Source organism: Anastrepha ludens, chromosome 4 (genome assembly GCF_028408465.1).
Source record: "Anastrepha ludens isolate Willacy chromosome 4, idAnaLude1.1, whole genome shotgun sequence".
Classification (NCBI taxonomy): Eukaryota; Metazoa; Arthropoda; class Insecta; order Diptera; family Tephritidae; genus Anastrepha; species Anastrepha ludens.
In genome coordinates, this window is record NC_071500.1 from 21,205,224 (window position 1) to 21,277,312 (window position 72,089).

Sequence of the window (72,089 nt, forward strand, 5' to 3'; positions counted from 1 at the left end):
TTATTATTACAAATGTAAGGAGAAACGTCATTGTAAAAATAGATATTAATTCTGCATTCGCATGTGTCCATAGACGCTTGAGCCTGTTATTACTTATTATAAAATGTAATATAGAATTTCCCATGCGCTGCAAATATTTTTTGCAAACTCAGTAAACGTCGGTTACAGATTTCCTTCAACTGTCTATTAGTGGCAGCAACTTGCATAATTAAATTAACTGTTCCTTCTCTTTGCCTTTTCTTCATATCGTTAATAATATTGTAATTAAATAAAACAAAACCAGTGAAATATTCCACCAAACTAATTTCTGTAAAGAAAAACCTTTCAAAACAGTCTTTTTAGCTGATTGTCAATTTTGCAGCTAATCTGCCATATGTGAACGGTTATATAATTTTTTGTGTATTTATTGCTTACCACTGTATATGTGAACGTACTTTACTCTTTTATTTCGGTTAGGCAGCTAATTTCCGATTCAAATTGGGGAAACAGGAACAACCATTTGTTCGTAATTCGCAAGATAATTGAGACTAAATTAACTACAAAGGAGGTAATTCGCTTTCAATTCAAAGGGTAATTGGAAAGTGAATTTCGAATGAGAGAGCGAATTACATGCCTTGGGAATATAGCATTAGCAACGAGAAACTGAGAAACCACTGAAGTTTTCCACCATTCCGCACCATTTTGTTGCCATATCCTTGCTATCAACTTTTTTAAAGGTCATTAACAGCATGACTATGCCAAGTCTGTGCGGTTTAGAAACATTATTAGGTTTCTAACGTCTAAGCCAGACAGTTGTTCGAGACTCTCTGGTTTGCCCAGAGTTGACATTCTCTCCTTCCAGAAGGCAGGGCATTCACAGAGGAAATGTAAAATCGCGTTCTTTTTCTCAGGTTGCTTACAACTGTGACCCGTACTCCAATATTTGATCTCCAGCGAAGTTTGGAGTTCAGAATTACCTCCAAGTACTTTGTAGTGAGTTTGTTCATTAATATTTGGTAGGACGAAAATTGATGGGTTACTCCCAACAAAAACAGCACTAAAGCAGAAAAAAGACAGATCGCTCCAGTATATAAATATAATAAACTTTTATTTATATTTGTATTTGAAAATGTTTAAGAAATAAATACAGTATTAATTCAGAATTTGTGTTTGCATATTTTAAATTCTAATATATCACTATAAAAATTCATTCGGCATGCCAATAAAGTGGTTTGTCAACATTTTTACGCACAAATTAAATTTAAAATTATCTGTCGACACGTTTCTAAAAACACTTTCTGGAAGATGCAATATACAAACATATACAAATCCGTTTTTAGAATGAGTGTAGATTTGAAGCAAATTCTCCTTTTTGTTAGCCAGAAACATTTCGATTTGAACTATTTATTTTATTTTGAACAATACAGTTTTGGAAAACAAGGGACATGAGGTCAATGAAAAATAGAAGGTCTGTTCATGAAGCAAATAGTTGGTAACAATTGTTACAAATTATCACGTTTTAGTGTTCATGTACCCAAACAACTTGCAAAGTAGGGGAAAGTGAGAGAGCAAAATGTTATTTCATTTTGAGGGGAAGTTGCAAGTTTTTACTGGATAAATTTTTGACTTGTAAGAAACAGGAAACAGGAAAACGGGAAACGAGGAAAACAGTTGATAGCAAAGTAAAAATAAACACGAATTAAAATTTGCGAATTGTAATTACTAATGGACTGTTCTTCATCTGACAAAATGAAAGCATGTCATTCCGAAGCTCGTTGTTTTGCATTTTATTTGCTTTTTTTTATTTAATACGAGGTAGCTCATGTGAAAAAATGTTTAATTTTTGTGATTTTTGTTGCCAACAATTTAATCAGCTATTCGTAAAACTTGCAAATTGTTACTGGGTTTTCGTGTATGTACTTTTTTTTTGATATTTTTCTCTTTGAGAGAGAATTCTCGGAAATTAAGTTACTGGATAATTTTTACATGAACAAACCTAATATGAGCTCTTTCGAGTTGCAAACACAACCACGGTGTTACACGATTTTTTAAGTATCCTGTTTGATGTGAAATTCTGCCAACTTCGGTGAAAGTATAACATGCTAACTGTCCCAAATTAGGTCATTGTTGCGCACAAAGGCTCTTAAATCTGTAACATAAAAATTTTGTTTGCATGATTGCTTCGTTTTTTTTCTTTGTCATTTTATTGAAATTAATTGTAAATTATCGTAAATATGAACCAAATTTATCAAGGAAAGTATTTATAGGAAACTCCATACATTTTATTTACGTGTTTACCCTCGTGTGTTTACCCTATTTGTCGAAAATAAGTGCTGAACATCAGAAAAGTATTGGCCTAGCATTTGCAACAGGGTTGCAGAAGTTTACAGGTGCTGCAATATATATATATATGTCCGGCCTCACTCCTCCTCTTATTGGTGGCTTGCATCTTGATGTTGTTCTACAATTAGAGGGACTGACAGTTTTAAGCCGACTCCGAACGGCAAACGGTTTTGATTTTTATGACGAATTTTTTCATGGCTTAAATACACTCAGAGGTTTGCTATTACCTGCCGAGGGGCGACCGCTATTAGAAAAAAAATTTTTCTATCATTTTGCTGTTTCATGCACGGAGAATCGAACCTACGCACTCCCGAATGGTACGGCTTCAGCGACCACGATACTGCTACTTTAATTACGTGCTTGAACAAGCTCTATTTTTGGCTGCTACTAAATATCTAATTTTCGTTAACACAGTTGCACACAGATTAACAACAGTTATCCCTTTCTTTCTTCAAGCCCTTTTTCGAAATATTATAATATTAATTAGGAACGAGAGGAAAACATTTCCACCGAGATTTGAATTTTATTTTGCGTAGAAATGATTGAAAACCCATAGAAACAAAAAAAAAAAAAATATGTTGCTCTGTAGTTAATTAACTAGTATGTTAAAAAAGTATACCAAACATCCATAACTATAAATTATCTGTATGAAATATATTTCTATTTATTTATCAAATTCAAATTGATCTACTTTTCAGCTAGCCTCTTTACACTAACTTCCATTACCTCTTCCAAACAACTTAACTCAATAGTTAACTATTTTTATTGGAAGTTTTCTTATTACCATATTCAATAGGTGGTTTACAGTCGTAAAACACTTAAATTGTAGTAGGTGGTTGTATTGTGCTTCTAGGAATTTTCTGCTTCAATATACGAAGCGGTAAACGTTTAAGAAATTCTAAGACATTCCTTTCGGTGTTATAGTAAATCTTAATTCAACTTATATAGTCAACTGACTTTTTCCTATTTCATCATTGTCAGAAATATTCTAATGTAGTTACTATTTAAAAGGTCACATAAATATTAATGTAAGGTATTTAAGTAAATTCTAAAGGGTCCTCCACTTACGTTGCTATAGTTCACAGACATCTTGTATGTATATTCTTATATAATATATGCACATATATTTGCTAGCATTTTTCAAATACATCTGAACTTTGCTCGGTTTTATTCACTTAAATAGTAACAATTCAGTTCTTTCAATGAACATGATATTGTAAAAATACATACGCCTATATAAAGGTTACAATCTTAGAATCTTATCGGTTGTACGTTTCATTTTGTGTACGTTTGTGCATTTTGATAAAATTTGTAATAATGTTTGCTCGCATGAGTGTGCACGCGAGTGCTTGTTCGACATTTGAGTTAATTGGACTTTGGATGTGTTTGTGCTTCGGAACCATATGATGACGCTTTGCTGATTTTTGACATATTAATCGATTTCACCATAAGTATGTAGACTGAATAGAAATAAATCCCATAAAATATTTTACAATTACATCTATTGCATGCGGTACTTACTTGCCAAAAGTATGCCGACAGCAATCGAAAGCCCAATCCAGTTTTGTGACAAAAATGAAGATACTAAATAGTAGAGTATTAACGATATCGAGAATACTGCCCAAAGAATGAAATTCAACATATTATATGGGCGATATTTAAAGCGCATAACAGGAACTTCCTTAAAGCCAGACGTTTCAAAGAAGCTGCCTGTTGTGTGGAAGCTATCGATAATGCGATCTTTCTCGCGGAACAAGTTTTGAAGCCACTCAGCAGCCTCCACCTCATTTTCAGGTACATCCTCAAGTGGAATGCGACGTATGAATATGTAAGCTTCTACCGGCAGTCCGTTTAGTAGAGAGGAAATAGTCGGTGGATTCTACACAATTTACGACATTAAAAAACAAATTAGATTAATTATATCTCTTCTATTTCTAATAATCCACATACCTTTGCATCCTTTTTGAAGGCCAAATTAATGTCATAAATAGCTGGACAACGACCACGTAAGGTAGGCAAGCTTGCAGTGAAACCCTTTGTGCGCGGTATTAAGTGGTGTTTCAACAAAGGCATGCCACGCTCTTGCGCGAACTTAACAGAAGCTTCGTGCTTCTTCTGCGTAAATCTAGTGCCCTCAGCATTCAACAGCAACCACACAGGATCTGGATAGGCAAACACTTCTTTCAGCTGGCGTGCAATTATCTCTTTATCCTTGTCGAACGAACGCTCCAAAAAGACAAATTCCGCGAAATACCAAGCCCAACCAATTGCAGGCACATATGCAATGGCTTTCTTGGCATAAGCCTTGCAGTTGCCCAAAACACCATTCTTTTCTGTAAACATCCAACCGGCCAGCCAGTCAATTTCATATGTATGATTCATTATAAGCATGGTATGCTCCTTCCCACTATACTTCTTAAAGTCATATGGATCCATGTAAATATCTAATTTACTATTCGAATACCATTCAGCAACAAAGAGTAGCTCTAATGAAAAAGTAAGTTTAATGATGGAACTATTTTTTGTGACTCGTAAGGTAGTTAGATATTGCGTAAGCACTTACGGGAGTTCAGCGAATAGCAGAGGTAATACATGATGCGTCTGAATAGCACGACATTGAAAGGTTTCAAGCCCACATGCAATATTAACTGCACTAGATTTATCACCAGACCAGATATAAAGAAAGTTATGGCAATGCATAAGTGTATCAGTCTTAACCTTTTAAGCGCCGCAAGTGAAGACATGATTTATGTAATGCTGGTGAAGGCGCTTATTCAAACCTAGTTTCTGCAAAATATTTAAAGGAAATATAATATATTTATAATTATTAAGAAGATGTGCGCAAAAGTAAATGTAATTTTATCAAACATTTTCGAGAAAGAGACATAAAACACAGCTTCTCTCTCAGACCCACCGTAGTTTTTGTAAAATTTCAATAATACTAATTAGCGATTATTACACCACCGATCGCCACAATTTAAACAAAAGTACTGAAGTTTACGCCGTATAGCTATTCATTAAAGGTATCCAAGCAAAATTATAGCTAAAAGTTATTAATACTGAAGAAGCCAGCAAGAAATCTAAAAGATATCGCTTGCATAGAGAAAGTCCAGAAAGTCATTTTAAACGACAGAAACATTTAAGGCAATAAAAGTGGTTATAAAACATATGTAGGTACTAATACTATATAGATGCATATATATGTATGTGTGCATCGCGTATGTTGATAGGCGAATAATGTGAACTCTGTGATGCCGCCGCGCACCATCTCACATAATTAATAATCGTTAAATAAAAATTATGATTAGAGCTATTCATTATTAATTTAGATAAGCAAAGTCTAAACTGCTATCAAAATAAAACCCTATTTGACAAAAATATGTAATCGACAATTTACTATGTCCTGCCATAAGTTCTGTTACAAGTTAAGTCCTTTATAAATATGAAATTGTCATACTTTCTTTAATAAAGTTAGTTTTATTTAAACATGTAAATATTAAAAACAAAATTTTAATTTTCATGCGAAATGTTCACCATTTGCTTTTACAAAAGCCTTCAAACGATTAGGCCATTCAGCTTTTGTGACACGCACCCTGAATATTGACATCGCTGCTCGAACCAAAGATTGTTTATGTTGTTGTTGTTGTTGAAGTGGTTGAATATTTCCACTGAAATACTCCTAATTAGTGACCAGTACCGTTTTACTACCACTGTCTCTTGTGATGATGTATTTTTTTTGTTTTTTTTTTTCAAGTCAGATTCATTTAGCGAGGTCCAAGTATAATAGCAGATCCTTTATCTCGATGTCTGAGATTTTTTAAGACTCTCCAAATTTCTGTGTTGTTTTTACTCTTTGGGCTATAAAAGTCCGCATCTGGCTGGAAGATCCAACGCTCTCCATTGAAACGAGTACTGCTCAACTGCTGCACCACACCTTCTGAGATATATTCCATGCCCAGGTCTTAGCCTCTTTCTCGCAGAAATGAAGACATGAAGGCCTTTACAGGACACTTCTGACCAAACCATTACGGCGGTTTGATGGTGGCCACACTGAACACTTGGAACAACATTTTTTGCGTCTTTAGAAGTTTTAATATCGATTTGGTCGTTTTGCTTATTAAAAACTTATTCAATAGTGAACATTTTCTCATCTGTGAAAGGGAATATTTTGTTGGCCGTTGACCGCGTGCCACCGAAGAAGCTGTTTTCATCTGTCGAGTCTAATTTTCCTCAAGCGCTTTGTCAAAGGATAACCAGTTGAGCGACGGAAGACTTTCATATGGAGATTATCCCTAATTAGTCTTGAAATGGATCTGGTAGAAACATTAATTTCCCTGGACATGATTTTTTGCTTTCTAAGAGGATTTCCCCTTTTGCCTCTAGACTCAACTTATCGAAACAGCAAGTTTTCTGGGCCTACCGTCAGACGAGCTAGACGAAGACGGCCGATAGTATACATGGCACTGACAGGATTTAGTAAGCTGCTACTACAACCACAAGAACGATAAATTCTATTAAAACTCTCATTCGCTTCAATAAGCACTAATTTCAGGCTTTGATAAGGCTAACTAGCCTGCATGGCTGCACCTATGAAAATCGTGCGCGAGCAGTTAAAAAAATTGTGCTACATCAAAATTTACAATTGATTCAGGGTATTTTCGATTTGGATCTTATAACTGAAGGTTCAGGCTTCAGTTTAAGGCTAGGTAGAAGCTTCCATCACCTCAGGTTTATCCACTACATTTGGTCAAAAATGGTCAAAAACACGTTTTTTTGACTTTTTGAACTAATTTTTTTCAAAATCTTGACGTGATGGAAACTTTTTAAGGTCAGATTCGTATTCAGCGATGAAAAATCTATAAGATAGGCCGGGTCCGATGCTTGAATCAGAAAAATAATCATTTTTTGTCGACCAGTGTTATTATTCGTTGTGAATATCAGTAATAGAGAAAAAAGAAATGCAAAGCTAAAATTTAACTTAATTTATTCCTTACATTTTCCAGCAATAAGAAAAGATGCTGGCAAGTGGCAGCAACCTCGCGAAAGAGAAATAGAAATATGGGGCGAGAAGATCAATGAAATAGTTTACGTGGCTGCTGTAAAAAGAGCCACATACTATTAGAAATAGCAGAGTAGTTGAAGAATAACATAATAATTTTTTCACAATATCGTTTTTTCGGCTTCTATTATTATTATTCGCGTACCGTAGCCGAATGATTGGTGCGTGACTACCATTCGAAAAAACGGAGAACGTAGGTTTGAATCTCAGTGAAACACCAAAATGAAGAAAATTTTTTTTCTAATTGCGGTCGCTCCTCGGCAGACAATCGCAAACTTCCGAGTGTATTTTTGCCATGAAAAAGCTCCTCATAAAAAATATCTGGCGTTCGGAGTCGGCTTAAAACTGTAGGTTCATCCATTTGTGGAACAACATTACGATACACGTCACAAATAGGAGGAGGAGCTTGTCAAACACCCAATAAGGTTGTAAGCGCCAATTATAAAGGGTTTTCCAATAAGAGGTGTTGTTTTGATAAAAGATCAATGGTTTCGTTGCTTGTGCGGCATGTAGCGCCGACTTGTTGAAAATAAACGTTGTCCAGATCAATACCATCCAATTCCGGTCATAAAACAGCGTTAATCATCTCTCGATACCGCAATCCATTCACCGTAACTGTTGCTCCAGCTTCATTTTCGAAAAAGGAAGGTCCAATGACTCCACCGAACCATAGGTAAACCGCACCAAACAGTCGCGCTTTGAGGATAGAGAGGCTTTTCAACAATAACTCTTGAATTTTCTGAGCCTCAGATCCGACAATTTTGCTTGTTGACGAAGCCACCGAGGGGGAAATGGGCCTCATCACTCAAGATGATTTTTCGATAGAATTCCGGATCATTTTCATGCATTTCAACGTCCCAATCAGCAAAGACACGACGCTGTTGATAATCGGCCAGCTAGAGTTTTTGGACTTTATAAGCCTTAAGACCCAAATCTTTATGCAAAATACGGTGTAACGACGTTTGTGGAATGCCTAATTCCAAAGAACGACGAAGAATGGACAAACCTGGGTTTTCTTCAACACTTTCGGCTACAACAGCAATATTTTCGGCTGTTCTTGAGCGACGTGCACGGGTTTTATTCATCACATCACTAACTTGTTCCAACAGCTCGAATTTTTTCACCAATTTTTGTATTGCGGTCCGACAAGGTGCTTCACGTTGACTCAAATATGTTCGAGTTTTACGAACCGTCTCTGCTAAATTTTCACCATTTTTATAATTTCAATGCGTTGTTTAAGCATAGTTCCATTTTTATTAATGGCGTAGTTTCTACTTGTCAAATATCAAAAAATGACAGCTTCAAAAGTGACATCTATCGAAAAAGCGGGCTATTCAAAATAACACCTGTTATTGGATAACGCTTTATATACATATATATTTTTAAAATTTAGTTCTTTCTGGTTATTATACAACTTTCGCTAATTTTGTTTTGATTTACTCTTTCGTTTTAGTTTGGCACCTAATTTCTATAAATTTATGACAAACAAATAGGGAAGGCAAAACGGTTTTTTGATAATTCACAAGGTAATTGAGACCGAATTACATACGAATGAGGTGGTAAATGAACAACGAATGAGATAGCGAATTACGTGTCGTGGGAACATAGCAACTACAATAAAATCAACCGGTATAAGGCCCATTAGATTCAGGCTGAACGCTAAATGTGCATTTAGCTCTTAATGCAACCATAAACGTACATTTATCAGAATCGATAAAATCGAAAATTTAGCAATAAAAAACCGGAGTAATGCATATTTATGATAATTTTTTTGGGCAACACAAAGTTATAAACAAACTCTGCTGATATGTCTTTTTCTACCGGTTTTTCCAAGTGATGTCACATTTTTCGTTCGTTAACTTTTTTGTTATTTCTTGCTGGCGACAATATTTTGTTAATATTGAAAATTCAGCTTTTGTATATATATGTATTGTATATTATTATTATTATATATAGGAGGATGGTTCCATGTGTAGAAGTCCACGCAAGTGGGGAAAGTTACTGATCGCCATTCCCTTGGGAATGGCCAGGACGATTCTTCTGCATATGGTTCAAGCAGCTCACAACGGCCGGGATTAGCCCACGTATCCTCTGGGTAGCTTCCGAACACCCGTTCGGGAGTGAGCTAACGTGAGAAGGCGAAGCATTCCAGGATAGCTGGTTGTGCGCTGGGTTTGGGACCCGCCACTTAAAAATCCCCCCCAATGAAAAGTTTGAAAAAGCCTCGGATGAGACCTCCCTATACTGATGACGACCCCTGCAAACGAACTAAGGACTATGATTTGAGGGCATGCACCTGGAATGTGCGGTCCCTTAATGGGGAAGGTGCCTCTGCCCGGCTGGTTGATGTCCTTGCGAGAGTAAAGGCTGACATCACTGCCATCCAAGAGATGCGATGGACGGGGCAAGGAAAGAAAACCATAGGACCTTGCGACGTCTACTACAGCTGCCATGTAAAGGAGCGCAAATTCCGTGTCGGATTTGTTGTGGGAGAGAAACTTCGTCGCCAAGTACTTCACTCCGGTGGACGAGCGTCTCGCAACAATCCGCATCAAAGCCCGTTTTTTTAACATATCGCTAATTTGCGCCCACGCCCCGACGGAAGAGAAGGACGATGCGACCAAAGATTCTTTCTATGAGCGCCTGGAACGCTCCTATGAGCGCTGCCCCCGCCACGACATAAAAATCGTGCTTGGCGACTTTAACGCCAGGAGGGAATTTTTGGTCCCACAGTCGGAAAATTCAGCCTGCACAACGAAACATCCGGTAACGGACAGAGGCTGATCGACTTCGCCGGGGCCCGAAACATGGTAGTCTGCAGCACCAGATTCCAGCATAAGAAGATTCACCAAGCCACCTGGCTGTCTCCTGATCGAAAAACGCGAAACCAGATCGATTATGTTGTGATAGATGGAAGACACGCTTCTAGTGTATTAGATGTACGTACGATCCGAGGACCCAAAATCGACTCGGATCACTACCTTGTTGCAGCCAAACTGCGCACACGCCTCTGCATCTGCATCTACCTACGCAAAGAATGTTCGACATCGAAAAGCTGCAATCACAACAGACAGCCAGAAGATGCGTCACTCGACTCTCACTCCTGCTCTCAGAGAGTACTGCCCAACAAACCGGCATCCACGAACAATGGAGCAACATTTCTCGTGCTCTACGTACCGCCGCCGAAGAAGAAATCGGATTCCGGCGAGCCCGAAAAAACAATTGGTACGACGAGGAATGTCATGCTGCCGCAGAAAGAAAGGATGCCGCCTATAGAGCCACGCTGCGATCGGGCGCAACGCGAGCCATGTGGGATCGCTACAGAGAGCTGAAAAAGGAAGAGAGACGTATTATCCGAATGAAGAAACGAGAGGCCGAAATACGTGAGTGCGAAGAGCTTGAGATGCTGGCCAACAGGAACAACGCCCGAAAATTCTACCAGAAAGTTCGGCGGCTTACAGAAGGTTTTAAGACTTTTCCTGTAAGAACAAAGACGGCGATCTGGTGACTGACGTACAGAGCAATCTTAAATTATGGAGGGAACACTTCTCGAACCTATTAAACAGTGACAGCTGCGCATGTCACCGAGAAAGTGAAGATCCCGATACCCCAATCGTTGACGACGGAATTGTCGTTCCGCTACCCGATCATGACGAGGTGAGAATAGCGATTACGCGGCTAAAGAACAACAAAGCCGCGGGCGCCGACAGACTGCCGGGTGAGCTATTCAAACATGGCGGCGAGGAGCTGGTAAGGTGCATGCATCAGCTTCTATGCAAAATATGGTCGGATGAAAGCATGCCTGCCGATTGGATTTTAAGTGTGCTCTGCCCAATCCATAAGAAGGGTGATCCTGGAATTTGTGCCAATTACCGCGGGATTAGTCTTCTAAATATCGCCTACAAGGTTCTAGCGAGCGTATTGTGTGAAAGGCTGAAGCCCACCGTCAACCAACTGATTGGACCTTATCAGTGTGGCTTCAGACCTGGAAAGTCTACCATCGACCAAATATTCTCAATACGCCAAATCTTGGAAAAGACCCATGAAAGGAGAATCGACACACACCATCTTTTCGTCGACTTCAAAGCTGCATTCGACAGTACGGAAAGGATGTATGCCGCGATGTCTGAATTTGGTATCCCCGCAAAACTAATACGGCTATGTAAGATGACGTTGCTCAACACCAGCAGCGCCGTCAGAATTGGGAAGGACCTCTCCGAGCCCTTTGATACCAAACGAGGTTTCAGACAGGGTGACTCGCTGTCGTATGACTTCTTTAACCTGATGTTGGAGAGCATCGTACGAGCCGCAGAACCTAATCGCTCAGGCACAATTTTTTATAAGAGCGTACAATTGCTCGCGTATGCCGATGATATTGACATCATCGGCCTTAACAACCGCGCTGTTAGTTCTGCCTTCTCCAAACTGGATAAAGAGGCAAAGCGAATGGGTCTGGTGGTGAACGAGGACAAAACGAAGTACCTCCTGTCTTCAAACAAACAGTCGGCGTACTCGCGTATCAGCACCCACGTCACTGTAGACAGTTATAATTTCGAGGTTGTAAAAGACTTCGTCTATTTAGGAACCGGCATTAACACCGATAACAATGTCAGCCTTGAAATGCAACGTAGAATCTCTCTTGCCAACAAGTGCTACTTTGGACTAAGTAGGCAACTGAGCAGTAAAGTCCTCTCTCGACGAACAAAACTAACACTCTACAAGACTCTCATCATGCCCGTCCTAACGTATGGCGCAGAAGCTTGGACGATGACAACATCCGATGAAGCGACGCTTGGAGTGTTCGAGAGAAAGATTCTGCGTAAGATTTTTGGACCTTTGCACGTTGGCAATGGCGAATATCGCAGACGATGGAACGATGAGCTGTATGAGCTTTACGACGACATAGACATAGCGCAGCGAATAAAGATCCAGCGGCTACGTTGGCTGGGTCATGTCGTCCGAATGAATACAAACGCTCCGGCTTTGAAAGTATTCGATGCGGTACCAGCTGGTTGTAGCAGAGGAAGAGGAAGGCCTCCTGTGCGTTGGAAAGATCAGGTGGAGAAGGACTTGGCTTCACTTGGTGTGTCCAATTGGCGCCGGTTAGCACTAGAAAGAAACGACTGGCGCGCTTTGTTAATCTCGGCCAAAATCGCGTAAGCGGTTATAGCGCCAATGAAGAAGAAGATATATTGCAGTGATATACAAAAGGAGACTGGAAAACCCAATATTCAAAACATTCAAATTTATATAAATGAAGAAATTATTTACAGATTTTTAAGAAATAATTTGCGTTGAATATATTTCATTATTAACTTTCAATATGCGTACTTTTTCTTTTGTTATTAAAATTTCAGCAGTTAATCTTGCCAAATCACTAAAAAATTTGTCAATTGTGGACGTGCACCCACAAACAATCAGGCATTTTCTGCCCAGTAACCTGTACAAAGCGTACACTCTTAGAAAAATCCCCTTCTTTTGAGGATTAATGTGAGTAAAAGGTTGAACTATGCTAAAGAATACGTTAGAAATCCAAATAATTTTTTAACGATTCGAAATTAAACATATTTGGATCGAATGGCCACAGTTTTGACTGGAGAAGGGAAGGTACAGCGCTAAATCTGTCTAATGTGGTTGGTACTGTGAAACATGGTAGCGTGCATGTTATGATTTGGGGAGCAATGACGGCAAATTGAGCGGGCTCGATTTGTTTTATTGAAGGCACAATGACTAAAATAAATTATCTTGAAATATTGAAGTAGCACATTTCCAAAATTGTCGAAAAGTTACAGTTAGGGTGCGACCAGAGTGAGCGCTGAAAGCCGAGCCGAGATTGTCAGTGCGATAAAACTGATTACATACAAGTCAATACAAATAAGCTTGTGTATAACACAGTGAACGCCGACAAGAGCAGAGAGCAAAGCCGATGAGTGCGAGAAAACAGTTTCAAAGCGTTTTGCGCGCTTTTTTGCATTGTTGATGTTTACTTTTTAGAGTGCAGGTGTGTTTTTTAATGGTTTAAAAATAAACAAAAATGGATATCGATCAAATAATAAGTGAAATTTTTTCCGGCCTGCTTTGTGGGACCAAAAAAACATTACCTCAGAGTCACTATCAATCTTTCGCAAGAAGTTACTGGCACCTTAATAAAATTTGTCCAGTTTTTGTTTAGTTTCACACCTATCTTGTCCAGAATGTAATCAAATGTTTCAATTTTCATTCGGGTATTTTGTTGAAATTTAGCTGGATATTTTCTTAAATCATTATATAAATGATGAAATACACCAAATTCATTCCTTTTTAGTATAATTGGATGTTTTCCAAACTCTTTTGTGTTAATAATTGCATTAATCACACTAGGAGAAGCAAAATACTCGTCATCAGATGAATCCATTACCGTGTACAGCAATTTTATAAACACAAATGAACAACAAAATTAAATGACATAAGAGCAAAACACATGGAATAAACAGAATTTCAGCGCTGATTCTCGCATTCACTGTGTTATATACAAATTTTCTTCTCGCATGAAAATAAGCGTCAATAAGCTCGGCTCGGCTCCGCTCGGCATCAGCGCTCACTCTGCTCGCACCCTTACCAACAACGATCCAAGGCATATTGCCCTGATGGTAAAGGAATGGTTGCTTTACAATGTAAAAAAAGTATTGCCACATCCTCCTCAGAGCGTAGATCGCAATACCATTGGGCACTTGCGGGCCCACATTGAAAGATAATCACGCAAGCTGCAAATTAGTGATAAAAATTACCTAAAATCAGCCGTTGAATAGATATCGGCAAATATCGCAAGATATGTCAACGACGTCTACTAGCGTTATGGGATACTGCCCAAAATATTAGTAAATTTTCCTTTATTACTATTTTTTCATTACTGCTCTACTTTGTGTTTGAGTTATAAAATTGGTATTGTTTTGTTTACTGGAAAACTTTCAAATAATTTAAATATTATATTATTTTCTTTTTTATATAATAATAAAATACTGAATTGAATACTTTACCTTGGTTTTTGAGTTTTGAAAATTGGTTGAGCTGTTGAGCTCAAGTGATAAAGGATTGAATTTAGAACAAACACCTTTCCTAATTGTCACCTGATTAAACACCCTTTTTGGGGTGCTCTGTCCACCTCCTCCTACGGATGGACTGGCATACAGTTTTACACCGCCTCCGAACGGCAAATGGTTTTTTATGAGCAGAAATACGACCGCAACTGCTATTATAAAAAACTTTCTATCAATTGGTGCTTCGTTACCAGGATTTCGAACCTGTGCTCTTCCGAATGGCAGTCACGCACCAATTCATTTGGATACGCCGATCACAGTATTAAATGAGCAATAAAAAAATACAAAAACGCTCCATTTAACGCAAATCTTTAAATCAATATTAAATAGAAATTGTTGGTTTTTTCACAATCAATTGTCTCGGATTTAACTTCGAACTTCATTCAAATCACATAAACTTCATCACACCTCAAACTAATTCGTGTGATTTGCAATTTCCGAATTTTCCAGCACATGCCCATACATACATACATTTTAAGTTATTTATAACCAAAGAAATTTTAGGGCAATCTTTAGCTAACAGACATTAAGTAATTATTTTTTACAAACGAAAAAGTGCAAATTTAAACTTAAATAATTAACATATTAGCACAATACTAATGGATGAATTACAAAGCAAATTTCGTTTGGTATAATGAGAAAGGCTTCTCACATGGCTTTTGCACAACGATTAAATTGCGTGCCTATAAACAGGTAAAATTAGTACCAAAAATTTTAAATTTGACAAATAATGTAATGAACACCGAATTAGAAGATGCAAATTACTATTATGAATACTTACAATTCTGTGAGAATTTTATATTAATTATCTTCCAATTTCTATATTGTACACGCACAGGCCCGTCTGAGTTTATTTGAATTCGTATAAATTGAAATGTTACATTTCGCAAGTATGTACATAAAACGGGCACAAAAGATCAAGAGGTCGAAGTGCAAAGCTCATAAAGAATTTATCTATGTACATAACAACATACCTTTATATTTTTCACTACTATTTGTTTAATTTCATTTGTGAATGAATTTGAGCCAAAGCTAAAAATATATTTCGTTTACGAGTGCGCTTTCGGTTTATTCATTTCTATTTGATAACAATTTTTTAATCTACGCTTTCAATTGTTTATTTACTTTTCTGAATGCTTTATTAAGCAGTGAAAATGGGGTCTTTAAACGACATTTTAACCTACATATGTATTTAACGATTAACTTATGAAATTATAGTCCAAAAAGCACAAGAGAGAATCAGATTTACACCTGCGTTTAAAATATAAGGAGCGTGAGCAATAAACAAATTTTAATAATTATTTATTGTATATAATTTTTTGTTATGTTTTTATTAAAGAAGTGCAAGTGTCAAGAGGTTGAAAATTCTCGTTGCATTTTGGCAACTTTTTGAGGATTTTCTTCCATAGAAGACTTTCGAACATATACTTTATACGGAAGAAAATCTTCAGCATCGTATGCAAACAACTTTGCTAAAATCAACGCGGTTTTTAAGCAACTTCAAACATATAATTTATTCTACTAAAATTAAATGAACTACAAAACCCCATAACTTCAAGTTTTCTGAAGAATCTGATTAAAAGCTGAACATTTTTATGAACTTTTTTTAATTTGCGTAATTTTTGTGAATTTTGTGAAAAGTTCGGAGCTTAGTTTTTGTTGTAGAATATACATTTATAAAATAAAAATAAATTAAATTCAAAAAGAATAGCTAAAATTTGGTTATTCATCGCGCTCCCATTATTTTGAACACAGGTGTATGTAGGTAAGTGTATACGGCCAAGCAATTGCGTAGTAGTCACACACTACCTATTAGTAATATTTTTTAAATTTGTTGGTATTCATTATTGTCACTATTTATCCAATATGAACGAAAAACCGGCAAGGTTTTTGCAACTTCTCAGATATAAAAATAGAAATGTGTGTGCCATACGTACTTGGCATAAATTCTCAAACATGAGCAAATAGTTTAAAGAAGTTTGATATTCACTATTGATTCCTAAATGATATATGCACAAATGTAATATTTAAAAACAAAACAAATTAAAAAGGAATGCAATAACCTATGCCGTTTTTCTACTTACCTACTTAATGCATATCATATCTTAATATAATCTTCAAGCACCCATCACAAAAAAAACTATTGCCTCACTAAGCAACTATTGAAACCCGCTTGCCGTAGCTAAATCCCTTGTCATTTAAATTTACAACACTAAAACACTTGTTACCTTATGTTTGTTGCTTAGTATAAAAAAATAGCACCGAATTTCTCGACTTAAAAATTTAGCTCCAATCGTCATCAATCCAAATTACAACATAAAAACAAATTTGTAGATACATAAGTCATTTATGATATATCGCCAGTGTCATATGGTGGGAGTGGTGTTGCCAGCCTACCCGCTTACATATTTTAACCCTTGCTAAGCGAACACATGTGTAATATGTAAAGAAGTCAGCAGGAAGTGACTTGCTATGCCTTATAGGGCTGTCACAATGCTTTGCATCCGTTGCGACAACCCATTTGTCTAATGTGACTAGTCAAACATACCGTGGTGAAACAATGAAAGTGTTGCCGCATATAAACAAAAAAGCAGCGGATGTTCTTTTCGTGAACGCAAATATCATATTTCGTGGTGTATAAACAAGTTTTTGTTGGTTTTGAAATCTATACTAATATTATAAAGAGGAAAACTTTGTTTGTTTGTTTGTTTGTTTGTTTGTAACGAATAGGCTCAAAAACTACTGGACCGATTTTAAAAATTCTTTCACCATTCGAAAACTACATTATCCACGAGTAACATGGATTACATTTTATTTTGGAAAAAATAGGGTTCCGTAAGATATTTGGATTTTTCGGACACAAACTGAAAAAATCTTATATATAAAATAAAGTCAACTTTTTGTGTGTGTTCGCTAACCGGCCGTGTCTGCACCGAATTAAACCAAACTTACACACATTGTTAAGAAGGTATTGAAGATGGTTTCCGTATAGTTTGGATACCTATTGGTGGATAGGGCTCGAGATATAGGTCAAAACGTGGACCCGGGTAACCTTCGGATGTGTATGTACAATATGGGTATCAAATTGAAGCTGTTGGTGAATGCTTTAGTACAGAGTATTTTTCATGCCGCTCCGTGACTGGGGTCTCAAGATATAGGTCAAAACGTGGACCCGGGTAACCTTTGGTTGTGTATGTACAATATGGGTATCAAATGAAAGCTGTTGATAAGTGCTTTAATACGGGGTAATTTTCATACCTATTGATGACTAGGGTCTGGAAATATATGCCAAAACGTGGACCCGCCGTGTCTTTGCACCGAATTAAACCAAACTTACACACATTGTTAAGGAGGTATTGAAGATGGTTTCCGTATAGTTTGGATACCTATTCGTAGATAGGGTCTCGAGATATAGGTCAAAACGTGGTCCCGGGTAACCTTTGGTTGTGTATGTACAATATGGGTATCAAATGAAAGCTGTTGATAAGTGCTTTAATACGGGGTAATTTTCATACCTATTGATGACTAGGGTCTCGAAATATATGCCAAAACGTGGACCCGCCGTGTCTTTGAACCGAATTAAACCAAACTTACACACATTGTTAAGTAGGTATTGAAGATGATTTCCGTATAGTTTGAATACCTATTGGTAGATAGGGTCTCGAGATATAGGTCAAAACGTGGCCCCGGGTAACCTTCGGACGTGTATGTACAATATGGGTATCAAATGGAAGCTGTTGGTGAATGCTTTAGTTCAGAGTATTTTTCATGCCGCTCCGTGACTGGGGTCTCGAGATATAGGTCAAAACGTGGACCCGGGTAACCTTTGGTTGTGTATGTACAATATGGGTATCAAATGAAAGCTGTTGATAAGTGCCTTAATACGGGGTAATTTTCATACCTATTGATGTCTAGGGTCTCGAAATATATGCCAAAACGTGGACCCGCCGTGTCTTTGCACCGAATTAAACCAAACTTATGCACATTGTTAAGTAAGTATTGAGAATGGGTTTCGTAAAGTTTGGATGTAATTCGGAGCAGTGGCAACGGGTACAGCGTTCTTTTGAGCCAGCCATAATGTCGCTTACTTTTTTAACGCTTGGGGCGGAACTGAACTGTCAAATTGACAGTGTGAGTTACAATGTGTCAATATTTCTTTCTGATTTGGATGCCATAAGGAAAAAACGTAAGTGCAACATGTAAAAATTGTTTGTGAATTTTTTTAGAGTGGATTTTGGAACAGTGAATAATTTCTTACGAAATTTGAGAATTTAATGTGAAATCCGAATGAAATTATGTGTTCGTGGAAAAAACAATTTTTTTCGTTTTTTTTTTTTTGAAAAATATAAATGGATAATGGTTAAAAAAGCTCCAATGCTTAATAAAACATATAAATTGAAACGAAAAATTCATGGATGATCAGGAAAAAAGACGATTGTTTCTTAGTTATTCATATGCGTTGATTTGAAATTTAAAAACAATCTTCTTTTTTCCTGATTTTCAATTTATATTTTATATTTACTCAAAAACAAATAGAAAAACAAAAAATATTGTTTATGCCAAAGCGCTTGAATAAAGAATAAATAAATAAATAATATGAAAACCATATATTTTCTGTTCTAAACCATATCTATTCTATTTTAGTGTGCCCAGCGAAGGGGGCCGGGTTTGCTAGTATATTATACAATTAATGCTTATTGAAGCGCAAGAGGGTTTTAATATAAATTATAGTAATCGATATGGACCACAACTTCCAAAACGGGACTCGTATTCCTTTTTCAGGACGACTTCATTAAGTCAAGTCTTTTCTCTATTTTCTTTACTCTTTCAAGCATTTATCGAAAAGATAAGGCGCATTTTAATTTACTCAATTAATTTAAATTCCATTTATTTTCTGTATTATATTATTATAATAAAAAAACATCATCGATAAAAATTAGCGCGATACAAAATTATACTTCTATAAACGGTTGGCATTTTCGCCGAACTTGCCGTACGGCAATAGTATTTACATAGAAAGCTGCCAGTTTTTGTGCATTCCGGCATGGCGTACGGCACGTAAAGGGTTTTTCAATTGGTGCGGGTCGATTTTGGCACCCTGTGGCAGCTATTTTGTTTTGGTGACATCTGTCAAATCTTTTGTTTATTATTCAGTTGTTTATGCCAAATCATCATGGCAAGTTACACGATTGAACAGCACGTTCAAATGATAAAACTTTATTATCAAAATGAGTGTTCAATAACGCAAACGTTTTTCAATTGGCGCGGGTCGATTTTGGCGCCCTGTGGCAGCCATTTTGTTTTGGTGACATCTGTCAAATCTTTTGTTTATTATTCAGTTGTTTATGCCAAATCATCATGGCAAGTTGATAAAACTTTATTATCAAAATGAGTGTTCATTAACGCAAACGTTGCGCGCATTGCGCCCATTTTTCGGTAGACGTGGTGGCCCTTCCAATTCCTTATGGCCCATATTGAACCATATGGACCTAGACGACATGTGGTTCCAGCAGGACGGCGCTACGTGCCACACAGCAAACGCCATTTTATTCCATTTCAACATCTACCCGCCCTTATTGAAAAACCCTTTATGTGGCGCCTTCGACTCAAATACACATAAGCTATATTGCTGTCAGACTCAACGAAACAATTCTGATAAGCCTATTAGTTTACATATACTATGGAAGCATCTCAGTATTTCAAAACTAGCATTTCCATTTTGGACATGAAGCACTATTTGATTCAAGGAAATATTCTGCTGACATTCACAACTTTTATTTTTATTCAGAAATTAACAGAAATGTTGTTTCGAAGGAGAGCAATAGAAATAAATGGAATAACTGTTTAAAATGTTTTAAACTAAAAACAAACTACTTCTATATTCTATAAAAATTAACCGACTGCGTTACTTTTTCACGAAATCCGGCTGGGGAGTGCTGCCAATTGCTTTTATTTAAACTTCATCACTTTGACAGTTTTAGAAAATCATTAATCTACTAAATAAGAGTTTAAAGGTACACGGTAAAAGGTTTCTGATTATTAGTTATTGTAATTATTAAATATATAGATTTATGCAGATTCGTATTAAAAAACGACTCTTAGCACTAAATTCCTCGTGGAGTAGAGAACATCATTTACGGTGACAAATATTGTGGTAAATTTGAGGTATAATTTGTTAAATCTATCTACCAAATCAAACCAAAGTCCACCATCTAACTTACAGTACCTGATTGCTTTGATGTGCATATGAAAGTAAAACCTCTACACACGCATATATATTTATAATTTACTATCACTTGGTGAATATAAATCTACGGAACACATTTAATCTAATATTGCACGCTTCACACAACAAATGGAGTCCAAAGATGATTTTACCCGGCGTTATCGCCATGCGGGAGATCTAACGGATGAGCCACCGATTCGTGAGGTAAATATATTTATATAAGTTACACAAGTGCTAAATTTTAATATTTGCATATTATTCTCGTTTGAAGTTTGCAGAGATTACTATTCCTGTACCTTGGGGTCATTTATCCGGTAAATGGTTTGGCCCCCAAAACTGCCAACCCGTACTAGGCCTGCATGGTTGGCAAGATAATGCTGGCACATTTGACTTACTTATGCCTCTTTTGTCACCAGAGGTGCCGTTCCTTTCGATTGATCTACCCGGTCATGGACTCTCATCTCGACTGCCAAATGGTTGCTACTACAATTTGGTTGACAATTTATACGTAATATTAATTGTAATGAAGCAATATAATTGGCAAAAAGTCTCCTTAGTCGGTCATTCTATGGGCTCTATCATTGCATTTGTATTCGCCGCTGTTTTTCCGGATAAAGTGGACATGGTTATCGGTATTGATGCACTAAAACCACATCAACGTCCACCCGCCAGTGCTATACGCACAGTGGAAACGCGTATGCGTGAGTTTGTAAAGGAGGATGAACGTAATCGATCTCAGGAAGAGCCACCAAGCTATTCCTTTGACGAACTCATTGAACGCATTTTTATTGGCACATTCCATTCCATTAATAAAGACCGTTGTAAACATATGTTGGCACGCAACATACAAAAATCGGAAAAATATCCCGAGAAGTATTTCTTTAGTCGAGATCGTCGCCTGAAGTTTTACAATTATTTGGTTGGATCACAGGAACTTTGTGTAGAAATGGCTAAACGTATACAGTGTCCCTATTTATTCATTAAAGCGCGTCATTCAAGTTATTTCGAGGATAAGAAGTATTATGATGAAGTATTAGCAATTTTGCAAATGAAATCGAGTTTTGAATATTCGGAGGTGGATGGATCCCATCATGTGCACATAAACCATCCTGAACGCATTAGTGAGCAAGTAAATGATTTTATAAATCGTTATGGCCCGCTGGCAAAGCAAAAAGCCACAACTCCGAGCAAACTATAAATATGAAAGTTTTAAATCTGAAATGTGTTATATATTTTTTGTACAAGTATATGTATGTATATGTGATTAGTCGTAAAAGATTTGTGATAATTATTGGGACTTAAGTTTTATCACAAACATCAAAATCAAGAAGCTTTACATTATGTCATGTTCAGTCAAAACCAAACTCGACTATAAGCTAATAAATATAAAATCTGTCTTTTCAGACTTTAATATTTAGTTTATTTTACTTTGTACATACATACATATGAGCAAGAAAAAAGGTAAAGTTTCTTTATGTAAATAGTCCAAGACTAATAATTGTGCTGAAGTGTTGTAATTTGTATTATTTGTTAAAGCTGTATTGTAATCAAAATCCGCCAAAAAAGCAGACATATCTATGTAGATATTTTGTCACTGAAATAAAGACCTTTTTCTCGTCTAAGCATGTAATTTGTATGATAATAAAATAACATTAATGTAGTTTGAAAATTTTATTTAAAATCTTATTTTATGGTAATTTCTGTAACATATATAAATGAAGAAATTCACCCGAATTCTCTATAACAATTAAATTCCTGATCACGAAGGGTTCAAACATGAGAGGTACATTGGTTGGTTTTCTACGTAGATATAATTTTATAGATATACTTATACTAAATATTTTACTTTTATTTTTTAGATAAAAGAAATGATGTAATTTAAAATATGGAAGAACTAAAGAAAAACAATAATTGCGTTCAATAGAACTTTTTTTATTGATGCCAAAAATTGTATGCGCTAACTTACAATGGAGGAGAATCGAAGATCAAAAGTCAATTTAAAGCATATAAAAAACCACATTATCTCTACTACTACCACATTATCTCTACTACTATCATAATTATTTACTATATAGAGGAATCGAACCAGCACCTTAGGTGGGAGAAATTGTAAGTCCCACTCCTGTAGTAGGTACGAGCCCAGGGTTCCGTGTCTCCTGTGGCCTAATGCTTCGCAGTTGGTGATTATATGTTCCATAGACTTCTCTTCATCACAGCAGAACCGGAATGATCTACTAGATAACCCTATTGTGTTAAAGTGTTTATTACGGGCAAAGTGACCTGTAAGTGCTCCACAGAGTAATATGAGGCCCTTTTTATCTAGGGTTAGAGCAGATGTTGCTCTGTTGGCATTATAGTTCAAAAACTTTTTGAAGTGATTAAGGCCGCTTGTGCCGTTCCAGAGTTCCCTGATTTTAGTTTGGATCCATTTTTTGGTTTCCTATTTTATATTATTTTCGTTTCCTTAGTGCCCCTCACGTCCTGGTACCCAAATCACTGAGAACTAATTATTAGTGGCCAGTTTGTTGAGTGCATTGTTACACTCTATTAGGACTTTTGACTTGAATGTGGAGCTATTCAAGGCTTTGAGAACCGATTGGCTGTCCGAAAGTATTTTAATTTTTACTTTCTCGAACCCTCTTTTGGGTATGATTTCCACTGTTTCCATTATGGCGAAGAGCTCCGCATGGAAAATCGTGGTATCTGAACTTAGTGATAGGGATTTGTGTGCTTCTTGGAGCGTTTTGGAACCATCTGTGTACCATTTTTGTGAGTCATCATTTATCCATGTTGAGTTAGTGTTCCACTCTTCCCTTGTATCTCTTTACCAAATCCAAGGAAGCACCCGATGTAAAGGCCTCTTACGTGTTTTTGTAAAATAATTTAAATTTTGTTTTAACAGTGAATGGCGAACGCTCTTGCGCCATGATAAACGACTTTTTGATACCGCAAATTGTACCCCTTAACTCCATAACAATATGGTTCCAATAAGACGCTGCTACTTGCCATACAGCCCGTGAAACTATGGAGTAACAGTAACAACGCAGTAAGCAGTCGTTTCGGTGAGCAATTTATCTCTCGCCTCGGGCCAGTGGATTGACCACCAAGATCGTGTAATATTACGTCTTTGGGATTTTATTTGTGGGGAATGTATAGTCTAAATACTTTGTGTCTGCCAACTTCGATTGAGGTATTGGAAACCAACATTACTAAAGTTATTCACGAGATACCGAACGAAATCCTTCAGCGAGTCATGCAAAATTGGATACGGATGACCGAATTATACTCGTAGCGCCGTTGCGGTCAACATTTTAAATGGATTATCTTTAACGCTCTTTAATACGGAAGCACTTTTGAAATGGTCGAACATCCTAGCGAATGTGACAGAACATCATTTTTTCTCCAGGTAACTTTGATGAATATCTCTTCTTTTCACATGGCTAAATGTACACATAGGTCTAACTCCTTTGAGTGTAATACCTGACGGTCACCTATTTCGGTGTGTAGGCGAAGGTACTGAAATGGGGCAGTGGTTCTTATTGTGACGTGGTTTGAAAGTCGTGCAGTTAGTGATGCCGTCGAAAAACGAGGTAGTTCTTGGTGATAACTTGGTTGGGTAGTTGAAGCCGGGAAGTTCACCGATTTTATAACCACTTGATTGAAAGCGCTAACTGTTTTTGTAGCTGTCCAGTGTAAAGTCAACTGTATTACATATATTTTGTTTTGAGGTGTTTTTTTTTTTTTTTGACTAAGTCTAATATATATTGAAACAGCAAAATGATAGAACAAGTGTTTTCTAATAGCGGTCGCCCCTCGGCAGGCAATGTTAAACCTCCAAGTGCATTTCTGCCATGAAAAAGCTCCTCATTAAAAATCAATTGCCGTTCGGAGTTGGCATAAAACTGTAGGCCCCTCCATTCGTGGAACAATATCAAGAGGCACGTCACAAGGAGGAGCTCGAACAAACACCTAACAAAAGTGTACGCGCCAATTATTTATTTATTTTTTTATACCGCCATAGAAAGTATTTTTAAAGAATTTTTTTATATGAGTATAGGTATGTTCCCTTTAATGAAAAAAAAAAAAATTATAGTAGTGATTTAGTTTTATTATTTTCCGGGGACTATTATAAAATCATATTGTTCCTGTTATCTTATTGCCTCTAAGTATCAACTGGAAACGGCGGCAACAAGCGGAATTAAATTAGCTTTCAGCTAGATGAGCCACTGGTACTCTTCTAGGCTAGGAATATTTTCGCATGAATACCGCAGAAGTTGTAGAGACGAGGAAGAGGAAGAAACAGTAGAACACTTCCTTTGTAACTGTCCAGCCCTAGCTAAAAGTATATTAAGGTTGTTAGGAAAGCACTATTTTGGCTCTAGTTCAACTAGTTCCATGAAAAATAAACCGTGTTACACAGTCGTACCACAACGGACCTACATGATCTAAGTGAGTTGGCTCCTCTAAGCCGACTGCCACAAAAACCTAATCTAAACCTGCCATATAATCGATCCTTTCCTAGCTCAGTAAAGTGCTGAAAGCCACAGCGTCTAGAACGTTGGAGTGGAGTTCTCGCCTTAAATCCTTACGACGACTTCCGTCTAGTATTGGTGGATGTGTTCGTGCTATCTGTACAATCTGCACAGACCCCGTTCATGTAAAAACTATCTAGGGACTTAATTTCCGAGAATTCGCTGTCTAAGAGAAAAATATCAAAAAAGTACCGATTTGCAAGTTTTACAGCAGATTAAATTGTTGGCGGAAAAAATCCCAATAAGTAAATTTCTTTTTAGTTGAGCTCATCGTTACAAATTATTTGCTTCGTGAACAGACCTGATAAGAATTACAATATGACGTCCCTGACACTCTGTTGCTAATGCTCAGTTTTTTTTGCACAGAACAAGAGATTTCAAGAAGTTTAAAAGAAGAAGTCATCGACAAACACGGAAAAGGTTGCAAACATGTTTAAAAAATTGTAGGTACACCTTTTCGTAACCGAATTGCAGGAAGTCAAAATATATAGAAATAGAGTGTCCGGCACTCGAAATGTAATCAAGCTTGGAAAATTAAATTAAATTTAGTTTGGAAAATTACTTTTATTCAATTCAAAGTAAAAAATGTGTGAAAATAATACTAAATTAAGAATCAAAATACAATACTTTAGCTCGATATGACCTTTTGCCTTGACTATGGCCTTGAGACGGTCCAGAAACGAATCGCAAGTTGCCCGAATGTGGCTTGCAGGTGAACAATGGCTTTTTTCAGCACCTCGAGACTGGTGAATCTTTTAGTTCGGACCTTGCTCTCCGGTTTCGCGTCTGGTGAATTTGAGAACCATTGTGTGGACGTTATGAAGTTCGGAACGTTGATTTTCTTAGCCATTCTTGGTTTACTCCAGCTTTATGAGACGGTGCAGAGTTCTGTTGAAACGTGCATGAACTGCCACCGAAATGTTTGTCTGCCCACGGCTTCAAGACAACCTCCAGAATACTTTCCCGATAATATTTTGCATTTACCTTGACGCCAGGCTCGATGAAAACAACTGGAGAGCGCCCATCTGCAGTTACAGCGGCCCAAACTATTACCTGTGACGGGTGCTGCCTCCTGGTGGTCAATCGATGACTCAAATTCTCGTTTAAACGGTCGATCAAATAAACCCTATCGTTTTGGGAGTTTACGAATTGCGCAATTGGAAAAATTTTCTCGTCAGAAAACACAATGTTCGGAAATCGACCACTTTCGGCCAAGCAAAGCAACTCCTTCGCTCTCTCAAGTCTGACTTGTTGCGGCTTTGGTGTGGGACATTGCGCCTTTTGGACCTTGTAAGGCTTGACTTTGAGATCATTCTGCAGTATGCGGCGGATGCTACGGTCAGATATTTTCTTTCCTTTAGCTTTTTCGCCATTTGATTGGCATTTCGTCGTGATTTCGCTCTAGTCGCTTCTTCACCTTTTGAACTATTTCACGTGACGTTGTTGTCTTTTGATGAGCACCTCCAAAATTTTCGCGATGCTACCCGTATCATTGTAACGAGTAATGGTGCGATAAACAAAAATTTTACTTTAAGGTGCTAATATAAGATTTGAAAATATTTCATCTTTCAACTGTTTGCCGGAAATAAGAAATCACATCTTCGAAATACACTTCTATTTATCTACATAATTTCAGTCAAAGGTGTGACTACTCAAATAACTGCTTTTCCACAGTTTTTTTTTACAAAATTCGAACACTTTTTAAATTTTTTAAACCAAATACTTCTAAATTTGGTAATTTTTGGCTGACTAACACGGCGTGAAACATTTCCGAAACTGCATGTTTGTTAGTATGCATAGCTAAACCTTGAAATGTAGAATTACATCTCCTTTAACATAATTGACGCTTACATAAACATCAAATAAATAGAGACTTTTGTATTTGGTAAGTTAACTACCTACTTAGAATTTATATTAAGAAATTAAATTTTGTCCTTCACTGTCTAATTCCTAATACGTACATTTATATGTACGCACAAATAAAGTTGTTAAAACAAAATATAATAGATGAACTCATCAATTATCGGACACTCGAAACACCTCTCATTCAATTTGATGCGCGACAAAATAAATTAAAATTGTTTCCACCAAGCTTGGTTACTCCAGCCTGCAGGGGTTTCACAATTAAATTGCATGTTAGTATCGGCAGCCGCAATGGCTTAGAGAGATTGTGCATAACTTCCTTTCGGTTGATTCTGGGTTCGATACAAAACATTTTTCTTATAGAGGTTGCACTATGCCAGCCAATCGCAAGGCTCCGAGGGTACTTTTGGTATGGAAAATATTGGAATAATATTGGCATACAACTGAAGGGCTCTTCATTTCACTTGTTGTGTTAGAAAAACGTCATAACCCCAAAAAAAAAAAAAAATTCGAGAAACACGTTTACAAAATCTACAATTTAATATGAATGCCTTCCTAGTAAAAGAAAATATACATTTTTTCTAAAGAGATACTAACATAAATGGCTTTCGCACACGGCTCGTCAATTGCCCAGCATGACTATGGCGGATACGCTTGGTGGTCCGCAAACGAGGCGTACTTCAATCGTCAAATTCAAAGCGTGGAGATGTGGAGTGATGAAGAGGAGTTTATTTTGCTTAAGCGGTCCCGGTGGTCTAGAATTTTCAAAAAATAATTTTTTTTTATATTTCGGGTACAGGCTTTTAAGAATATACTGCAAATTTTTCGATTCTACAACCGTTCTAGCAGGTAGAGGGAGATTCTTCTCGCAGCCACTCTTAAAACTTTAAACTTAATTAGCTCAAAACTACTTTTTCGGCCTGGTGTTGTCAAAACAAAAAAAAAAACTATTCAACCGAATCGTCTGAAATTTTAATATGTTGTCCATAACATCAATGGCTATCGCTTGTACTAGAATCATATTATTATTTCAACTATATCGTATTTTTTTATTAAACAACTGAAAAAACCCCAATTTTTAGAGTTTCAAATTCAAAACCGCGCCATTTTGTAATTTTTTTTTTATTCTAGTAGGGGGCATAGCTAAAGTCATACTGATTAATATTTTTTTGTTTTTGTGTTTCAGATAAATAGAAGAGCCAAAATGGGCAACACCGTCAAGGTCCAATTTTTCGGAGGGTCAACTTCAGCGCCATTTTTGAAATTATTAAAATTAAAATGTTTTTCTTTTGTGTATGTAAAAGAAGTTAAATAAAAAGCTTAAAAAATTTAAGTCTCGCTTTTAAATATGAAAAAAAAAAAATTCCTGAAAATACCCTAAGTTTTCGAGCTCTAGATCACTGGTACCCCTTAATTATCTTCTACAAAAACAGAGAAAAAAAAAATAAAAGAAAAAGAAAGCAATGGGTGAGTCTATACGAGTATATTAAAAAAATATTTGAACAAACGATTATTCATTCGCACCAAAGGAGCTTAAAGAGAATGACTCCAAAATTCAAACATTTTACAGAATATCTAAAAATACTTTTAAAGAGCTGGTGGCAAACGTAAAATCTGTCATTCAAAAACAAAATACTAGCATGCGCAAGTGCATTAGTCCATATTTTTATAAATTGTGATTGTACAAACACGCGTGATTTTCAATTAATTGTATACATTTAATTATTTCCGCTGACATTTGCGCTTTAAAATACGTGTAAATGCGAACACTTATTAAAAGTTAGCACGAAATGTGGCCAAATCGCGTTCGTATACTCAAAGACTTGCAAGGTTTTTAAAGGGTTTATCGATGGAACGTACATACATTGAAATTGTATCACCTAAAGGGGCAAAGACGAGTAGATTGAAAAGGAGATTTATTGGTTGAAACTGCAATGATGTGCAAAATGACGTTGATCAATCAATACCACCAGCGTCGTTAGAATTGTGGAAGACGTCTCCGAGTCATTTGATACCAAACGAAGTTTCCAACAGGGGTGCACAGCTGTTGGTTGATTTCTTTAGAGGAACTTAAATGCAGGAGAAATCATATATTACAAGATCGTGTAATTACTGGCGTATGTCGAAGGTTTGACATCATCCGTACCGTTAGTTCTGCTTTTCAAAAGCTGGATAAAGAAGCAAAGCGATTGGGTTTGGTGGTGAACGACAATAAGACGTAGTACCTCCTGGCATCAAACGAACAGTCGTGTATCGGCACTAATGTGGGTGTTGGCAGTTTTTGAACTGATTTTGAAGTTGTAAGAGACTTCGTTTATTTAGTGACCGAGCAGCCAATAGATGCTGTTTGGGATTTAGTAGGCAATTGGGTTGTTAAGGGGGGAGCCTCATGTAGAAGCCTCAAAATCGGTAATTTTTTAAACATATTTTTAAAGGTGATAAAATAATTATATTATTTTGAAGATTTAACACAACTTTATTTAACCTTTCGAGAGTCCAAAAACCTTTTTTTTCATTTTTTTGCAAAATGGCGGCTCAGGATAATTTCTTGTCGGCTGCCTACGGCGCAAGGTCCCAAACTGCTCTATTTATTGCTCTTAATCTATCGATCTGAAACAAAAAAATGAAATTGGTTTTTTGTTATAACATATTAGCGGAAAGGATGAACCTATAAAATTAAAAACAAGTATAAAATTAATTATAAAATAATCCTTTAAAAAAAAGTCAGAATTTTGGGCTATTTTATTGACATTTTTAACCCCCAAAAAGTAATTTATCAACGCGAAATATCTGAAATTTTAGGTTTATCCTTCCGATATTAAACTTCAAACAAATCGGTCGATAACTTTTTGAGTTACAACACGAGCAGTTTTTAAAAAAGGCGTTTCGAGATAATTGAGTTTAAAGTTTGAGGTACAGCGCGGGCCGCTCTCTACCTAGTTAGTGGGCTGTAGAAGCTATAATATTGAGAATTTCGGCATGAAAATTTCAGAGTATATTCTTAAGATGCTATATTTTCAGATTATCGAGATTTTTTGAGGCTTCTACATGAGGCTCCCTCCTTAAGTCCTCTCTTGATGAACAAAACTGAGATTTTATAAGTCCTTCATCATACCCGTCCTGGCGTAGAAGCTTGAACGACGCGTCCCTTGCACAGTTTGAGAAAAAGATTCTGCGGTTAAAAATCCAGGTCATGTCGTCTGAATGGATACAAATGCTCCGACTCTGTAAGTAGTCGATGCAGTACCAGCTGGTGGTAGCTGAGAAAGATGAAGACCTTGGGCTTGAGAAAGACTTGGCTTCGGCGAGCCTATTATTTTTTACTGGCTTTTTGGACGAATAGAACTACTGTTAATAGATCCACAGCGTAAAAGAAGAGCGGGCCTCAGCAGCATTCCCGTATATGTTTTTATTTTTATTTTTTTTTTTCGTGTTTACTCCTCTCGGGAGCATAGGACCTCGACAAGACTTGTCTTGCATCGGTTTCGTTAATCTATTTGATTTCTCACAGGGTAGGTGATTATCCTGCCGCTATGTATGGGGAATGTTTATGCTGTTACAACAACAACAGCAGGTGGTAGTATCTGCATACTTGACTAAAAATGTTTTTTTTTATATTATGATACTCTTGCAGCAAATTAGCGATTTGTACACCACAAATTGGAGAAGAAGCTCGGCCAAACACAATTATACACATGGTTAGACATATAAGCGTATATGTAAATATCTATTATATACATATGTATGTATAGATATGTAAATGATAATTGGTGTTGATCATAACTCAATCTCTATAGCTAACTTAAACTGTCATTAATTATAAACAACGGTGAACGCCAACGATTAGTTTTTACTCGTACGCTGTCAAATACGCCTTGTGTCAGTACGACCAATATGTTAAAGAATAACGCCAAACAGTAAGTTTCTTTTTTGGTTATTAGCATTAATCGTCATTAAGCGCCGGTTAACATTGAAATACGCTCACTTCCACCGGAAATGCGTTTTACGTGAATACTATTAAGAAGATGTTAACTTCTATGGCCACAAGCATTTATCTTTTCCTCGCTGCTTGCTAAATACATATATACACTCATACAAGCACATTACATTGCTGTGACGCACCTTACAACTATAAACCGATTGATTGTTAATGAAATGTATGCGAAATTAGCAAACAACAAAAACAAAAATAACTTTTAAAATTTGCATTTCTTATATTATAATATATTATTTGTTGTTATGCAGCTTTTTTATTTTATTTCTTATTTTTTGGCCCAGTTCAATGTAAGAAACAAATATTGCTAAAAATAAATAATCAATAACTTTTGTTAATCTTGGAAACGAGATATGCCACTTGACTTGTTAATATTCATTTTATATAATATATGTCATGATATATGTGGCAATGTATGTAAGTATGTAGGCACCTACGTGGTGCGCATCTTGTCTGATGCGCTTTGTGTAAGTAGGTATGCATAATTGGCTAAAAATAAGAGAGCTATTAAAAACCAGATTACGAAAAAATAAAGAAGCAAAAAATTAGCCACCATCAGCGTCACACACTCAACACTGACCTACATTCATATGCCAAAAAGTCAATTGACTGCAATCGTATGTACATGTACATACATGCATATGTATGTATGTAGGTGTAGGTGTTCGAGCCAGAGTATGCGGGGTGAATGCAGTAATTGCGATGTATGCGACGGTGGCAGGTACTCAGTAGCTGGAAGCTGGGGTGCCTTTGAAGTGAGTTATTGGTAGGCGGTGTAAGGTGTGAGGTGTTGTTGTGGTTGAACTTGCGGTTACAGTGGTTGAAAGCGAATCGGGATATGAAGTGGAGTAGTAGGTAAGTGGTAACGATGTCGTGGCGGCCGCATCAGCATAACGCAACATGCATGGGCCTTCACGAAAAGCAACGCGCGTGTGTACTGAACTTGCGTATGAGGAGACAAGTCGCATCCATTTTTTTCATAATTTTCATTGTTTATTTATTTTTTCCAAGAAGCCGAATGATGCTTGCTAAAGAATTATTTGAATAGTTAAGCAAAGTGCTTGTAACCAGTTCCTGTGTATACTTCTTTACCTTCAATTTTCTGGCCATTTACAATTCTCATGTTTTTTTCGCATTTAATTTATACCATATTTTAATGCTTTGCTAGTTCGTACGTATATTCTTTTTGTCATTGTTTTCTCTACAGTTATTACATAATCTAGACTGATCAACAACGTGCCATCAGCGTGTATTCAGCCGCAGCAGCTGCATATGTAGCATGGGAATAACTGCTAAGCTGGCGAGCAATTTGATGATGTAGAAAAATTCTTCAAACTTAAGCGTGTTAAGTGTGTTCTTCTTTCATTTACATATGTAGATATTATTGCTTGATTTTCTCTTTTTTTTTGTGTTGTAATTTATACACCTTTTTATGTACATTCTTGCGTAAGTTTCAATGGGTATGTTCGCGCACCTGATAAATTGCGATAATTATTGTTCATTAATGCAGTTAGTTTTCATGCACTCAAAAAACTTGCGAGAGAGATGAAATCGCGAGAGTATATAAACATTTCCTTTCCAGCAAAATTTCTTGTGGAAAATTGTTACTTTAAAATTTGTAGGCAAGAGTAGAGTTGATTGATTGGGTTAGGGGCAGTCAGAGGCCCGAAAAAATGATGATTTTCAATAATTTTTTTGTTTGCTAGTCAGCTGCTTTATTTTACAAAAATTAAAACATAGCATTAATATATCATATTTCGACTAGACTTTAGCAAAATTAAAAAAAAAAAAAAAATTATAATTGCAAAAGTTATAGGTGTTTGTGTGGAGCCCGTTTCTCCTGAAGCCCTTTGCGGTGATCATCACAAGTCCTTGGATATTCATCTAAAATCAATCGTACAAGAGAAATTAGTTTTATTAACAGATAATCTTGTGCCTGAACGAAGCTTTTTTTCAAAATTAACAATACGGTGGCCTCAGGAAATATTTTTTAGAATTACAAGAAAACCTTAACAGTGTTAGCGGCTGGATGAAAAAATGGCGCATAAAAGCTAACGAAAGCAAATCGACGCAGATAACATTCACTCTTCGAAATGGCTCATGTCCTGCCGTATCTCTTAACAGCGTTCCAATACCACAAACAGATAATGCCAAATATTTGGGTATTCTACTAGTCTTACTTGGCGATCGCATATATTTTTAAAGCGAAAGCAACTTGGGCTGAAATTGCGATCACTACACTGGTTAATCGGCTACAATTCAGCACTTACACTAGACAATAAGGTGCTTATCTACAAAGCTATTCTGAAACCGATATGGACGTATGGCGTTCAATTATGGGGCTCAGCAGAAAAATCAAATCTAAAAATCATGCAAAGATTTCAGTCAAAGGTGCTCCGCATGTGTGCCAATGCGCCATGGTTTGTACGAAACGAGATATTGCACCGTGACCTAAAAGTTACGACAGTTTTCAAAGAAATAAACAACCTCAGCCAGAGATACAACAACCGACTTGCCACTCATCCGAATAATCGAGCAAATAACCTTTCCAAGATAAGCTACTCCTCAAGATTAAAAAAATGTCAGCCTAACGATTTAATGCAAAGATTTAAACCGTAATATAATATACGTAAATGCAAAAGTTGTAAAATTGTATAATATATGTATATGTTATATGTTGTTCATTATTAAGTAACGAATTCCACTGGGAATTCTTACTCTAAGCTATTATTATTTAAATTGTAGGTAAAAATAGTACTTATCGTTATTGTTATGACAGATTGTATGGAATAAATGGAGTTTGAAAACAAAAAAAAAAAAAAGGATTTCGAGAAAAAACCGACAATTTATTGTTAAAAAAATCGAAATAAAAAAAAATGAACCGATCAGGTGTTGTTTCTTATGTTTTTCAAAAGCAGTATACATTTTATTAAAATCTACTAAGCGGTTTTTAAGTTACAGTGATCACCAGTTCAAAAAACATCGTTTTGAGAAAAAACGCGTTTACAGTTTTGCTATCGATTCCGGAGCGCCCGAGCGCCCCTTAATAATTGTTGAGTAATTCAAAAAGTATTTGTCGGATTCTCTTCAAATTTTCACACAATATTTTTAAGACATTATACTGTAATAAAATGCAAAAGAAAATACAATTTTTTGAAAATTCTGACTACCCCCAGCCCTTTAAATTTTTTTTAGTTTTTTCGAGTTGATAATTTCCTGATTGAAAATAATAAAGAATGTACTGTCACCGTAGCCGAATAGGTTCTTGGATGACTATTATTCAGATGCGCAGAAGATTCGAATCTGCGAACATGAAACTCCAAATGATAGAACATTTTTTTTCTAATAGCGGTCGTCCCTCGGCAGGCATTGACGCATGTCCGAGTGCATTTCTGCCATGAACTCGTCATAAAAATCATCTGCCGACTTGAAATTGTAGGTGCCTCTATTTGTGGAAAAATAACAAGACGCATACCACCATAGAACCATCCTCCATCCACTGGCAATACTAGCAAAGATAAAATTTCTTAGGTCGCCATATTCTTATGAATAGAAGGATCAACTGTAAAGACCTTAAAAGAAATCAATCTAGATCCAGATAAGGTGGGACATTCAAAGGACAGACGTCGTGTTTAAAGACCCCTCCGGTGCAGGTGCGAGCGCTTGCCATTATGGTCGATAACCTCTGAGCAACCGCAAGTCACTTTTACCGATGCATGTCATACCAACTAAAGGGATATCGAAACAGATGCAATTGCCTAAGATTCCCCATTTAGCCCACCCTAAGTACACCTACTCATTTTTTTATTAGTCTCCTTGCCGGGCTAATATATCTGTAGTACTAAGACTGTAAATTCATATATTTTTGCACAAAGGTTTGATGCCGAATCGAAACAAACCCAAAGTAGAGCAAAACTCGCATGAAGAGTTGAGTTGTACCTGTCTTTTTCTCTACTCTGTTTTCCTTTTTTAGAGTCTCGATAAATTCCAGATTTATCTGGAGGTCTTGCCACCAATTTGCTATTGAGAGAATTGTACGTGTACAGAAGGTGTTCCTTAAACAGGCTCTCAGGTCGTTAAAATTCTTAAATCCCATCCCTTTATATAATTCCCGTTTGATTTTAATTAATTTAAAGTCTCTAGAGAATAGAAGGTCTATACTCTCACTGTCTTTTGTTTTTAGTGTGATTAAAGGAGGAATTGGTTGTTCATCCCTATCACGTAGCATTCACTTTCATATTCCTACTAGATTATACGCCCTACTTACCCATTTCATCTTAAATTTCTTAACTCGAATTATGCGCGTAATGCTCCTATTGTCCGCGTGTTAAGAGAATTCAATGAGATCTCAAGTTCTATTCCACTTGACTTTTCAGTTTGAAAGAATGAATTTTATAAATTTCTAAACTTTTTTTTGAATTTATTTAAGAATTCTCCTTAGTAATTTAAGCTTGTATAGAGTTATTAAGAAGAGTTAATCCGAAAAGGAACTTCATCACTGTACTTGGACAAGTTCTGATCGATCATCTATAAATTATTCAGCCGAAATATGGTGGCCTCTCAACTGAAGTGTCATAAATTATAATGGGTTGAACTATAAAACCCTCAGTTAGAGTTCAGAATATTTGAGGTAAATAAACATTATTCAAGAGTTTGCAGTAGATTGGTGTAGTTATGATCGGTCCCTCTTGCCTCTTCCTTGGGGATTCCAAGTAAGGGATTGCCGACAGATATCCGTTGAATCTTATCTTTGTCTGGCCTGGTTAGTCAAAGGCTGCAAGTTGCATGATTATATGTAAACTTATATGCATATGCATATAGCAATATATGGCTGGTATATAAGCCGAGCCGTTTGATATCTAACGAGGTTTCAGACAGGGTGACTCTCTATCGTGTGACTTCTTTAATCTGATGCTGGAAAAGATCGTCCGAGTCGAAACGAAGTACCTCCTGTCATCGAGCAAACAGACGGCACACGCGCGTATCGGCATCCACGTCACTGATGACAGTTGTGATTTTGAGGTTGTAAGAGACTTCGCTTATTTAGGGCCAACATTAACACCGATAACAAAGTCAGCCTTGAAATCCAACGTAGAATCTCTTTTGCCAACAAGTGCTACTTTGAACTGAGCAGGCAATTGAGTAGTAAAGTCCTCTCTCGACGAATAAAACTAACACTCCACAAGGCTCTCATCATGCCCGTCCTAACGTATGGCGCAGAAGCTTGGATGATGGCAACATCCGATGAGACGTCCCTTGGAGTGTTTGAGAGAACGTTCTATGGACGATTTTTGGACCCTTGCATGTTAGCAACGGCGAGTATCGCAGGCGATGCAGCTTTCTGTTTACATAGTTACAGTGCAGCGAATAAAGATCCAGCGGCTACGTTGCCTGGGCCATGTCGTCCGAATGGATACAAACGCTCCGGCTCTGAAAGTATTCGATGCAGTACCAGGTGGAGGTAGTAGAGGAAGATGAAGGTCTCCTCTGCGTTGGACAGATCAGGTATAGAAGGAGTTGGCTTCACTTTGTATTTCCAACTGGCTCCGGTTAGCACGAGGATGAAGAAGATCTTCGACTATTCCGGAAAATCCTTGAGAGCTATTCTCTGTAAATTTATACATATTCTTAATTGGCGTAGTAAGCGCATAAGCAAATTTCGCTAAGCGGGCCAGTCGTTTATACTTCCTGATTTTAACTGACTGCAATTAGAAACACGAAGCGAAGTCACGGTCTTCTGTACTTGAAAAGTCCACTCTTCCTCTCGAACACTTTCACGGTTGGAGCTTTTCTATGCGCACCATATAGTAGTATGGCCCACGGATCTGCTGGATCTTTATTCACTTCAGTGCTAGACCAAAGCAAATATCTCTTGATATGTCAATATGTATCTCTACTAAACATACCTATTCTACGACTTTATCGTATGAGTATCGTAAGAATTTATTTGCATATTTATATTGAGTCTGAAGATACTTCGCAATTTTTTCGCATATATCAGTTATCGAATACCACGTTTCTTATGTCCCAAACTTGAAATTTTTATAACAATTTGAATGAAACACATTTTGTTTTCTTTTCATATTTCCTTTTTCTATGAGGAAAACTTTGTTGCAATTGTATTCTAAATATGATTTAATTAATACAGTAGTAAAATATGCATATGTATGTGTGTATGTATTTATGTACATATATGAAACTCGCTTAAATTAAACACGTTTTAGTACCGCGTCAATGTCTGTTTGCTCTTTAATCAATACATATGTATGTATGCATGTTTTTTATTGTTATGAAAGAATGGCTCTTTATGCGCTATTTTTTATATACAATATATACATATGTACTCATAGATATATGTTGCATGCATGTATGCAACGCTATGTACTTTAGTAGTGTAGCAAGAAGAGCTTGGAAAATGCATCCCATTGCCTATTAGAAAACTAGATTGACTAGGTAACTATTATTTATTATTTATATATTTATTAAATAATTCATCAATGCAATTCATTAGCTTCCAACATGGCCTCTCTATATTATGCTAAACATCACTTCCCACTATTTGCAGCACAGCCCTTTTTCAACTGCAAATCTTCTACATACTTTCCATCTACTGTCTTACGTTTTATGCGGCAGAGGGATGCGCTGCAATGTACTCCAAAGCGCGCACTATGGCTTCTGGAATTGGTGGTGGTGTGGGAATATGTGAACCGGTAGGTTGGAAACCATTTTCATCGGCTGTATAACTGATGGACACCCTTTCGCCTTCGGGTGACACATACTCATATTGGCCAGCTACGCCCACTGGATTGCCGGCCTCTTGCTGTTGGATTCCGTTGCTCGTTTCGAAGGCGTACGCGTAGTTACCCTCGGGATCGGCGACATCGTTCTTGAAGCTCAGCACTTGAGCGTCTTTGTCGATATTATCGGCGCAGGCGTAAGCGAAGAGGGCGGCGAGGAGCAGCTGTAAGAAGAACAGCAGGTAATATTGAAAAGAAGTGAAGAAAGTGAAAGGAAATTACATATTTAATAGCACTTTTTATTTGGGTTGGGTGGGACTATTTCAGTAGCAGACTCCTGCTCAGATATGTTTATATATTTTTTAGTATTTTTTGTATTTATGTTGATATCATTTATGCCATAGAATATAGCAGCGTAACTTTGTTACGTTCTGCACGTCGATTCATATAAAAATATTACATAGATAGATGGAGAAATTTCGAGCACGGAATGTTTTTAGACAGCGCATTTTTTATGCTGACCATCGAATTTGTTTTAACGAAGAGATGCCTTATAAATTTTCTCACTATCTAAAGTTTAAAAGACTCGTATCAAAAATAAATAAAAGGAGTTTTACCACTTTGACTCAAATGATTTAGCTAGGGCAAGTAGGTGCTAGCGAGGTTGCAGGTTAATTTTACTCGTATCAAAAATAAATATCATGTTGTGCAAAAAAATATGATTAACAAGCACTAACACTTTTAAAAACTAAAACAAAAAAAGAAACTTAAGAAAAAGACTTCATTAAAAATCGTAATTTATAAACTGTTCCAACATTAATTTGAAAATTGCAATCGTTCAAGTGAGTCCTGTTTTTACTATGCTAGATTAAATTTCTAACTGGATTCATTTCGTATAAAAATTTGTACTCATTATATCCTTCCTCTTTTCTGTTGCGTTCTAATTTATGGGAATGATTTCTTATTTAGAATCCGTAAGAAGGCTGATTATTTAACATCAAAAAATTAATTTCACTTCCAATGGAGAAATAAAATACAATAAATTAAAATGTTATTCTTCGCGTCTGATTAAAAATTTAAAAAAGATATGTTCGTATAAATATTCTAGACTGCAGATAATATTAAAGAAGTTTGAAAATAAAAGTTAAAGTTCTTTGAAAGTTAGAAGTTTAAAATAAGTTTTCAGTAATGCACCATAACTTTTAAATTTTTATAAAGCAAATTATATAAAATATTTAAGTATATATTAATTTATAGATTTGAAAAAGTTAAAGAAATAATTAAAGAAGTTAAAAAATTAAAAAAGTTTTCAGTTATTTAATGCGCCTTAAAATTTTACATATGAAATTCTATAAAACATTTAATTATTTATTTATTTATTGATTTGAAAAAGTTAAATAAATAATTAAAGAAGTTCAAACTTAAAACAAACTTGTGTACATGTGAAATTCTATAAAATATTTAAAATAATTTTTTTATCATTTCTTGTGCTTTAACATTTTAACACTTTTTCTGGATTTCACACTAAAAAAAAATTGTTTATAATTTAATGAAAAAATCTTTACAAAATAATTACTAATATTTAGATAGTTTTTAAAATCAAATAGTTATTAAAAATATACTTGTTTTATACACTTTTTGGTTATTTGTAAGTAGTTTGATTTTTAAATTAACCAAATTATTGATTATTATTTATTTAATAATATAGGTATATTTAATCAAAACATATCAATCACACATTTTTTATTCGGACCAAATTAGGTTACGTTGAAGTGACTGCTGCCGTAAGCAGCCTCACAGTCAACCCAAAAATGTAGACTGATAATAATAACTTTGAATTAACTTAATTTGTAAAAAAACTGATTTCACTAACACGAAACACTATTTCGATTTTTCACATTTCAGTTTTTATCAAAAAATATATATGGATTTATATTAAAACTCGACGATGTCAACAGGATAATTTTTAATTTTCACTTATAACTCAGCTTTTGACATTTTGCAACACACAATAATTGTCAAATAGTTATTTATTCCTATTCTTTCTTCACGCATCGAAATTCTCAAAGTTGCTTCGATTCTCGTTTCTTATTTTCCAAACAAATATGTACTCACAATCTTGAACATCTTGCTGTATTGTAAAGCGTTTGCTAACTGTTGATGGATTCGCTGCCGCGAATGCTTTTATATGAAACTAGCTAAACAAGCACATGTCTTAGCCCCAATCTTAGCCGAAGAGCATAGCCCAACTAAAGTAACACCAAAGCATATCCAACAACAACTATAATAAAATATGCATGCATAAACATAGTTAGCTTCCTCACACTCTCCCAGCGATTGTCAAAGGCACTAAGCAAAATATAAAAAAAAAACAAATAAATAAAAAATTTGTTTAAAATACTTAGTTGAAAAATATATTATGAATGCCAAACTAAAAAGCAAAAACAAATTCTGTGAGAAAGAAATATAAATTAAAAATCACTGAAATCTGAACTCATTAAAAGTCGCTCTCAAGCTCTTAATATCAAATTTAACGCCATATTGCTGATGATGCTTTGCATTTGCGTGTATGAATGTGTATGCAAGCAAGTATGTATGTATATGAATATAGCATAATGCTTAAAAGCGTACACTTAGTAGTTTTGCGCTGCTGTTGAGCGCACTAGGCCGCATAGCCGGTGATGTGCTATGGTTACGATATTCAATCAACATCTTCTTCAAGTGAATAAATCCATTAGCAACAAAAACTCCCAAGTCAAATAAATGGTTTAGCTGACAAAAAATAAGCATATACATATGTGCATGTGTATGTATGTGCATGTATAAGTACATGCTTAGGAGTACATACATATATTTGCTAATAAGCAAAATAGATTTTCTTGCACTTTAATTTCAAAGACGTTCAACAAACCCAACTAACTGCTGCCTGGAAGTAGGCGCAATTAAAACAACATTTCAACAGCTCTTAGATAATAAAGTTAGCTAACATTTCTATGACAATTCGATTTTAAATTACCACTTGAATAGTAAAACTAAAGCAGTAATTACAAAATAAAATATAAAAAATAAAAATAACAAAAATAATAAAAATCGAATTGCAGAGCTTCAAGTAAATCCGCTTAGTGTGGTTACTGATGACTGATGGATATCAAGTCACTTTGGTGCTAAGCGTTAATGTGATTAATTTATAGTTAACTTGCAGCTAGGCACTACATACAGTCATATATGTATAGGTGTGTATGTATGCATATAAAGCGGCAAAGAAGTCGAAAACGAGTATATATATAATATATGTATGCACATTTCTAGAATGTACATATATAAGCGCACAACGTTGTGGAGTAACACCGATTTGTCTTGAAAAGTAATTGAAATTCTTAAACGAACAAATCTCCTGCATGCGATCTTCTTTCTATCGATCATTTATCAACAGCAAAATACATACAACTCTGGCTCCAATGCATACATACATACACATACACATTTATATACGAGTACAATACATTAACCGTAGTTTTATGAGTTGAAAATGAAAGTCAACTCGTAAATCAACTGTGACGCCGCAATTTCTAATAAAATCAGCAATTAAGTATTTCGCATATTTGAAAATAAACTGGAAGATCTGATTTTTAGGTAAGTTGACCTGTAATGTGCATGTGAACATAAGCAATAACCCATTTTGTTTATATCGCAACAATAATCGGGATATTTATAGAGCAGCCATTGCCAGTAAATGTGTGTTGCTGTCTACAAATAAAAACAAAAAAACCCAAAATGACATTAGCGAAATATTAAGTATCCAACTCATTCACTTTATCATCCGTGATTTATCGCAAATTTAACACGTTTTGTTTTAGCAACGTAGACTCTATTAGATATTATTCTAACTGTGAGTTGGGCAACGGCATTCTTATGTGGCTTCGGGTGAGAAAGAACACACTGCTACATACATAAGTAAAAAGCTACTCTGAGTGGATGCCGTTAAAGCTAGACAAAATAGTAATCTAAATAAAAATTTCTTTTTAAATTTTAAATAATTAATTACAGTAAAATAAAAAATTAAATAAATTGCAATAAAATAAAACAAAATTAATGAAATAAAATAAAAATTTTAAATTAAATAAAATCCGATTTCTGCGTATACAGTCACTCACACCTTATTTGATGCAGATACGATTTTTTTGTAAAGTGTTCTATATTTCATCGCGCAGAAGCGTGGACAATGACTACATCCGATGAAGCGACGCTTGGAGTGTTTGGGCGAATATCGCAGGCGAAGGAACGGTGAGCTGTATGAGCTTCACGACGATATAGACATAGCGCAGCGAATAAAGATCCAGCGGCTACGTTGGCTGGACCATTACGTCCGAATGGACTCTTACCTACTAGAGGAGGAAGACCTACAATTGCTACCTCCTAAGGTTGTGGTTCGATTCCTCGGTATAATAAATAATTATAATTAAGTAATTAGGGGCGCACAATAGATCAATTTGGTCGCAGTGCATAAAGGCCTTAGCCTAACCCGTACAACCATTACCATTACCAATTTATGGTTAATATGTATGCATTAGAAAACGATAAGTGAATAGAAAAGGAAAAATAAATAAAAATTTCCGCTTCACTACATATCACCATTTGCGGATTGATGTCACTCGCAAATATTTGTCTAAATGAGTTCAAACTCCTTCAAATCAGTTACAAAATGCACCTTTTACTCAAAAAAATTAGTCTGAGCTACAGCTCAGTGCGTATAAGCGTTTAACAGCGATGTGTAAAAACAGTGTTTCACAGTGTAATTTAAGCTGGATATTGTAACCCTCAAATATATTAGAAATATTTGCAAAAGCGAAGGTATTTCAGCTTAACCTCGTCAATTGAATTAAAGCCACCGATTATAAAATATATAATATTAAAATTAAACTTTGTTACTAAAAATCATCTCCATAAAAAATAAGACCAGTCGGCCTACAAGAGGAACCCATTTTTAATCTTTTACTTGTTAAACAAGCTCCGTAAAATTTAAATTAATATGCGAATTTTCGCATCTGATTCAGTAGTTTTATTGCGTACGTTTATACATACGAGTGTGTAGATATGTATTATAATTCATTAAATTGTGTGCTCTTGTCGAAGTGACCAGTTATAAGAACTCATAGATCAACAGTTGAAGATCAACAGTTAGAAGCTTCAAAAAGCCAAGTAGCAGATTGATTCTAGTTATTAGGAAAATTATTGAAATTAATATTAATATTTTACGAAAAAAGATTGCAATAATTAAAATAATTAATTGGTACCCAAGCAAATCAATAATAGAATCAAACATCAAATTAAAATCTAGCTTAACATGAGCAGCTGCTATTCATGGTATCCAAAAATGTGAAGTTATTTTTCACTTTTTGGAATAATACAAAAAAATAGTCGATTGCGGATTGATGCGGTCTGAAATCACAGTAATTTGAGGTATGGCAATTAAGTTCCGGGAATTTGTCAATAATAAATCATTATAGTCAACTTCTAACTCTGTACAACAATTTCAATATGGCTTGCACAATTGGAAGCACCTTTGTTAACCTTTAAGTGCGCCTTGTTGCTTTTGTGAAACAAGTTGAAAACTCGCTCTTACAACCATTTAGTTTAATTTTCTTTTGTTTGGAATGAAAATATTATTTGTAATACATAGGCTGAAAAGCACTAGTTTTATTGTATGTACCTCTTTTTCAGTTAGTACTAACCTTAAAAAGACAGCAGTTAAAATTTCATGATATTCCATTCATTAGTTAATGAGTTATTGTGCTAAAAGTGACGTTACTTTTGTTATTTTCAAATAAATGGATCGAAAATAATTTCGTGTTTTAATTTTACACTGCTTCTTGATAGGGGAAAAATACCGTTCAAGCGAAGCAATGGCTTGAAAAGTGTTATGGTGACTTCGCTCCATCAGAATCAACAATAAATCGATGGTTTGCTGACTTCAAACTTGGTCGTAGAGACACCGATGATGCACAACGCAGTGGACATCCAAATGAGGCGGAAATCTAAGAAAGCATAACAAAATCCATAAAATCTTTTTGAATGATCGAAAAGTGAAGTTGCGTAAGTTAGCTAACATCATAAAGGTGTTAAAAGAACGTGTTGGCTTTATATTGCTGAGTATTTAACTATGAGAAAGATCTGTTCAAAGTGCGTGCCGCGCTCGCTCACTGGACGTATTGATGATTTTGAGCAGTGTTTGGCCATGTTTAAACGTAATAAACCGGAATTTTCGCATCGATATGTGACAATGGCTGAACATGGATCACTTCACTCCGTTCAAAACGTTCGTCATCTGAGTGGATAGCGGCTGGAAAGGTTATGGTTCATATCACTCTTCGATTTAGGATTCTGGTAATAGACCCAAGTCTCGTCCATAGTGATGAATCGATACACAAAATCCGCTTTATTCTTTCAAAAACGCTTTAGACGTTGCTGAGAAAGTCCGATTCAAATGTGTTTTTGTTCCATTGCTACCGAATGCGGCACCCATTATTCACACAGCTTTCTGAAACCCAATACTTCAGTCAAAATATTGCTTACACTGCCCAATGAGATGCCTAGGGCTTCTACTAAATCTCTTTCAGTCACTCAACGATTTTTCAAAACGATTTCCTGTATTTTTTCTACGGGAATTATTACTGTTTTTGGGCGTCCTTGACGTCGGTCGCGAAGAAGTAGTGATGGTGAATTGCTTATTGCATTAATTTTGTAGTGCATTTAGCTCAGCCCTGTTAATAAGTCTGTGAAGAATTTTAAATTATTGTTTCATAGACTAAATATCCAAATAAATAAATGGTATATTGATGTTTATTGCCTGAGTCCCTCATTCAGAGAAACCCCCCAGTCATTTGTGGCAGCTACTGCCACTGAGATTAAAACTTTTCATTGAATACAATAAAAAAGTGGTTATTAGCTGCACCCTGGCGGGCTATCGTTTAATTGGGCTTCCATTTCTATAAAATTAAACCAGTTGATGGAATTTGCGACTGCTGTGTTGGCTCGCCGAGTAAGTGTGCTAATTAATAAATGGTTATGAGCTGAGCCTTATCGTGTGCTTTGGTTTATTCGTGTGGCCTAGTTTTAGAATTATTTTCGAGTTTATGAAACGCATGGTTTTGTTTCTGTTTGACATCAAAAGGTATCTCTGTACTCGATGAATAAAAATAAGTATTGGACAGGGAAATAAGTTCATAGCCGATTTATATTTTCTTTTATTTTACAACGCTTTGTTTGCTGTTTGGCAAAGGGTAAGTATTCATTCAATCGAACTCTGTCTGCCCTATAAAACTGTGTTAAATGCATTTTTGAATTATTTAATTTTTTATTAGTTTTGAGGCTTCAAAATGGCATACCGAGGAGGCAAACATCCACATTGTCGACACCTGCTCTTCTTTGCTTTTTACACCTGTCAAAAAGCTACCAAAGCAGCCCGAAAAATTTGCGGCGTGTATGGAGAAGGTGTCATAGGCGAGTCTACAGCACGTAAATGGTTTGCAAAGCTCAAAAATGGCGACTTTGACGTCGATGACACGTCCCACAGCTGAAGGCCTTCTGAATTCGATGAAGATCGCCTCAAACCACTTTTGAAGGAGAACGGTCGCCGAAGCAGTCGAGAATGGGCGGAAAAAATGAACTGCGATTATAAAACGAATCTCAATCACCTCCATTCAATGGGATTAAATCAAACATCCTTACGTAAACTAATAGCATTTTCATCAATTAATCATCTAGGATAAATACTAGCTGCAATACAAGTTAGTGAATCAATATGAATAGTTTATTTTAGTTTTTATACATTTTTATCATTTAGTTTAACATTTATCTTTAATAATGAAAAGTTGGGAGCCTGGATGTCTCACGAGCTCAACGAAAAAATACAGAGAAAGTCACCTTTAAATTGTTTCTCAGCGTATCGCCCGCCAGCATATCGCAATACGTGGTCATAAACAGCGGTTTTTATACCGAATCATAACAGGAAATAAGAAATGGTGCCTATACATCAATATGAAGTAAAAAAAAGGCGTGAGTAGCTCTAGGAGATACGCCAAAGCCGAGAGTCAAGCCGGCTTTTCATCCAAAGAGGATCATGATATGTGTTTGGTGGGGCTGGGAGTGCGTGGTGGACGGGAAAATGCTCGAAAAGAATGCCACGGTTAACAAAGAGCTCTCCATTGCCCAGCTACACCGCATGAATGAGACTATTCGACTGCAAAGACATGATCGAATCATACTACTTCATGACAACGCCAGGCCCCATGTTGCACAAGTCGTCAAAGCTGCGCTCCAATAGCTCAAATGAGAGGTCCTTCAGTATCCGCCGTATTCTCCTTACCGCCTTCCGCTTTCTTTTCCGCACCTTGTTAAACCATATGAAGGGCGTTACCTTCCGACTCAATAACTCCTATGACACCAGACCAGGCGATTATTGGCGGAACGGTATCAACAAATTGGTCGAGAGGTGGGAAGACGTTGTAAACAACAACGGCGAATATGTAATTGATAATTGATTAACTTATAGCTATAAATATTGTTTTTTATTTAAATTAAAGTCTTCGGTAAAAACGCTACGAACTTATTCCCCAATGATCAGAAAGTGCCGGGAATGTTTAATTTAAACGAACCGTGCACGTAGGAACCGGTCCATATTTTTTTCTTATATTGGTAGGACTGTAAGACATACATCTGTCACTTTTTAGTGCCATCGGATCATTAGTGTCTGCCTGACCGGCCGGAAATGTGGCAAACAATTCTTAGATTTTATATGATGACAACGCGCTATCGCACCGAGCGCAGATTGTGCTGGATTATTTGACCAAACACCAAGTAAGTACCATCGTGCAAGCACGCATTCACCTGAAATGGCCCCGTGCGACTTCTTTGTGTTTCCCAAGTTGAAGTAACCACTTCGTGGAAGGAGATTTCAATCGATAGAGGAGAGCTGAAGGCCATTCCTTCGTCGGCCTACCAGGGGTGCTTGGAGGACTGGGTTAAACGTTGGCGCATGTGTGTTGCTTTAGATGGATAATATTTTGAAGAAGATAAAATAAATTTGCCTGAAATTTAACTCTATTTTGTTTTTTTTTATACATTCCCGGTACTTTCAGATCATAGGGTGTAACTAAAAATAAAGTAGATCCGTCCTATTAATTTTTCACTTCCACACCCTACAGTATAAATACTCTTATACATTTTGGAGGTCTATTTATTGTATTAATTTATATTTTTTTTTTTTTTTTTTTTTTTTAAACTAAAATATTTCTTTGCGTGAATTTTAATTGACTTTAGCCTTAATTCGCGTTCATAATACCAACCTTGCACATATCCTCTGCTACGGATCGCATCTTGGGCGTATAAAAATAAGCCGCTACCTGCGTGACTACTACCCATTCATTCACAAATTATAACGAAATAAATTCATAAGCAAAAAGTTGTTAAATGGAAGAGTTAACCACGAATTAATTTTTTTGTTGTTGCTGTAATCACTGTTTGTAAATTGCTAAATACATACATACATACATACACATGTATATGTAGTTGCATGTGTTGGTGCCTGACAATATTGGCAATAAAAAATAGAAGATTTTTTGTAAAGCGGTCACCACTTGGTAGGCAAAGTTGAACATTTATGTAAATTCCTACCAGCTTCTTAAAAATTAATGCGCCATTAAATACGCATTTTCATTTGAGCAAAAATAAAAACGTTCACCACCAATTAGAGACAAATTTCAACCCAATCCCCATTACTATTATTAATCGATTAATCGTCTCTTTGTGCGTGTTTTGTTTCAGAAATAATTTCCATTAGCATGCGCTGATAAGATATAATTAAAAAATGATATGCTTACTTCCAAGTGTTGCACGTGTATATACTCGTAGACATATCTTTTTGTTAGTATATTTGACATTAAAATGAAATTAATTTATAATTGCCAGTACGAGTAAATGATGAGTGGAGCAGCAGCAATAACAATATTTGGCATAGAAATTAAAAATGCACATCCGCCTAGGGCCTAGTAGCAGTCTTGAATTACTTTTTGATTGCATTCACCAATGAGTTGCGAAAAGGTGAGCTATTGCAAATTACTGTTTGGCTAGAAGTGACCTTCCGAACCAATAAAATAGTTTGATCTGTTAAATGCTGTGCCCGACTTTGAAATCTTCTTCATTAATCTTAGCAACCGTAAGTGGGTATGAGATGCGTTGAAAATTACCACGCGATATTGAGGCCGGCCAGTCAGTTTCTAGCTACCAGTTAAATAGTTATTGTTGTTGTTTTCTATTGTTTTTATTTTAAATTAGCACGTGGCGTGACTGTCAATTACCCACGCGGTGGGTAAGTCAAATAAAGTCTTGCAAGCAAAAATCAGATAATTTTTTATTTAAATGAGTGCCTAAAAGTGTGCACCTAATGAAATGAGTGTTAGGTGAAATATCGACGCCAGTGTAGTAGACGTTAGGCGCACAAACACATACAAATCTTCGACCAACGGAAAACAATCAAAGATGGATAAGTTTGTGTCTTAAGTCTTTTGTTTCTTGCATTGAAAGCCGAGTATTACGAATCGATTGCAAAATTATATTGCGCTTGTACTTTAATGGCAAGGAATTCAGGCAGTGCTTCAATGTTTTTGCGCACTTTTGGCTGTTTCTTGATAGTTTTTTTTTTTAATTTTTAACTTGTTCACGCTCTAAAAGGCACACTAGAACTTGTTTCGTTTAGCTAATTGACGCAATTGAATGCCACGACCCTTTCGTGTTGCACAACGTAGTGAATGAACGTATAAAAAGGCTTACATTTTTTCGTTCCACACACAGTTTTTGGATACCAACCAACGAGTCCTGCGCTCATCTTAAACAACTACCAAAGTTACAGCAATAAAATTTAAAATGTTGAAATATGTAAGTATGTCAATAAGCATGCAACATGCAAGGTAGGTATGGGACAGATGTTCATATTCATAATTACATTTTAAATATTATATTTTATTAATTTTATTAACAAAACAAAATATATATGCACCAATGCATACACCCATATACACTCACATCTCACTCATCATTAACATGCATTGTCTCATTCATTCATTAAAGCGCTAAAATTATAAATTTGCTTCGTTAAACGTTTCATTACACCTCGCTTGTGATTAATTTCACATCTTTTTATTTTCTGTAAATTTTTCATTTCCAGCTCGTTTGCATTGCCCTCTTCTCGCTGACCTTCGCCAGTGCAGACAACATCGATAAAAATGCCGAAATACGCAGCTTTCAAAATTCTGCCACCGACGCCGAGGGCAACTACCAGTTCTCTTATGAGACAAGCAATGGCATTCAACATCAGGAGGCCGGCAGTTTGGCTGGTGTGCGCGGCTCACTGAATTACGTATCGCCCGAAGGTGAACGCATCTCCTTGAGCTATACTGCGGACGAGGAAGGTTTCCATCCGGCTGGTGATCATCTGCCGACGCCACCACCAATACCAGCCTACGTGCTGCGGGCCTTAGAATACATTCGCGCACATCCACCACAACTGAAAGAGGAACAATAAGCTACGACATGCACAACAACAAAATGCTTTAAGCAAAACGGTTAGCCTGCTTGTCTAGTGGCATGTCAAAGTTGAAGAGTTAATTGACTCATATCAATTGGTTGTTTGTTGTTTGTTTTTGTGCATTTGCTCTTTGTTTTCAACGCATTATTATCTGCTCATTCGTGCAAACATATGTTTCTTTTCACGCGTACGCATCGCCATAAGAAGCGCGCGAATAGTCATTATTTGTAATTAATAGCTGAGGTTTAATAAATGAAGTGAGTAACTAATACAAAAAAATCGTATTTATGTTTATTTAAATGTTATGAATGCAGCTTGCTTGGTGACTTTTAGATCTCAGCGTACGAAATTGTAAAGAAATCTATTCGCACAAGTATTTCTATTGTCCATGGCAAGAAAGAAAAATCAGATAAGTTTGAAGAGGTGGCTGTCAGCAAGATGAGAAAGATCTCAAAATTAAATAAATAAGATAACGGTGTTTTTTCACTATACGAACAAACGCTTTTCTAATGATTTTCGACCCATCAAGCCGAAAATTGCGCTACATGTTTATGGATGAGTATTCGATGCGCAAATTTTCAAATTTTTTCATTTGAGGAATTGCTATTTGGAGCATATACTCAGCTCTAAATGGTGAAATGGCCTCGCTCTTCATTAATGAACTACCAGCATCAGTTAACGAAAATAGGTTAGTCTATAGGTGAAGTTAGGTTATGGTGGAGGCCTTCGTTAGCATACAGGCAAATTAGTAGGTGGGTAGCTGAAATGGTTGAAGTACCTCTCTGGTGGCCTACATTGAACAAACATTACAACGCTAGGTGACTAACAAGCGTACAACGAGCAGCCTGCGGAGGTATAACTGGAGCTATGAGATCGTGCCCAACAGAGGCACTAAATGTCATGCTCTACCTGTTACCAATAGACTTACAACTACGACTAACAGCAACAAATACCGCCTTCAGAGGATAAACAACCAAAGGCTTAATAGCAGCCCATCAGATTTTACTATCGCTGCTCTAGACTTCAGAATAGAGTTTAAGGTAAAGTTCCCCAAGCGAAAGGAATGGGATTTGAATTCAATGGTCAAAGAGACTACAACTGCACTTTACACTGACGCATGCAAGATGGATTGCGGTGTGGTGCTGGTGTGTATTCGAAAAACCTCAAAACTTCTAAGTCCTTCCGCCTGGGAAACTGAAATAGTATTTTTCAAGCAGAAGTTCTCGAGACGAGAGAAGCTTGCAGAATGATTAAAAACCATCTATCGGAAGTATGCATTTTTTTAGATAGTCAAGCAGTCATCTTAGCTTTAAAGTCACCTATAACCAATTCAAAAATCGTCAGACAATGCAAAGAAGAACTTAATGCTTTAGCATGCACGACAGACATCACTCTCATCTGGGTACCTGGCCATAGAAGCATAAAAGGGAATGAGAAAGCTGATGAATTGGCAAGAACGGAGGCATCCTATAACGAATCAGAAGCAGTTAAAATAGGCTGTCGCCAAGGAGTGCGCAGAAGGCAGATCTCATCGCTATTCCAGAAGCAGGCCGTAGACAGGTGGACTTACACGGATACCTGCAAATTAACTAAAGAAACGTAGCCCAATTTGTTAAAAAAGCGACGGGTTGACATTTTCAAAATTATGTCAACAATAACCGATCACTGGCCTTTTGGAGACCATGCCAGGAAGATGGGGTGGCCGTTCAACAGTAAATGTAGAAGCTGCAATCAAGAAGAGTCTATGGAAAAAGATTTTCACTATCTATGTGAATGCCCAAGTCTGGGTGCTCTACGACATAGAACGCTGGGGGAATTCTCGATGGCTAACTTAAAAGAAATTGTAGCAAAGAAAATTGACGACATATATAGATTTATAGTCAAACCAAGATGTTTCGACTAATAAAAATCAGTGGTTCTACAAGTGGTATATTAAAATGGCATCTTTTGTGCTAATTGGGTCTGGGCTGTGTCGCTCAGACAGCACCTACACCAACCAACCACTCTGGCGGCACTCCCCAAGTAGCACTAAAGCGCCGTTTTGATGCCATTATGAGACCTGCAACAGGCAGGTATCTACAGCTCACAGCCAACCAGAGCTATTGATGTAATGGAGAATATTGATGGGGCTTAGGTTGGCGCACTGCTCCAGGATGTTGAAGAATGGAGCACCCAGTGGCCTTTATTGTCTCGCTGTCAATCCTAGACATTCGCAGCGAAAGTGCTCAAGAGTCTCCTTCTCCGGAGGTTCCCACAGCTTCTGCTATGCGATTTAAATGGCAAACCTAGCTTGCCGCGTGAATTCCGAGTGTCCAATGACCAGTAAACATAACTACGAGTTTGGAAATTGAATGGCGCGGAGTTTACTGAGGGGTCCGCTTATTGTATTTGTGGCCAAAGAATTTTCAAAAATAGCAAATGAAGAAATGGAGCTCCATCTCTTCCGTGCTTTTCTGAGAAATAAGTTGCGCAATTCCCCTTTAACAACAGTCAAGAAGATATCGAGCGACGGGTAGGAGATCTCTGAGATTAATTCAGTCCACTTCCTCGCAAGCTCATCAGTAATTTCATTTCACTCTATGTACCTATGTCCTGTACACCCAAGAGATTTGATCTCCTCCTTACAGGAGTTGGTTAGTTTGGATCTGCACCATGACATCGTCAGAGCATGTTAAGGAGTTAGGGTAGTCAGAATTTTCAAAAAATTTGATTTTTTTTTGCAATTTCATAAAGTATAATATCTTAAACATATTGTGTACAAATTTGAAGTGAATCCAACAAATACTTTTCGAGTTACTCAACAATTATTAAAGGACGTTCGGCCACTCTGGAGCGTTCGAGAGCAAGTAACTGGATGCTGCAAATATGAAAGTGGCAGATAACCTTGCTAACGATAACACTCGAGAAAGTAGAATGCTACGTAGGCAACAGGAAATCGATATTGTGGAAGCTGCTATGACGGCTGAATGACTATTATATGGCCCAGGAAGAGATGGCACAGTGTAAGTAATTAAATAATTCGTATAACTTTACATGAATCGATAGCAAAATTTTAAATGCATTTTTCTCAAAACTCTGTTTTTTGAACTGGTGATCACTGTAACTTAAAAACTCCTTGGTAGATTTCAATAAAATGTATACTGCTTTTGAAAAACATAGAAAACTCGTGCCTGATCGATGAATTTCTTTTTTTCAAAAATTTCGATTTTTTTAACAATTAATTGTCGGGTTTTTCTCGAAATTCTGAAAAATATTTCTTACGGCCGCCATATTCTTATTTTGAAAACAAACAAAAAGTTTCGATCAGACACAAGATTATCTATTAATAAAACTAATGTCCCTTTTCCGATTGATTGAATCTCCAACGACTTGTCATGATCACCGCAGGGACTTCTGGAGAAACGGACTCCACACAACCAGAGATAACTTTTACAATTATACATTTTTTCTTTTGAAATTGTGCTAAAATCAAGTTGAAACATGATGTATTAATGCTATATTTTTATTGTTGTAAAATTATTGAAAATCATAATTTTTCGGGCCTCTGACTACCCCTAACCTCTTAATATCTCCCTCGCTTCCACCTTCCCTAAACATTTTCGATGGGAAGTAAGTGCAAAATGGCATTCAAGGTAGCACTGTTCTACATGCTCCAGTGATGCCAATGCAAGCAGTCCCTTGCACCTTCCACAGTTTAGCAATATTATAGCCCTTCCGAAGAGCTTCCCACCAAACCAGACGTTCAGTATTAAAATTGCCTGTGGCTTGAGTCCCTATTTTCTGCCGAACATTCAACAACTTAGTAATTTAACATTTTAGCAAATTAGTAATTACTCACTAAATTAAATAACTGGTTGTGCATTTTTATATTTTCCGTAAATATTTTCTTGGTTTTATTTGCTTTTCCTTGCGCGCATATTGTTTTCTTCTCCACCTCTTGCATCAACGAAATAGTTCAGTGCTGCAAGTGGCTAAGTGGCTATAAAATTTTATTCAAAAACACCATTGCTCCATGAAAACTGGATACATATGAAAATTTTAAGTAATTTTCTTTTTGTTTATTTTTTATTTGTTACCAGTTCCCACCATCCATGGCACTCACGTGAATCCGTCAGTTCAGCGATATCATTGTTCCTCATTGATGGCTCGTTGATTTCCATACAAACTCATTAACTTGCACATCTTGCCGAAATTCCCATGGCAATAAAATTAAACCACTAAGACGAAAATTTTAATAAAAGAGGTGCCAACTGGTTTTTTTGCTTGCTTTTCATCACTTATGCTTAAATCTCTCGGGATTTGTTCAGTGAATGCCTTTTCAAAGCTCGAATGCATTATGTCATACTCTTTTGTTATCCGTTTGTTAACTAAAAAGCATTTTTATGAAAATAAAAACTTGCAATATAAAAGCACTTAAAAAGCAATGTGTGCTTCAATAGATTTATGTAATTATTTAAATTTATTTGTTAACTTTGTTTTATTATTACATCGATCGCCTCTTTGAACGAATTCGCCAAAGCCCACTGGCATTTTGAATGCTGAGGAATTAAGATTTGAATTCGTTCCCCAAAATTAGTGTGAAATAAAACTCTAAATCATGCAATCCTGACATGAAGCAATAACCAAAGGTGATGTAAGATGTCTTATTTTCACCCTGTATCAGCCAGCTTGAGCTACTTTATAAATTCATAATATCCCCTTGAAAAACTATTTCACAGAAAATGCTAAAGTAAAAATACTCAAAAGTATCGAAATGAAAACTTTTGCTAAAAAAAGTTAGTAGGCAATTCTACAATAGATCGCCTACTTTGATTTGACTTTCGCATCTTTCAATATACCTTAAGGGGGTATTCTAGTCTAGAGGCCCGAACGAATCATTTTTTGACGGTGAATAAAAAAAAAAGCTATTGATATTTTTACCATCCATTTTTTAATCATTTATTTATTTTTATATTAAGAGCACACAAAATGAATTTAAAAAAATTCATGCAATTATGCGTCCTTGAAGTGGAAGGGGAAAACAAAGGCAATGTTCTCGTCGTCACGATTTCTACCCTTGTGGTCATTTGAAAAAAAAGATGGCAAATTCTTAATTAATATGAATGTCATTATCGAATGTCGCAGAAAAAAAGGGAAACAAATTTTTTTCATAAAATGGCAGTTACTCAAAAATTGAGGTCGATTCTTCTCTAATTTTTAAGCTTTCTCGAATTGTTTACACACATTAAAAAAATTGAAATTTCCAGTTTTTCGTACGTCATCCGATAGAGATATATTTAGAGAATATTCATGATAAACTTCAAGCAAATCGTTTAATTAGAACTTGAGATATCGTGCCGACCGTATCGAAAGAAGTAGTTTCGAGAAAAGCACGTTTAAAGTTCGCCTTCCGCTCAAACAAGTCTAGCTGCCACGTCATTAAAATAGTTTTAACTTCGAAAATAATTCGAATTTTGAAAAATCCTTTTAGGGAGATATTTTTGAATACTTGAACTATCGAATTTTGAAAAAACAAATTTTCGATTTTTTCAAATTTCTAGACTAGAATACCCCCTTAAGATACCATAAAGGAAAGCTTTTGAAACACTAAATTTTTCTTAATAATTCTCGAAGAAGATGCCTATGATTTTTTTAGTAATAATAATTTTTGATTTGAATCTTTTAAAAGACTAAATAGGCCAAAACCAAGCTGTGCATTGTTGCACAAAAAATTTGAAAAAGGTGACATCTGCCTTTTCAAACGGGCATACAAGTAAGCAAAAATAATATTGGGTCTGGAGCCGGATGGTACTTAAACGGTAGTAATAAGTATCACTATGCTATGGAGAAAAGGCAACTGTTTTCGAAACGGAAATGTTTGCCATCCTGAGAGTACCCGAATGGATAATCGAGAAGAGATGGAGCGCGAAACAGATTGGAGCATGCGAGGCAAACCTCAAAGATTGTTCAGGAATGTAAGAAGAAGCTTAATTATGTCCCAAGATAGAGCAGGCTTGCACTTATATGGGTTCCAGGACACTCCAGGTGGTCAAGGAAACGAAATTGCCGATGAATTGGCCAACCGTGGATCAGCGGTTCCCCACAAGAACCAGAGCCAATAATCGGAATCAGTTCCGCCGGAATCATGAATTGGATCAGCGATTATGGATACAATTTACATAGAGAGCGATGGTCTGGTCTAGAACGCTGCAGAACTGAGAAGTCCTTTGTGACAAGCCCGAACAGAAAACCGTGCGACTTTCTGCTAAAACTTGGAAGGAAAGACGTTCGGTTGATGGTCGGTATTATTATAGGACACAATCCATGAGGTCAGCATATGACCACCATTGGAATCATTTAGAACCCAATGTGCCCGTCTTGCTAAGAGGAGGCGGATAGCACTAAGCATTTTCTTGGTGAGTGTTCTGCATTTGCTAAAGCAAGGCTACGAGTTTTGGGTTCCGATGTCATGAGAATGAGTAATATTCGTTCTCTAAAACTGGAGGATATTTACAGATTTACCAAAGAATCTGGAAAATTCTCACAGGACTAACTACCTTTATCTCTGTATCTATTCTTTCCTATCTCTTTCTCTGATAATTTTCTTCTTTCCTCCTTGACTATCTACCCTCTTTCCAGAGCTCTAAATACAATGGGCTTTTTTAGCCTGTGTATTTTAGGAGCCACCAAATCTCTTGGTGCTCCTTGGCTCGACCAATTCAAATTTCATTTTTCAAGTGCCTCATTACATGCAGTCGAATTGCGATACGTACCAAAGGTGCCTCACAACTTCAAGTTCTTGTATTTACAGTAGTTCATCCAGATTTCCCAAACTTCTGTGAACCGCTTAACTCTTTTATCAAGTATTCCAAACTGAAAAAACTCGTAAATCAATTCGTCAAGAATATTAAGCAGCACATCCGGAAGAAGGAAAACTTTCAGTGAAACGTTGGTAAGTTGAAAGTAACTTTCTAAATAGTTTCACTTTCCGATAATTCCAGTCAGACCATGTAAGTTTCCTTTTCGAAGTTGGTTGTTGGCATTTTAATTTTTTGGACGTTCACTAGTGAAATTTTTTAACAGCAAAATTTATTGAAAATGCGCTGTCCATTTCTAGTGCAGCAAATCGAATTGAAATACATACATACGTATGTTAGCTTGTTGACGGGTTGTCTGAATGCAATAGGAAATCACTCGCCTGCATTTTTTAATAGTATGCAAGCCACAGAGTTTTTAATTTTTTCTGAATTTTTTACTTCTCGAAAAGTGATCATTGAACTTGCAAACGAAGCCACTCTTCTTGCGCTTCTCGCATGTCGGTTACTGGAGACGTCACATTGCTGACATAGCCGACACATTTTTTTTTCTTTACCGTATTTTACTGTTACTACTGTTGCCTACTTAAATATTTTTAAAATATGATATCTAAATGTGTTTGATAAATAAAAATATGTAAACTGGTAATACACATAAAATGCGGCAATAACATTTTTAAGGTCCTCACTAGCAATGTGGTTTTAGTTAAAAATATTTGAGCTCCATCACCAATTAAAAGCCAACCCAACTGTAATCTACGATAAGTTAATACGAATTTACGATAATCTGAGCCATTAACCTGCTAACCGGTCAAGCAGTAAAATTCTACAATTTTGTTTTCGATTTTTTCAAAGTAAAAATGTACGGAAGCGGCAAATTTGTAGACGAGAATAAAAACCAGATATGAACATTTTTGGTGTTAAGTAAGCAAAATAACTGAAACCAGCAAAAAATTGAATCATCTTCCCAATGAAAACCACATTCTGGCAAGTAGCACGTTCTCATATTAAGTAATAATAGACGGCCAAGATGAGCAGGCAAAAAATCAAATTTATCACTAATGAAGCCAAATTAACGTAGCTTACAACTTTATATATTATGATTAGTATAAAAATGCTACGTGATTTTAAATCATAGGCATATAACTGAATTATACCAAAATTGGGGTAGTGTAGTTTCAATAAAGCTCAATGCATAACCAGATCTAGTCACTGAACCAGCGCACAGGGGGAAGATTCCATATATTTAACTGGAATTAACTTCACTTTGGATGTTCTAATTTCGAGTGATTCTAATAAGTATATATATATTTTCCCGAGGCTCCTAGATGGAGCATAGGGCCTCAATAAACAAATTATAATTTATTTTATCTAAGGCTAAACATTTAATTTCGTTCCATGCACGTCCTGCTTTTCTTGTTTCTGCGTCGACCTGACGCCTCCACGTATTGGCAGGTCTCCCACGTCTGCGGCTGCCTTGGGGCTTCCAATCCAGTGCTGTTCTTGTTATGTCATCGTGGGGCTTTCTCAACGTGTGACCGATCCATTTCCACTTACGGCGTAGAATTTCTATGTGGACTGGTGTTTGCTTGGACACAATCCAGAGACCAGCGTTACTAATAACCTGGGGCCAATATATGCGCATAATCTTGCGTAGGCAACGATTAAGAAAGGTTTCCAGCGACTGTAGTACATATGCCGATATGTTCCAAGTTTCATACCCATACAACACTACGGATTTCACGTTGGCATTGAAAATCTTGAGTTTGGTATGCCTGGAGATGTGAGACGCTCTCCACACCTTATCCAACATGCCAAATGCAGAGCATCCCTTGGATATACGGTTACGTATGCCAGCCTCTGACCCGCCGGTTTTGGAGATAATGCTTCCCAGGTAGCAGAATTCATCTTCATCTTCCAGGCCGGCAATCTGAAGAGCTTGCGATTCGCTGGGGTTGATGGACATAACTTTAGTCTTCGCGATATTGATTTTTAGTACAGTTTGTGCTGCGGCCTCGCTCACCGCATGAAGTTTTGCTGATATGTGCGAATATTTATGCGTCAGCAGACATTGTCGTCAGCATAGTCTAAATCCTCCAGGTGGCCACACATACCCTAGGATATGCCTCTGTTAGTCGCACAGGCTTGCCTCATTACTAAATCCAGAACTAAATTGAAAAGCAGCGGAGATAGTACGCAACCCTACCTCACACCGGTTTGCACCTCGACCCGGTTACTTAGAACGTTTTCGTGTTTGACGCGACAGCAAGCGCCCGCGTACAACTCTTTGATGATATTGATTATTTTTTCAGGCACTCCTTTGCGGGCGAGCGCTTTCCAGATAGCTTCGTGCTTAAGAGTATCGAAAGCTTTCTCGAAGTCGATGAAGCATAAATAAAGAGGCGTCTGCTACTCTACTGACTGCTCCGCGATTACTCGCAAGGTTTGATTCTAATGCTAATCGAAAAATAGCTTTCTGCTCATTTTACCCTTGGCTGTACTTTACTCAAACTTAAGATATTCTTAAAAATGAAGAATTCTGTTTGTTCCATTCAGTTGTGAGTTACAGGGCAATAACAATGGAAGTCAACAAAGGGAAAATTGGGTATATTTTAAAATTTTTCTTTTATTAAGGCGAAATTGCAAGCCTGATCGCTGAAATTGTGAATGGTGGCTATGGTGCCGATACTACAGCTAATTATGAGCAATTTTGATTTTAGTCAGACGTTTTTAATGCTAAAGAAACTGTTAAAAATGTCGTTAAAATCACAAAAATAATCGAAGTTAACCGCCATGTATTCGTAGTATCGTTCAAGAACTAAAGATCGACCATAAAACAGTTTTAAACTATTTGCGGAAAAATTGCGGATTCCTTTTTCCCAAAGAAGACAAGTCGGATTTAATTTTTTTTTTAATTATTTCCACTAAATATTGGCCGTCGGCTACACTCTTAGAATCTGGCCTCCGTACTTTGAGTTACTCGCTGGAGAGTGATGTCTGGATGCCATTAACCTTACGAACGATATTTTTTTAGTGCTGAAATGGGTGCTGGGTTCGTTCCGTAGATTTTACTTTTGAGATAGGAGTAAGATCGGGCGACCTCGTTAGAGAAGAGTTTGTAAGAGAAAAAATCACGGAGCATTGCTATGGTCCTTATGGCCGTGTTCGGCGAAGCCTCATCTTACTAAAACCATATGTAGCTACTCTAGGAAAGATGTACTCTCATTATTGGCGGAATTGCTTGCTCTTGAAAAAAATATGTACATCAAATTATCACTTTCGGTCTGTGGAGTGGCTGTTGTAGTTTTAATAGGGGATTCTGTACTTTAGGTGACCATCAGTGGGAATTTTACTTATTTAAACTTCCTTTTAAAAATTCAATTCAGAAATTTTTATGCAAGAATATCGTTCATCTTAAAGGCTTGCATGATTTGAATTTTGAAGAGGTGAAGTCTGCGAGCTTTACTCAATATTTTATGCACATCTATTTTTAGAAGTCCTAGGGCAGCCGCTCTCTTGCCCACAAACTCTGCATCAGTCTCTCGTTTGTTCTCGATGTCCGGCTGGGTCTCAGTCGAAGGATGCGTACGTGCGAAAGTACGTTATTCACTCGCCTACTGCGACATCCTGTCTAATTAACCCATACGAATACAGAAGCTAGCGCGCATCACTCCCCGCTCATACACTCAGCGGTTAGGGATAAACTTTAAATTTATAACCTAATTCTGCCACTGGAACCCTGTATTTAGTTAGAAGCATATCAAATTAAATGTAAAAGCCCTTAAGCTGTTCACATTCCAAGCTGCAAAGAAATTTTCGAATTTGCTTCGTACTTCTGCATGCCGACTTCAGTTCACAAAGTTTTACTTTAAATATTAATAAAAAAAATTACGTACGATTGGAGCTCTGGATGCACGCAACATATATAACCACATTGTTGCCTTGCACACTAATGAAGTCTGAAAAAGCCTTGGCTCCTCGAAGATTGGCTCTATGGTGATATATGACATATTCCACTGATTTCATTCAAATTTAATCTCGTGCTACAAATCAAACGGTTCATGTCAAAACTATTCGAATTTTTAATCAAAATTCCATCATTTGCAGACTTTATAAGTTGATTGCAGCTGGATTCATGAAATGAAATTTCACACTGCGCCACGCCAACGAGTAATATAATTTTTAACAGTAAAAAATTTGATTATGCATGCACTGACATAACAACATTCTAACTAATGGTCGAATATTCGAATTGTTAATAAATCATTAATTAACGGGTTAGCTGTGCAGTCAATAGAACCAAAGACTTAAGTAGCGAACTCGGAAAATATATCTGAATATTAATTAATTGAAAAAGTCCGTGAATAAACTTCTAATTCTTATGCTGCAAACTCAAATAAACACCAGGCTGATGTTCTTTTAATTTTATATTAGGTGCACAATTAAGTTCTCGCTGTTTGTCAATAGATGCCGCCAACAGTGTGTGCTAGTCGATTCTAACATAACCTAAACGTCATAAGCCAAGCTTAGACATATGGTAAACCAACTGCTTCGACCCATTAGTGATTTTGTTTTGGTATCATATACTTTTGGTTTTGTGAAAATGTCTGATTTTGTGCCGAATAATCGTCATTTTCGGGAAGTGTTGATTTTCCTCTTTCATTCGGAAAAAAACGAATGGAGATGCTGCTTTAAGTGAAACAACGTGTCGAGATTAGTTCCGTCGCTTCAAAGACGGTGATTTTAATGTTGACGACCGTCCGCGTGAAGGAAGGCCAAAAACCTTCGAAGACGCTGAATTGGAGGCATTGCTCAATGAGGATCCGTGTCAAACGCAAGAAGAGCTTGCTTCAGTATTAGGAGTTACCCGCCAATCCATTTCCAAGCGATTGCATGCTTTGGGAATGATTCAGAAACAGGGGACTTGAGTTCCTTATGAGTTAAAACCAAGGGATGTTGAACGTCGTTTTTTCGCCTGTGAATAACTGCTCCAGCGGCAAAAAAGGAAGTGTTTTCTTCATCGCATCGTGACGGGTGATGAAAAATGGGTTCATTACAGCAATCCAAAGAAAAGAAAGTCATGGGGACTGCCCGGTCATGCTTTTACGTCGTCGTCTCGGCCGAATATTCACGCTGCGAAGGTTATGCTATGTATTTGATGGGACCAAGTTGGTGTTATTTATGTATTATGAACTATTAAAACCAAGCGAACCGATCACTGGAGATTGGTATCGACTTCAATTGATGCGATTGAGCCGAACACTGCGCGAGAAGCGGCCGCAATACGCGGAGATGCATGATAAAGTGATTCTACTGCATGACAACGCTCGGCCTCATGTTGCCGAACCCGTTAAAACCTAACTGGAAACACTGAGATGAGAAATCCTATCCCAACCGCCATATTCTCTAGATATTGCGCCGTCCAATTATCACCTGTTCCGATCGATGGCACATGGTCTAGCTGACCAGCAGTTACATTCATATAAGACATCAAAAAATGGATTGATCCTCATCAGGATAGCCTCAAAAAATGAACAGTTTTACCGCGACGGCAAACGAGATCTACCAGAAAGATGGGAAAAAGTAGTAGCCAGCGATGGGCTATACTTTTAATGATTCACTTGTAACCATTTTTTCAGAATAAAGTTGTATTTTCATCAAAAAAACAGCGAGAACTTAGTTGCGCACCAATAAAATAATGAAAGATTAAGTAAAAAAAATATATAAATAATATAAAAAATAAACGAATGAGATGTCTCTTTTATGAGATGTAGTTCCATGCATTTTCATGTTTCTCTGAACTTTATTCCCTGTAGGGGACATTTTTCTTTAATTAACAGAAAGAGCCGGTACTGAAAGAAGTGTTTTAAAAGAAATTTAAATTTATTTTTTATTATTTAAAAAAAAATATGCCATGTATTGATATGGGTTTATTTGAAGAAAACGAAGGACTACTATTTTAATATAGTAGTACATCCAGAGTGTGCCATCTACACTTTACACACGAGAGCTATAGTGAAAATTCATCAATTTCGATTTCCTCTGGTTAAAATTTTATTTGCAAGTTCAGCGATAAGAAATAAAAAACTGAAATAAATAAAAATATTTCATATTATAGTGTTTACTACTTAGTAAATAAATAAATTTATAAATAATAATAGCAGCAAAAAAATGTTATTTTATTATTTAATGGCTGATAAGATGATCACCATTTCCAGCGCTACATATTTGGGCTCTTTTTTCTGCATTTTTCCTTTCATAACATCGTCGATTTCTACCCAAATACTAGCCGTAAGATAGTAAAATGTTTGAAGTTTATGAATTGTACACCTTTTCCTCTAAGTAGTCCCATTAAAAAAAGTCCGATACAGTTTAATCGGACGAGCGAGAAGGTCACTCGAAATCGACGTATTTGGAGATGAGTCGCCGAGAGAACATTGCCACACTTCCTAGAGCATATCTAATACTGTACTTCAGTCTGTTAAAAAATCGAAAAATTTAGGTGTAATTTTTGGCAGGTTTTTTTCATTTAAAAGTCACACTAAACTCATTTTATCAAATTCATATTCTTTCTTAGGCTTTGTAGCTCAAATTTCAAAGTACGGCTATGAAAAATTACATATTTTATTCTCCACCGTGGGCACGTCTACAGGTAAAATCTGCCAAACAGTCGATTCCTGAATGGATAGTTGTTGTTCAGCACCACTTTGAGCTACAGCAGCAATATTTTCAACAGAACGTCCAGTTTTTGGCTATCCAGTCCTTTTTCTACTCTCGACAGAACCAGTTTCATGAGATTTTTTCAGCAGCAATTTCGGATTATTTCCATCAAAAAAATTACGAAGAGTCAATAATTTTAGCTTGTTGTTCTATGGTACAAAATTGTCCATCTTTCTACTTGACAAATGTCAAAGATGACATAAAAAAGGTACCGTCAAGAAATTTTTCACTACTGATATTTAAACGGTCGCGGAGACCAAGAGCTCGAAAATGTAGGGTATTTTCAGGAATTTTTTTACAATAAAAAAATTAAAAACGGTATTTAAATTTTTTAGGCTTTTTATTTAACTTCTTCTACTTGCAAAAATAGTTTTTAATTTTAATAATTTAAAAAATGGCGCTGAAGTTGACCTTCCCAAAAAATTGGACCTTTACGGTGTTGTCCATTTTGGCTCTTCTATTTATCTGAAACACAAAAGTCCCTATGTACTAGAATCAAAAAAAAAAAATTTACAAAATGGCGCGGTTTTGAATTTGACACTCTAAAAACCGGGTTTTTCAGTTTTTTAATCAAAAAAGTATGAAAGAATTGAAATAATAATATGGTTCTAGTACTGGCGATAGCCATTGATGTTGTGAACAACATATTAAAATTTCAGACGATTCAGTTGGATAGTTTTTTTAACAACACCAGGTTGGAAGTCGTTTCGAGATAAATGAGTTTGAAGTTTCAGGTACAGGAGCGCGCGGACCGTTAATGAGCTGTGGAAGCTATAATATTGGGATGTTCCGCATGAAAATTTGACAGTATATTCTTAAGATACTATACTTCCAAAATATCGAAAAAACAAAAAATCGATTTTTTAAAATTTCTAGACCACCGGATCCCCTTTTTGAAATACCATTTACTTCAGCTGTCTAGTTCACAAGTGTCAAATATGATTGGCGTACGTCGACGTTTGGAAAAATTATAAATCTTCCAATAGGATGATTCATTTTGCGCCACCTTGTATAAATGTAGGAGTACGCAATATATATATAATTGGCGCTTACCTCCTTTTTACGTCTTGCTGTTGTTCCACAAATGGAGGGGCCTACAGTTTCAAGCCGACTCCGAACGGTTGATATTTTGTATGAGGAGCTTTTTCAGGGCAAAAATACACTCGGATGTTTGCCATTGCCTGCCAAGGAGCAACCGCTATTAGAAAAAACTGTTTCTATTATTTTGGTGTTTCATGCACCGAGACTCGAACGTATGCATTTCCAAACGGTAGTCACGCACCAAACCATTCGGCTACGGCAGCCGCGCACACAATAGTCCATAAAATTAACGGTCGCTCAACCAGCATGAAAATTGATTTAGAAAACTTGATGTTCAATGATTAGCATTCAATCGTTTGGAATAATAAAATACTCAAATATTGCAGATGCTATGGTAGATAATAGGACTATGAATAACTTCGTGCGGTTTTTTTTCGAAATTTGAAACTTTATTGACGTAAAATGGTTACAAATTTAATATTCAAAATATTGTCCATCGCTTACTACTACTTTTTCCCATCTTTCTGGCAATTCACGGATTCCCTTTGTGAAAAATTCGGTCGGTTTTGCCGCAATCCACGAATCGATCCATTTTTTGACTTCATCGTAATTACGGAAGTGCTGGTCAGCCAGGCCATGTTGCATCGATCGGAAGAGATAGTAATCGGATGGCGCAAGGTCTGGACTATACGGCGGGTGGGGTAGGACATCCCATTTGAGCGTTTCTAAGTATGTTTTGACCACTTGTGCAACATGTGGCCGAGCATTGTCATGTTGCAAAATAACTTTGTCGTGTCTATCGGCGTATTGCGGCCGTTTTTCTCGCAGTGCTCGGCTCAAACGCATCAATTGTCGTCGGTAGACATCCCCCGTAATCGTTTCATTCGGTTTCAGTAGCTCATAATGCACAACACCCAGCTGGTCCCACCAGATACACAGCATAACCTTCAGGCCATGAATATTCTGCGCCGACGTCGATGTTGAAGCATGGCCAGGGTATCCATACGTTGCCCGACGTTTTGGATTGTCGTAATGGACCCACTTTTCATCGCCAGTCACAATTCGATGCAAAAAACCCTTTCTTTTGTGCCGTTGAAGCAGTTGTTCGCATGCCATAAAACGGCGTTCAACGTCTCTTGGCTTCAATTCATACGGCACCCAATGGCCTACCTTTCGGATCATTTCCATGGCTTTTAAACGTTTGGAAATGGTTGATTGATCAACTCCCAAAGTTTTTGCAACCTCTTCTTGCGTTTGAGCCGGATCTTGATCGAGCAATTCCTCCAATTCGGTATCCATGAACTTTGGCGGCGCACCCTCGCGTTCTTCGTCTTCCAAGCCAAAATCACCACTTTTAAAGCGTGCAAACCACTTCTGGCACGTTCGCTCAGATAGAGCATGCTCACCATAAACTTCCACCAAGATACGATGACTTTCGGCTGCTTTTTTCTTCATATTAAAATAATGAAGAAGAATTCCCCGCAAAAACACATTATTTGGCACGAAATTCGACATTTTCAAGTGTGGTAAAAATATTGTTGTTTACGCTTCAAATAAAAAACTTATACTGACGTTTGTGCCTTACGACAGTAGCTCTCCAATGAATGTTTGGAAATGTGGATCGATGGAATAATAATCAAGTTACGCCATCTGTTGTAAAACCGCACGAACTTATAAATAGACCTATTATATACGAGTAGATATATATTATTAAAAAATATTTGTGACACCATCACACAAAATTATCATTTTATTACCAAATTTTGTTTATCAATAAAATGATAGTAACACTTCCGCCCCAACCAAATATACAAATGAGTAACCACGCGTGAATTAGAATATTTTCGGCTTCGTCCATGCAAAGTTTAAAAATAACGAGATTCAAATCATTTTTGGACATACCACTGCATTCAGCACATTGTTCAAAGTCAATACGCACACTTTTTAAGGCATTCTTTACGACCATTTGAGGTGTTATATACGTACACACATACATACCTATGCATATGCAAATCAGAGTATTTGTACGCATAAAACGGTTGGCGGATTTGCATTTCCATGCATAAAAAATACGATTTTTTTTTGGAATTTTTAGCTTAATCTTATATATCTAAAATAAACGCTAATTAAATGAACGCTTTGAATGGATTTGTTATTCATATTAAAAAAAAAACAATTCTATATTTTAGTTCGGAATTTTCATATTTTGTTCTTAACGACTGTTCACTTTGTTCCTAACGAATGCTACATACAACACTGAAGGGCATATTAACTTTGATTTATATATGTAAAATGCATTTGTGAGAAAAAACTCAAGATGCATGACATAAATTGAAGAACGAACTTGGCCAAAAAATGTCAAGGCACCTGCTATTAAACTCTAATCAATAGAATAAATAAATATCCATACATAAATATGTTAAAAATTCTTTTTCAATGAAATTTTTTTGTTATTTTTTTAAACCTTTAAAATTTGACGTCAGCTTGGTGTTTTGGAAGCTTATATGCGCTAATATTGGTTTCTACCATTCTTTAAAATGCTCTATGGTATCTTGGCTTAGAGGACGACGGTAAATTGAATGATGTATAATAAGAGAGTTTGGAGTGTGCCGAGTTTTGCAGATTTAACAAAAATACTTTGTACCATCACACAGCAACACGAGAAAAAATACTAAGCCGTTCGCGATCGAGTTAGGGTCGCTTTTTTATTGAGATTTGTTAAAATTTAAGTGGTCTTTAAAAACATGAAGAAAAAGTTTTTTCTAATAGCGGTCACCACTCGGCAAGCATTCACAAACCTTCGAGTGTATTTCTGTTATGAAAAAAGCTCCTCATAAAAAAAATCTTCAGAGTCGGCTTAAAATCTAAAATTTTTCACTACAATACAAATAATTCCTTTTTTAGATCTATTTTATCTTTAAAAAATTAAAAAATGTATTTATAAAAATGTTAAAAAGAACCAAAAAAAAACTCTATACCTACCAAAATGTTCAAAAGCAAATAATTTTCAAAATTGTTATATTTTTTTTTTGTTTTTTAAATTTAGTCAATAGTCAGGCCTACAAATAACCAATTTTTAGAAGGTTCGACGACAATGCCCAAAATACTACGATCACTAGATATGGAATCTCTCAAAGCAAAATGAAAAAAGGCTGGAATATTTTTCCAGCTGATTTTAATTTGATATTTCATGATAAGACTTAAAATTAATTTGATTCGGGCTTAGATAAAAATAAAGATTAAGGCAGGACGACATCCAGATCGAGACTATTAAAAGGGAGACTTAGTAATAGGAGCATAATTTGAACAATTTGAATTAGAAATTTTAACATGCAACGAAAAGTGAAAACTCAAAACTCTTTGGAGAATAGGGAAGTTTATCTGTTCCAGTAGATCTGAATGACAAGTATGTCAAAGATAAACTACAGTGAGTGTTTTTTTTTTTTGTTTTGTTGTTTTTTGGTAGGGCCTAAAATGCCTTCGCACCTACAGCGACCATCGCTTACTGCGTCGAGTTGTACGGCGATTAAAACAATCCCTCCTCCTGTTCTGGAGATACTCCGTTCCGGGGCTACTTTCTACATTAATTCGGATCGGCCCAGAACGACGTGCATAAAATAGATGATAGACGTGCCCACATCTGGATCCACCATGCTTACAGCCTGCTGCATGCTACAGGGTGGGCCATATAGCGTTTGCCTTTGAACCACCTTTTTTTTAAGAATGGTAACACAAATGACATGTCAAATGTGTTCATAATTTACTTAAGGGTTTGACATTTACGAAATGGGACGCTATACGCTTGAACAAAATTGGGAAATGTTGAAAACCTATTTCCAAAGTGGTGAGTCTTCTACTCAAACTGAGAGAAATTTTAAAAAAAATTCCAAAAAAAAGATTTTCCAACAAGTCATTGTGGATCAATTTGTTAATCGTGTTCGTGAAAGTGGATCGTTAATGGATAAAACAACACGTAAACGTGCTCCTACAGTGCGTACACCCGAAAACATTGCTGCTGTAGCCGAAAATGTGCGTGAACATCCAACAACCTCAACTCGTCATCGTTCTCAAGAATTGAACATTTCACGCCCTTCTTTGAGGAAAATTTTGCATAAAGACTTTTAAGAAGGCTTACAAAGTTCAATTGGTGCAAGAACTGAAGCCTAATGACCATCCAATACGTTTTCGGTTCGCTCAATGGGCAGAAAATCGTTTGACCGAAGATGAGCATTTTTACCGAAAAATCATCTTTTCTGATGAAGCTTATTGTCACATCGGTGGCTACGTCAATGAGCAAAATTGTCGGATTTGGGGCTCAGAAAATCTACACGTTACTGTAGAGAAGCAAATGCATCCACAACGAGTCACTGTTTGGTGCGGTTTTTGGTCTGGCGGCATCATCGGGCTATTTTTTTTCGAAAATGAGCGAGGAGCCGCGGTTACAGTAAATGGCGAGCGATACCGTGGCATGCTCAACGAGTTGTTTCCAAGAGGATGACATGGACGAAATTTGGTTTCAACAGGACGGTGCAACTTGTCACACTGCCAAAGTTACACCCGAACTTTTGGCTACCGTTTTTGAAAACCGAATAATCAGCCGAAATTCCGATATCAATTGGCCGCCTCGGAGCTGTGATTTAAGCCCGTTGAACTATTTTTTGTGGGGAGCCGTTAAGGGCAAATGCTATGCGAACCATCTAGAGACGATTGATGCTTTAAAACAAGAAATCGAAGTTGCCATTCATGAAATTGGAGCCCAAACAATCGAAAATGTGCTTAAAAATTGGGTTGATCGAATGGCCTACTGTAAAGCCAGTCTTGGCAGTCATTTGAACAATATTATTTTTTATTCATAAATGACAATGTTCAGTCTTCAAAATAAAAAAAAGAATTTGAAAAAATATTAATTAATTTTTTTTTTGATAGCCTATTCAAAAAGCAAAGTTTACATGGCCCACCCTGAATAAGCTCGTCTTCTTATGTCTCTGTCTCTGAAGCTGCGCTTCAGTTGTATTGCGTCGAGGTCTATCTCTTTTCTAATACGCCTTCATTACAAGAGCCATCTGTCGAAACTAAAGAACGTGTGTTCGGCGTCATCGCTCGGTACTTCACAGTATATGTAACTGGGGTCGTTTACCTTACCCATGCGATATTGGTATTTCCGGAAGTATTTGTTGACCCAGGGGAGCTGAGTCATGAAACACGCCTTAAGGAAATTAATTTTGGCCGAGTTCCTTTCTTCTGCTAATAACCGGTGCCAGTTGGACACAGTGAAGCCAAGTCCTCCCGCACCTTATCTTTCCAGCGTAGAGAAGGCATTCCTCTTCCTTTGCTATCACCACTTGGTCCCGTATCGATTACTTTCAGAGCCAGAGCGTTTGTATCCATTCGGGCGACATTACCCAGCCAACGGAGCTGCGTCTTTATCCGCTGGACGACATATATATCGTCGTAAAGCTCATACTGTTCATTGTTCGATCTCCTAAGATACTCCCCGCCGCCACGTGCAAAATTCCAAAATGGTTTTCTCAAACACTCCAAGAGACGCCTCATTGGATCGATTTTCTAGTATAAGGATGGTTGAAGTCTTGCACATAATGTCGTGGAGAGTCCAATTTGGAATAGACCTTTGGAATAATGAAACTAATGTGATCAACAAAGGAGAATTCTAAGCCAAGAACAATAGCAATGTAGATCCAAAAATTCATTTACTGACGGAAAGACGAGCATTAGATATCGTATCAGTAGAGGATATTAGGGGCTTTAGCGAAGGTCATATGGAAACGTTTAATGATATTAAGTGACAACTTGTTTCTGCTACTCCATTCGGGTATATTGTTTAACTCACTTTGTAATAACGAAATATCCGAGTTGCATATAATTCTGCTGAAAATTTTCAAATCATAGAGCAGAAATTTTGCGTGGATAAAAAAGACACGAAGGTTACTAATAATAAGCACAAATAATAACGCATCAAGAATGCTACTTTGAGGAACACCAGAGAGGTCCCAACGAATGGCCGTGATTTGATATTACCAATTTCGGCATATGGGATTCGGTTAGAGAGAGAAGACCTTGAAATTAAAACTTTAATGACTAAATGGACGGCTGCTATTAAACTATTAAACAGTTACTTAACGGGATCTGGAGAACATGAAATCACATTTATTGTGTCGATAAATTAATCTGGAAACAGAAAGTAGGTAATTATGACAAATAATTCAGCGTAAAAGTGGGCGTTGAGACTGTAGGTATAAATTAGCCATAAAGAGACCACGCATAATTAATAGAGCAAGACGGTTCGAGAACGCACTTCGGTTCATATATTGTCTATAAAAATGCTTCACAAACGCACTTAAATTACTGCAATAGTGGCAGTCGTGGCATTCTGTTCAGAGCTTGCGCTTCAGCTCCCCTAGGAACTACGAGATTGCAACAGCTTTTTCTCCGACGGGGTATATGCCTCTGTATCACTCGCATATTGAGTTAAGCTTTATCTTAAGTTTAATAAAGGAACAGGGTCTGGTTGAGGTATTGCAATGAGTCTTGCGAAGTCGAAGTGCAAACCTCCAATATATCTAAATCTAAATCTACCACTCTTAGCTCTGATGTGAATATCAAATTCGCTTCATGTAAAGCAATATAGCTCAAGATAGTTAACTGTGCACTAGTAAGCGAATCGCTATCTACCGAGAGCCTAGACAGTAAAAGTAACCACAAATGCACTGGCCAATGTGCTGGCGAAAACTGGTACAAGTGTATCGTCAATCAACGAAACACCCATTTTAACTCAACCATTTAAAATGCAACTATTTTTTCTCTCTCCTCTTTCTGTTATTCCAAAATGCTGCACTGACCTATGCTTGGCAGTGCCCGGCATAAATACTTCACGCGCAGCAAAAACCGGAAATTATTGTAAAGGGTTTTCCAATAACAGGTGATATTTTGGGCTAAATCGTGACTTTTGAAGCTGTCATTTTTTGATATTTGACAAGTAGAAACTACGCCATTAATAAAAATGGAACGATATACGCCTAAACAACGCATTGAGATTATTAAAATCCACTATAAAAAGGGTGAAAATTTGGCAGAGACGGTTTGTAAAACTCGAAAATTTTTGAACATCGTGAAGCACCTTGTCGGACCGCAATACAGACATTGGTGAAAAAATTCGAGCTCTTGGGACAAGTTAGTGATGTAAAGAATAAAACTCGTGCACGTCGCTCAAGAACAGACGAAAATATCGATGTTGTAGAAAACCCAGGTTTGTCCATTCCTCGTCGTACTTTGGAATTATGCATTCCACAAACGTCATTACATCGTATTAAAGATTTGGGTCTTAAGGCTAGTTAACACAAGAACTCAAGCCGGCCGATCGTCAACAACATCGTGGCTTCGTCAAAAAGAAAACTTGTCGGATCTGGTACTCAGAAAATCCAAGAGTTATTGTTGAAAAGCCTCTATATCCTCAACGTGTGACTGTTTGGTGCGGTTTATGGTCTGGCGGAGCCCTTGGACCTCACTCTTTCGAAAATGAGGCTGGAGCAACAGTTACGGTAAATGGATGACGCTATCGAGAGATGATTAACGCTGTTTTATGACCGGAATTGGATGGTATTGATCTGGACAACGTTTATTTTCAACAAGACGGCGCTACGTGCCACACAAGCAACGAAACCATTGATATTTTACGGGAATAACACCTCCTATTGGAAAACCCTTTATATTGGCAGTGAGCTATCGAATAGTATTACTTATAGTGAAGCTAGTTGCTAAATTTAGCTAATATAAATATGGAAAATATTGTAAATATATTAAATGATTTTAGGGTATTAAAAATTGCCCAATAGCCGAATCCAAAATCTTATCTAACGGTAACTAAGCTATGTATGCCTCATTTTATTTATACGCGAATAGATACTTATGAATATACGAGGTGAGGCTATAATATAACGGAACTGGCATTGCTTCAGAAAAAGTGCGCAGGCGCCAAATATCGGTGACGTCCAATTGTGTAGTACAATGCCTTCTCTTTCGAATGCAGTGGTAATGTTAAATGTAACAAAAGTGCAACACAATGCGCCGGCTCTTCTTATATATTATTATCTATACTCGTATAGTATTATCTGTCAAGAGGTTTCTAG

General features: G+C 36.6%; 4 protein-coding genes across 11 annotated transcripts; 2 read left to right on the forward strand and 2 right to left on the reverse strand.

Moving 5' to 3' along the window:
- Positions 1 to 1,061: 1,061 nt before the first annotated feature.
- Positions 1,062 to 16,792, reverse strand: LOC128860344 (1-acyl-sn-glycerol-3-phosphate acyltransferase gamma-like). 5 transcript variants are annotated; one of them, XR_008454243.1, is made up of 6 exons: positions 16,686 to 16,792; positions 4,886 to 5,109; positions 4,273 to 4,808; positions 3,844 to 4,201; positions 2,631 to 3,782; positions 1,062 to 2,566 (listed from the first exon to the last, which is right to left on the reverse strand). XR_008454243.1 is itself a non-coding variant. In XM_054097821.1 (5 exons), exons 2-5 carry the CDS (start codon positions 5,064 to 5,066, stop codon positions 3,688 to 3,690), a joined length of 1,170 nt encoding a protein of 389 aa, XP_053953796.1. In that variant the 5' UTR covers positions 5,067 to 5,109; positions 16,686 to 16,792; the 3' UTR covers positions 1,062 to 3,687. The 5 variants fall into 5 exon arrangements, 3 of the variants coding, with proteins under 3 accessions (XP_053953796.1, XP_053953797.1, XP_053953798.1); XR_008454242.1 differs by having other exon boundaries at positions 2,627 to 3,782; XM_054097821.1 differs by having other exon boundaries at positions 1,062 to 3,782.
- A 3,355-nt stretch (positions 16,793 to 20,147) lies between these two features.
- On the forward strand, positions 20,148 to 22,352 carry LOC128860346 (probable serine hydrolase). Of its 4 annotated transcripts, none has more exons than XM_054097825.1 (4): positions 20,148 to 20,471; positions 20,535 to 20,622; positions 20,681 to 20,887; positions 20,955 to 22,352. In XM_054097825.1, exons 3-4 carry the CDS (start codon positions 20,813 to 20,815, stop codon positions 21,879 to 21,881), a joined length of 1,002 nt encoding a protein of 333 aa, XP_053953800.1. In that variant the 5' UTR covers positions 20,148 to 20,471; positions 20,535 to 20,622; positions 20,681 to 20,812; the 3' UTR covers positions 21,882 to 22,352. The 4 variants fall into 4 exon arrangements, with proteins under 4 accessions (XP_053953800.1, XP_053953802.1, XP_053953799.1 ...); XM_054097827.1 differs by having other exon boundaries at positions 20,535 to 20,611; XM_054097824.1 differs by having other exon boundaries at positions 20,148 to 20,622.
- Positions 22,353 to 37,150: 14,798 nt separating this feature from the next.
- Positions 37,151 to 39,964, reverse strand: LOC128861458 (pupal cuticle protein Edg-78E-like). Its single transcript, XM_054099599.1, has 2 exons — positions 39,925 to 39,964; positions 37,151 to 38,033 (listed from the first exon to the last, which is right to left on the reverse strand). The coding sequence occupies exons 1-2, from the start codon at positions 39,934 to 39,936 to the stop codon at positions 37,695 to 37,697; spliced, it is 351 nt and encodes a 116-aa protein (XP_053955574.1). The 5' UTR covers positions 39,937 to 39,964; the 3' UTR covers positions 37,151 to 37,694.
- Positions 39,965 to 48,640: 8,676 nt separating this feature from the next.
- On the forward strand, positions 48,641 to 49,590 carry LOC128860427 (pupal cuticle protein Edg-78E). Its single transcript, XM_054097952.1, has 2 exons — positions 48,641 to 48,741; positions 49,031 to 49,590. The coding sequence occupies exons 1-2, from the start codon at positions 48,730 to 48,732 to the stop codon at positions 49,385 to 49,387; spliced, it is 369 nt and encodes a 122-aa protein (XP_053953927.1). The 5' UTR covers positions 48,641 to 48,729; the 3' UTR covers positions 49,388 to 49,590.
- Positions 49,591 to 72,089: the final 22,499 nt, after the last annotated feature.

Excerpts from the sequence above, each read along its gene's own strand:
- LOC128860344 (XM_054097821.1), bottom strand. The coding sequence starts at position 5,066 with ATGTCTTCACTTGCGGCGCTTAAAAGGTTAAGACTGATACACTTATGC. Across the intron at positions 4,809-4,885 it reads CTGCTATTCGCTGAACTCCC|AGCTACTCTTTGTTGCTGAA; the intron begins GTAAGTGCTTAC and ends CTTTTTCATTAG. Across the intron at positions 4,202-4,272 it reads CCTTCAAAAAGGATGCAAAG|AATCCACCGACTATTTCCTC; the intron begins GTATGTGGATTA and ends TAAATTGTGTAG.
- LOC128860346 (XM_054097824.1), top strand. The coding sequence starts at position 20,813 with ATGGAGTCCAAAGATGATTTTACCCGGCGTTATCGCCATGCGGGAGAT. Across the intron at positions 20,888-20,954 it reads ATGAGCCACCGATTCGTGAG|TTTGCAGAGATTACTATTCC; the intron begins GTAAATATATTT and ends TCTCGTTTGAAG.